At 43.4% G+C, this 58,417-nt stretch overlaps 1 protein-coding gene across 2 annotated transcripts; it reads left to right on the top strand.

Annotated features, from left to right (window-relative positions):
* The first annotated feature begins 10,351 nt into the window (after nucleotides 1-10,351).
* On the top strand, nucleotides 10,352-52,992 carry LOC110563595 (pregnancy zone protein-like). 2 transcript variants are annotated; one of them, XM_060384257.1, is made up of 36 exons: nucleotides 10,352-10,508; nucleotides 12,672-12,855; nucleotides 14,705-14,864; nucleotides 15,010-15,062; nucleotides 15,985-16,005; nucleotides 16,560-16,728; nucleotides 17,584-17,668; nucleotides 19,065-19,188; nucleotides 20,003-20,117; nucleotides 20,783-20,892; nucleotides 24,166-24,327; nucleotides 25,623-25,850; nucleotides 26,780-26,843; nucleotides 29,495-29,637; nucleotides 33,379-33,528; nucleotides 34,240-34,407; nucleotides 36,641-36,740; nucleotides 38,549-38,705; nucleotides 39,102-39,330; nucleotides 39,910-40,036; nucleotides 40,427-40,548; nucleotides 40,770-40,821; nucleotides 43,760-43,834; nucleotides 44,349-44,525; nucleotides 44,767-44,854; nucleotides 45,287-45,443; nucleotides 45,838-45,912; nucleotides 46,192-46,369; nucleotides 47,109-47,332; nucleotides 48,216-48,434; nucleotides 48,555-48,685; nucleotides 49,592-49,682; nucleotides 50,287-50,355; nucleotides 50,830-50,932; nucleotides 51,658-51,699; nucleotides 52,843-52,992. In XM_060384257.1, exons 1-36 carry the CDS (start codon nucleotides 10,426-10,428, stop codon nucleotides 52,863-52,865), a joined length of 4,458 nt encoding a protein of 1,485 aa, XP_060240240.1. In that variant the 5' UTR covers nucleotides 10,352-10,425; the 3' UTR covers nucleotides 52,866-52,992. The 2 variants fall into 2 exon arrangements, with proteins under 2 accessions (XP_060240240.1, XP_060240239.1); XM_060384256.1 differs by having other exon boundaries at nucleotides 38,546-38,705.
* Nucleotides 52,993-58,417: the final 5,425 nt, after the last annotated feature.

The raw sequence follows: 58,417 nt of genomic DNA, 5'->3' as shown, positions 1-58,417 counted from the left end.
AACATAGAAATAAACAATGAAAGACAGACTCTTCTCAGAGCACATTCAAAACTGTGGCAGGTGGGAAGCAGAAAATTGCCCTAAATTAAGGGATGGATGTATTGAACGCAAGTGCTGTCATTTTAAAAGCTAATGTACCGCTTCAAGCTTCCCACTTGTACCTGGAAAGCAATACTTTACATCTGCTCTTTGTCTGATTGAGCATTCCTGCTGTGGCAATGAGTTTAGATGGAGGACAGAAAAGTGGGAGGAAACTGGAGAAAATGATAGAAAGGAAAAGTTTCTGTATCAGTTTTAACAAGGGCTTCTGGTCTCACTAAGACTCTTTACAGACTACGAAAAGGCGACCAACAGAATTCTCCAGTTGTGCTGTTAGAGAATTGGGAACCAGGATCTCCTAGGGCAGTGGTTCTCAACGTGCCTAATGCTGTGACCCTTTGATGCAGCTTTTCATGCTGTGCTGGTTATTTCATTGCTACGTCATAACTGTAATTTTGCTACTGTTATGAACCATAATGCAAATATCTGTGTTTTCTGATAGTCTTAGGCAACCCCTGTGAAAGGGTCATCAATTCCCCGCCCCACAGGTTGAGAACCGCTGTCCTAGACTATCAGGATACAACAAAATTTGAAAATATAAAGTATTTAGATAGTTGGGTGTGGGTTGTTTTGTGTGTGCAGGTCCTCCGCTCAGGGCAGTGTGTTCACAGTACCTAAGCACATTTAACCAATCTGCCCATTGATTCACATCACAGAGAGCACCTGCTCCATCTACTCAGGGGACTAGGCTTATTCTGCCTAGTTAAGATTCAGTCCCTCTAGTTTATCAAACACAGCAATTAAAACATGAGAGTGTCCATCAGCACTCACAGAAATATTAAAATGAAAAGACACAGTCTTCCTAAATATTCCAATATTCCACCCAAAGAAAATATGCCCCTTATAGCATAACATTGAAGAATATTGCTTTTCTATTGTTTTAATGTGTTTATAGGAAACTTTTTTCCTAAACAAATGATCAGTTCTTAATTTATTCGTGTATTCAGTAGTTACATTGGATATGTAATAAGATGGTTTCTCAAATTATAGAGAAGGAAGAAGGGCCCGATGATGGCAATAGAAACTAGCCAGTTGTTGATCTGCCTTCTGATAGACTGACGGCGGGCCCCCTGACTTTGTCCACTCCGCCATGCTGACCTAGTACAGAGCCCTAGTCTTGAATTTTTGACAACTGCTGAACACTCCGTAGGTGCTCAGGGTATAACAGTGAATGAAAGCATAGGAACAGCCACCCTTGTCTGACCTTCTGATGGGAAAGATAAATGATATATTTCTAATTTAACCAAAAACGTAAGCGGACACAATAGGCAAGAATAATTTGAGAAATGAGGAGGTGATAGATGTTGTGGGAGCTTTAACGTGTAGAGAAGAGTCAGAGGATCCAGGGTACCCTGCGAGCTGGGAACAGGGAAGACTGAGAGACAAGACACGGCTCTAGGGATAATCTCATGTAGCAAAGGCCTGAGGTAGGAAAGGGCACCAATGACATAATGTCTCAGGAAAGACTGTTCCTGGTTGTAAGATCAGCAAGGAAAAGAAACAGACCCTCAAGTAGAGGTGTGACGTGTGGTCAAGAAAGAGCAGCTAAGTGTGATTAGAGCAACACAAGAAATCAAGGTTGGACACCAGACACCAGACCAGGTAGGAGACCGAGGGTCATCGCTAGGACTTTAGCTCTCTCTAACTCATTGCAGGATTTTTGGTAGGTAGGTAGGTACCTGACTGGAGGGTCTAACATGATCACCTGACTACAGTTATTGAGGGGCAACTGTAGGACCACAACAATTTGGAGGGAATGTTACCTACACAGTAGAGTACATGTGTGTTCACATATATATACATACATCCATAAACATACATATATATCATATACGTACATCTGAACAAATCTAACCTAGAGAGGGAAAGACATGTACAATGAAAACTTTAAGACAGCGTAGTACGTGGCATTTTCCTCCTCCAAACTGACACATTCCCTCCAGGATAGAAAGGAAGGCCCATGAGCCTCGGGAGGGAAACAAAAAGTCACATATCCTACCAGAGAGTATAAAAGGAAATAAACAATCTCAGGTGTGGGGGAGAGAGGTACTCAAGCAGCTGTAGAAACACAAGATATCAAGACAGGGGAGGCCCCTGCTGGTGATGCAGAGAGCTCCAGGGATGTGGTTTCAAGAATTGTCACCCATGGGGGTGGCCCTTCTGGAGATGTAGTTACTTTTGAGCTATCCCTGTTCCCTGTAAGTAACTCCTCTCCTATATTCCTGTTAGTAACAGCAATTAAAAACTCATTTGTGGTGGTTTGAATTAAAATGGCCCCCACAGACTCATCTATTTGGATGCTTAGTCACCAGGGAGTGGAACTCTGAATTAAAAGGCTTAGAGGCATGGCCTTGTTGGAGGAAATGTGTCACTGGGGTGGTCTCTCTGTCTCTCTGTCTCTCTCTCTTCCTGTGGATCAGGATGTAGCTCTCAGCTACTTCTCCAATACCATATGTGCTAACACGCCCCTACCGAGATGATAATGGGCTATGGCTCTGAAACTGTAAGCAAGCCCCTGATTAAATACTTCCTTTTAGAAAAATTGTCTTGGTCTGGGTGTCTCTTAACAGGAATAAAACTGACTAAGACAAAAGTTGGTACGAGGGACTAGGGTATTGCTGTGATAGCCCTGACCTGGCTGTTTGATGGAGAAATACGGGAAAGCGTGGAACTGTTGGACTACAAAGGTGGTTGGAAATTTTAGGTGAGGCTTAATGGACCTTCCTGGTAGGAGCATGGAAGACAGCGCTGACAGTCATGTGACTTGTGGGGACTCAGCCCAAGGGGTTTCAGAGGGGAAGGATATTAGTAAGTGACCTAGAGACCTAGAGGCTCTTGTTGTGATACTTTGGCAAAGAATATGGCTGCTTTCTGCCCCTGCCCAAAAAATTTGCCTGAGGCCAAATTGAAGAGTTTTATATTAATGGTGCGGCAGAGAAGACTGCAAGACAGCCTAGTCATGACTATATGGTATGGTTATTAGTAGTCACTCTTATGCAGATCTATAACAAAAGGAGCAAGTCAGACAAAGAGTGTCTTAGGGTTTCTGTTACTATGACAACCAAAAAGCAAGCTGGGAGAAAAGGGTTTATTTGTCTTATACTTCCATGTCATAACCCATCACTGGGGGAAGTCAGATAGGAACTCAAGCAGGGCAGGAACTGAAGGCAGTTGCTGATGCAGAGGCCATGGAGAGGGTGCTGCTCAGTGGCTTGCTTCCCATGCCTTGCTCAGCCTGCTTTCTCATAGAAGTCAGGACACCAGCCCAGGAATGGCACCACCCACAATGGGCTGGGCCCTCCCTGACCAGTCACTAATTGAGAAAATGCCCCACAGCTGGATCTCATGGAGGGGTTTCTCCACCTGAGAATCCTTTCTCTGTGATGACTCTAGCCTGCTTTAAGCTGACACAAAACCAGCCAGTACAAAGAGGAACACAAACTGTGCAATTTGAGGAACAAAGGAACACCAGGAAACGTAATGAAGTCAGGTCCAGTGCTCAAGGAGATAAAATTTTCAAGAAAAGCCTGATGCTCTGTGGAAAAAAAGAAAGTGGTGACTTAAGACAAGAACAGGCTTAGAAGCTAAGCTTCTAATTTGTAAAAACAAATTAAAGAAAAGCTTAAGCAATGAAGGAAACCATTGTCTTGGTTAGGGTTACTATTGCTGTGATGAAACAAGATGACCAAAACAAGATGGGGAGAAAACAATTTATTTGGCTTACGCTTACGTTCATCATCAATGGAAGTGAGGACAGGAACTCAAACAAGGCAGGAACCTGGAGGCAGGAGCTGATGCGGAGGCCATGGAGGAGTGCTGCTTACTGGCTTGCTCACCATGGCTTGCTCAGCCTGCTTTCTTATAGAACCCAAGACCACCAGCCCAAGAATGGCACCACCCACAATGGGCTGGGCCTTCCTCCACCAATCACTAATTAGGAAAATGTCCTGTAGCCAGATCTTCTGTAGGCATTTTCTCAATTGAGGGTCCCTCCTTTCAGATAACTCTAGCTTGTGTCAGGTTGACATAAAACTAGTCAACACAACCACTAACAACAAAACCTGGCACAAATGTAATTAAGGCAGGGGGCCAGACAGCAGAAGAACTCGGTGGTGTCAGCCACTGAGTTCAGTAGAAGTGAGTTAGCTTTAGAGTCAGTGATACAAGAAAGGGGTTGTGAAATCAATCTTTCTCCTCAGCTAACAAAAGCCACTGAGGCCAGGAGTGCCAGGGGCATTCCTGCACGAAGGCCCAGAGAGAACACTTTGTGAAGCTGGGAAGGTGAAACCTGGATTTTGATGGCAAAGCCAGAGCTGTGAGATACCTGCCAAGAGGAGGGACATACAGGGTTGGAGCCAGCCCAAGGGAGAGAAGTGTGCTGCAGTTTACAAGAAGCTGAAGAGCACTTTGACATCAGACATGGATCTGAAGAATTTGGAGTTTGCCCTTCCGGTTTTAGGTCTTGCTTTGGTCCCATTTTTTTTTTTTTTTACTATGCTTGTTTCCTCCCTTTTGGAACATGCCATTGTATGTTGGAAGTCCGGGATCTGCTCCTTTATTTTGATTTTAAAGGAGAGAACAGTTAAGAGATTGCCATGAGTCTCAGAGACTTTGAACTTCAGACTTTTAAGCCGTGTTTTGAGACTGTGCTAGGTGACACAGACTTTTGAAGTTGGGCCAACATTTTTTTGCATTTTTGCATTGTGATTTGGCTACCCACCTATGGAGGCCAGACGATAGGGGTCAAACATTTGAATGCATAATCACCAGAGAGTGGAACTCTTTGAGAAGAGCAGAAGGATTAGAAGATGTGGCCTAATTGGAGGAAGTATGCCACTGGTTGAGGGTTTCGAGGTTTCAAAAGCCCATGCCAGGCCCAGTCTCTCTCTTCCTGAAGCTCCTGTTGCAGCTCTCAACTACTTCTCCAGCACCGCACCTGCTACACCTTCTGCCATGCTGCCTGCCATCATGATAATGGACTAAACCTCAGAAACCATAAGCAAGTCCCTAATCAAATGTTACATACAAATTGCCTTGGTTATGGTGTTTGTTTCTTCACAGCTTTAGAGAATACACATCATTGGTTCACCAAACTGGATATGGACGCAATCATTAATTTAATCTTTCACAGGCCCTTTTTGGGATGAGTAGACGTGTGTATGTTGTATCTCCCCAGGAAAAGTATGTCATACAATACACTGCAAAAAGAAGTTGAAGACAACACCAGAAGAAGGAACGACCACTCAGGATCCCAGACTGGTCAGATGAATATTGTAAAAAATGTCCATCCAACCCAAAGCAAAATACAGATTCAACACAATCCCCATCAAAATTCCAATGCAACTCCACCAAAATTTAAAAAAAAAAAAAATCTTAAATTTAATATGGAAACACAAAAGCTCAGGATAGCTAAAAACAGCCCTGAACAACAATAAAGTTGATGAAAATTTCACCATCCCAGAGTTCAAGTTATACTACAGAGCTGAAGTAATCAAGATAGCATGGTGCTAGCATAAAAATGGACACATTGATCAATGGAATAGAATTGCACACTCACATATAAACACACACTTCTACAGCCACCTGATTTTTGTCGAAGAGGCCAACAACCCCACTGAAGAAAGCATCTTCAACAATCGGTGCTGATCAGACTTGATAACTAGATCTTTATCTCCCACCCCGCACAAAACCCAACTCCATTTGGACCAAGAACCTCAACATGAGACCTGGAACCCCAATTCTAATTAACATAGAAGACAGCAGGAGATACTCTTGAGCTCATCAGCACAGGAAAGGGCTTCCTGGATACAACCCTGGCAGTGTAGACATTAAGACCCACAAATGATAAACAGGACACAATGAAACTAAACATTTTTTGAACAGCAAAGGACACCACTACCATTTGAATGAAGAGGCAGCCTGGAGGGTGGGAAAAACCTGAAAGGGAGTTATTATTTAGAACATGCAAGAACCCAAAAAAACCTAAATATCAAAAAAAACAAACAACCCAATTAAAAACTGTGGAGTGGAGCTAAACATAAAGTTCTTAGAAGATGAAATAAAAATAGCTGAGAAACGTTTTGTTTTCATGGTCAACATCCTTAGCCATCAGAGAAATGCAGACTAAACTACATTGAGATTTCATCTTACGCCAGTTAGAAAATTAATTTTCTACAAGGGCACTTTAATTGCGTGTACTGGGAGTGTAAATGCCTCTGAAGTCTTGGAAAAAGACAGAATCAATGAATTCTGTCTCCCTTGACAACACCCTGAGCTGATATCTGGATGCTGATATTGTACAACATAAAGCATGTGTCTTTGCGAAATAAAAACAAGGCATTCCTTACGTCCTTTTTGTCCCTCTTCCTCCTTCCCAGAGTCTGCTCAGAAGCATACACTGGGGGCTGAAGGGTGGAAATACACTGTGTCATTTTTCCAGTCTGTCCTCTGCCAGAGCAAGATCCACAAGGGGAGTTATCGTGCTGGCTGAGTTATCACAAGGAATATTCCCACTCGCTTTTCCTTACAACCTTTGTTTGTGATGCCATGTAAAGATGTAGGGCTTCAGTGTCGGCCTCAATATACTCAAATGCAGCTCAGATTTCTGTCTCAGTAATTTACATGTAGCTCCCCCAATGTACACTAAAACGGGGAGGAAACCTGCGTTCTCAGCCCACTCAAAATTGCTCAACGCTCTGCAAACACACATCTCGGGAAATGACACTGACTTAGAACTATGTCCAAAGGTAATGATGTTTTCCACATTTTTGAAATAGCTTTATTCTGATAGTTCAAAAGATTTTTGTTGTTGTTGTTTGGTTAACACACCAAAATAATTAACAATGTAAAACACCAACTCCTCTAACCTTAGTTAGTATAAATATTTAATGGTATAATTCAGCCATTCCGGTTTTGCTTTTTCTTCACAACAGCCTCTTTTTGCCGTTGCCATTAAAATTTGATGGTTAGTAGAGTGTGGATCTGTTAAACTTGATAAATGTGTAACAGTGTAACAAGTTATTTTACACACCGATTTGTTATTTTATGGGGTCACACACTTGCCATAGTGCACATGTGGAGATCAGAGCACAGGGGTCCCTTATCCCTTATTATGTAACTATGTATCTAACTCAGGTGGTCAGGCTTGGACACAGGTGCCTTGATCTGCTGAGCCATCTCACAGACTCCACAAGGTTCATGTTGGACACTTGACAAAAATCTCCCACTCAGATTCAACTTTGGCCTTGGTCTATTTCAACACTGTTTCTGGATTCCTTGAAATTGTGTATGAGCAATAACTTTAGGATGGTTGCAGCCATCACCCCCAAGGCATGACTTGCGAGTTATTTTAGTATGTGAAGACCCTCTCCCCATTGTCACATGCATTTCAGATGTGCCCTGGAGTGAAGACCTTCCTTCTAGTTTCTTACCTCAATATTTGTGTAAACTCTTACAACCAAGAGATCTTCAGCTTCTCTTAAGCTTTAAACATCCATTTCACTCAAATTTACTTCTGGTACGAGAAAACAAGGACAATACAAACGAGTCCTTCTGGCTCATCCTGGAGTTTCCTACACTCCTGTAGAAATGACCATTTTTGCTTTAAAACACTAACGCTTTTCTTTTCTGACTGCTATACATTTGCTGTTGAAAACTGCACAGAGGGAAATCAGGGAGCCTGCACAGAGACTCTAGATGAGCAGGACCTACATTTTTGTAGACAGTAGATCCCCAGCCTGATTGCTTACCCTAGAACTCAGTAGTACAAGAGTTATCCTAAGTACAGTGACTTCAACTAAAGAAAAACTAATTTAACAAGTATTCAGCTTCAATCTAGATGATTAGCAGCTGTGAACTAAAGTATAGATCATGGTTCTAGTAAAATGAAAACATCCCACAGAGTGCTATATTAGCAAAAGTCTTTTTATAGTTGTGTTACAACAAAAACAACAAAAAACAAATAAGCTGATATTTCAGTTTATTCAGATTTGCTAAGCGTATTGGGTTCAAAACTGTGTCTTTACTTAAGAAAGTGGCGGTTGGTAGCTATTCCTAAGCCCTAGTGAAACTTGGACACAAGCTCTAGGAACTTGGTGTAAAAGTGATTCAACAGATAGATATCCAAACCCTTTTTGCAACTGCCTGGTTTTCGGTGCCTTTCTTTGAAAAGAATGAAACTTTTCCAGACTTAAAGCATAAGTGATTAAATGGCATTGTTAAAGTACAGCCTCAACATTTTCTATCTCTTTTATGATGAACAAGTTTTCTTATTGCTTCTAAAATAAAATAAGAAATAGGATAGAAAAAAAACAGGTAAAAAATAGATTGTCAAAATTTGTCTCAAACTAGTACTAATCAATATCCATCCAAGGATACACGCTCTCATCAAGGGAGCCAAATGCAATATGCATCGATTTCATTAAGAGATAATTTTCAAACAAAATGTTCTCCTAAACCTCCAAGAAAAGAAATACATGATTACAGAGTACTATTTCAGTACTCTTTTTTTTTTTTTTTTTAATCTGAGCGAGGATCTCACTGTGTTCCTGGCTGGCCTAGAACTCACTATATATAGAAAGAAGAAGAAGAGGAAGAAAAGGAAGAGGAAGAAGAAGAAGAAGAAGAAGAAGAAGAAGAAGAAGAAGAAGAAGAAGAAGAAGAAGAAGAAGAAGAACCCCCTATATAAAGCAACTTTGCCTTGAACTGGCAAGCCATACCTTGCCTTTGCCACTCGACTGCTGGGATTACAGGCTTGTGCCACCACACCCTACCCTCACCAGCTCTTTATTTCTTATTTTGAGACAGGATCAACAAATTGCTCAGGCTGAGCTTAAACTTACTTCCGCTCCCAGGTCAACTTTTAAGTTATATTCTCTTGCCTCAGACTCACGAGTACCAGGGTCACATGCACCATCATAACCAGTGGAACACCCAACCTTTAATCTTGTGGTGATCTTATATTAATGTAATGGTGAGATTTTTCTTATTTTCATGACTCTGTAAGATAGATTCTAACACCCCTGTCTTGAATGACTAAATACTGACAAAATATTTTATTTTCATTCTAGAAAAATTGAATATTAAATAGTAATTGTTAAATAATAATATTAAATAGTAATAGTAATTAAATAGTAATATTAAATAGTAATTGTTTCCTTGTAGTATAATCAATCTTCTTCATTTTCTTAATGTTCAATAATATATTAAATATGTATTATATATGTCTTAGGTCCAAATGAACTGTCATTTTCTTTATGATATCAAAGATGAGGAGAACCATACAAAAATAAAAGCCAAACTTTTATGCTTTGGAGGGTGGGCCGGAGAGGTAGTTCAGGGTTTACTGTGCAAGCATCAGGACCTAAGTTGTATCCCAGCACTCACATAAAAGGCCAGGCATGGAGGTAGGCACGTGTAGCTGTAGTCACAGCCCTATGGAGCAGGAAGATCCCTGTCGATGGCCAACCAGTCTAGCCAACTGATGAGCTCTGGAAGCAGTGAGAAACAGGTGCTTCCCCTGGTCTACAGAGCTAGTTCCAGGAGAGCCAGGGCTACACGAAGAAACTTTGTCTTGAAAAGTTAAATAATAATAATAATGAGGACAGGGAGATAGTGGTGATGGTAGCTCAGGGGAGCGATAGGAGAGTTACTTGATGTTATCAGAGATTGTTAATCTCTGGCCTCCACACTCACATGAATGTGCACACACACCCCTGCTGTGTCACGCTTTTCCTGAGGAAAACGCCTGACATAAACGTCTGTTCGCCCCAGATCAGGATGCAATGACACATCAAAGTAATGATTCTACAAAAGTCTAACTTGACTTTTTTTTTCAATTTCTGAAAAACAGCAACAACAAAATTGCACATACCTTCAAAGTTACCTTATCTAACACCCTGTAGTAAATTTCATTCTGTCACTGAGTGAATGCAATACTCCTTGAGTTACAAAGAGGAGACTGACATCATATATCTGCACTCATAGCCCTGTTTGGAGAAAGTGGACAAGTATATCGAGGTCATCAAGCCATGTGTTTTATTTCATTTCTCTTTAGAAATGTTGAAAGAGCTGAACAGTAACCCGAGCTAGTGGCAGCCTGTTTTTTCAAACATTCGGGTAACTTTAAAAAGTAGGTAAAGAATAGATAATCCTGGAAATGATCTGGAATTGATTTTTTTATAGTGAAGTAGTTAATATGTTACAAAGTAAGTGGTTGGCAGTTTACAGTCACTGCCCGTCAGGTAAATAAAAACCAATCAGTCTGGACAACGATCAGAGTTCAAGAGGCCGCGGGCTCAGACCGGGTCTTCTCTGTCCCCCACCACCATGAGGAGAAACCAGCTGCTCACACCGGTCTCTCTCTTACTGTTTCTGCTTCTTCCCAGAGATGCCGCAGCTTCTGCAAAACCGTAAGCAACTCTATTTCCAGAAAATTCTACTGTGTCCCTCCTACCGCTGTGTTACCTCTTTCCCGGTTTCCTGTGCACTTAATCTGTTGACAAAGAGCTAGGAAGGACTAGGCTCCTGTGGAAAACCTACTCCAGATCTAGAGACCTCTGAGATCCATGGAGCAGTAATCATGTCAAGGAGCACCAGATAAGAATATAGAATTCCTACAAAAAAAAAAAAAAGATAAACTGTTTATCACACCAGATCTCAACCTTGCTAATGCTGTGACCCTTTAAAACAGTTCCTCATGTGCTGTGGTGACCCCAACCGTAAGTTTATTTTCATTGCTATTTCATAACTTTAATTGCTACTGTAATGATTAGTGATGCTGATATCTGATATGCAACCCCTATAAAACAGTCCTTCAACCCCCCAAAGGGGTCACACCCCACCAGTTAAGAACTATTGGTTTGTCACTTCATAGATGCCCTGTCATGTGCTGGTGTTGGGAAGTAACTAAGTGTCTGTTTCCCTAGTTGAGGGGCACCCAAGAGAGATGTATGAGTGACTGTGTGAGTCTCTTTGCTCACCCTTTCAGGAAACATTTAGAGGTTGCTAGATTTTAGAAAGCATGTTCACAGAACATGTTTCCTTAAATATCTTGCAATACAGAAAAAGAGATATGGTGAGAAAGAAAAGGAAGAAAGAAAGAAAGAAAGGAAGGAAGGAAGGAAGGAAGGAAGGAAGGAAGGAAGGAAGGAAGGAAGGAGGAAGGAAGGAAGGAAGGAAGGAAGGAAGGAAGGAAGGAAGGAAGGAAAGAAAGAAAGAAAGAAAGAAAGAAAGAAAGAAAGAAAGAAAGAAAGAAAGAAAGAAAGAAAGAAAGAAGGAAAATTCCCAAACAGAAGCAGCCATTGTAGAGGTCCCTAAGAACACCTACAAAGAAAGCCTTGCCCTTCTTAGGATCCGATATAGGGGAGGGATCTTTGTCAAGTTTGGCCAGTTCTTTTGAAAGAGGTTTTATGAAGATATAAAAGTTTTCTGGACAGACAGACACTAAGAAGTTGAGAAGCAATGTGAAAGATCCAACCTCACAGAGGGCTGTGCTTGGGTGGCTGCCAGTGAACAGCAGACAGTGCCAGGCAGGAAAGGCTTGTTTTTCTCTTGGCAGTGTCTGGATGTCTGCTGGTTAACCTAGCTTGGTATGGTGTACCTCACAAGTGAGGGGAAAGAGGGAGGCCAAGGCTGCTTCTTAGATTGGATTGAAAAACAATTCAGCTTCTCCCCAGGTGTTGCGTGTTAGTCTCTAGTGCTTCCTGTATAAGATTTGTGGTACTCACGTGGAACCCAAGGCCACATAAAGTTGGGTTTTTGTGGTTTTTTTCCAGTGATGAACTACTGAAGAGTTCATGGTTTGGACATTTGGGATTTCTAACCAAAATATATAATAGCTGATGCATCAGCTTGTCTCAAGGGAGACCTGACCCAAACATCAACCCACCCCAATAGGAAACCAACAATAGACTGAAAGAGTAATTCTACCAAAATCCAACTTGGTGAACCAATGTGTTTCGTTGGGGTTAACTACGGGAATATGAGTCAGAGGTTGCTTACAGGAACATGGATGATTCAAAAATAACTGTACCACCAAAAGGCTCACCTCTGTCTGGGTGCTGATTCATGAAAGCTGCATTCCTGGGGCTCTCTGCTGGTAGGAGGCCCTCCTCCAGGCAACTTGGCTGGTCCAGAAGTCTCTAAGAGGCAGCTCTGCCTCCTCGCTTCTCTCCAACAGTTGTTCACTGCCTCTGTAGCCATGGAGACACTGCGTCCATTCTGTTAGCCTCAGCTCTCCAGAACTCAGAGAATTTACTTCTTGAGTCTCCATCTCCTTTCTCCTCCCTCCTCCCTCCTTCTTCAAGGAAAGAATGTTTCCATTTGGAGGAAATTGCTACACGGCAATAACTTGAACTGATTGTTCAAAGTTTCTAATATTCCATGGGTGAACATTTCCTGAACAGCAGAGAATCATGTCAGTGTCTAATCTGGGGTTTTATGATGACCTCTGGGACCTCTCGGGAACCCAGTCTTCCCAAAACCAACGGCTGATGGCAATATGAAAGATGCCAGAAAACAGCCACAATAAAGATGTCTTTTGAATCCTTCACGGTTGATCCTCTTCTCCACAGACAGTATATGGTGCTGGTCCCATCACAGCTCTACTCAGGAGTTCCTGAAAAGGCCTGTGTCAACCTCAACCACCTGAATGAGACTGTGACGCTCAACATAAGTCTAGAGTATGGACTGCAACACATAAACCTCCTCACAGACCTCTCTGTGGAGAAGGACTCTTCCTACTGCAGGCCTTTCACGGTCAGTGTCCCTCCTACGATGTGTGGTACTGGTGGAGAAAGGGTAATGGAGTTGATCTTTATGTTCTCATTCATCAAAAAGAAATCTTTTCATTAAGGATAAATGATGAGTACAAAGAATACCTCAAATTGCTTTTATGACACTTACAAGCAGGTCAAATGAAGTGCTTAAAATGTTGCCAGAACCGTAGGAAAACTTCCTTTTACCTTAGAAATGAACTTCTGAGGTAAATAATATTTACACTTTTACAGATACAAATATTGAGATTCTTTTTTACTTTATTTTCACTTTAAGTTGGTGTCTCTGTGTATGTGTGCATGAGTGCAGGTAACCACTGAGGCCAGAAGAGGGCACCCTGGAGCTAGAGCTGTGGCCAGTTGTGAGCCTCCTGACATGGTTGCAGGACCCTAATTCAGGCTCTCTGCAAAAGCCTTAACTGCTGAGCCATCAGCTTTGAACACTGAGATTCTTTTTTTAATTAATTACATTTTATTCACTTTGTACCCCCATAAGCCCCTCCCACCTCCCCTCCCCATCTCACTCTCCCTCCCCCTTCTTCATGCGTGCCCCTCCCCAAGTCCACTGATAGAGGAGGTCCTCTTCTTCTTCCTTCTGATCTTAGTCTATCAAATCTCATCAGGAGTGGCTGCATTGTCATTTCCTGTGGCCTGGTAAGGCTGCTCCCCCCTCAGTGGGAGGTGATCAAAGAGCAGGCCAATCAGATTATGTCAGAGGCAGTCCCTGTTCCCATTACTATGGAACCCACTTGGACACTAAACTGCCATGGGCTATATCTGTGCAGGGGTTCTAGGTTATCTCCATGAATAGTCCTTGGTTGGAGTATGAGTCTCTGGGAAAACTCCTGTGTTCAAATTTCTGGTTCTGTTGCTCTCCTTGTGGAGTTCCTGTCCTCTCCAGATCTTAGTATTTCCCACTTCTTACATAAGATTCCATGCACTCTGCCCAACAGTTGGCCATAAGTCTAAGCATCTGCATTGATAGTCTGCAGGGCAGAGCCTTTTAGAGGCCCTCTGTGGCAGGTTCCCACCCTGCTTCCCGTTTTCTTCCTCCTCTGATGTCCTTCCTCTTTGCTTTTCGGGATGGGGATTGAGCATTTTAGTCAGGGTCCTCTCTCTTGATTAGTTTCTTTAGATGTACAGATTTTAGTAGGTTCATCATATATTACATGTCTATATGAGTAGTATATACCGTGTGTGTCTTTCTGCTTCTGGGACAACTCACTCAGGATGATCCTTCCCAGGTCCCACCATTTACCTGCAAATTTCATGATTTCCTTATTTTTCATTGCTGAGTAATATTCCATTGTGTAGATGTACCACAATTTCTGCATCCATTCTTCAGTTGAGGAGCATCTGGGCTGTTTCCAGCTTCTGGCTATTACAAATAAAGCTGCTACAAACATGGTTGAGCAAATGTCCTTATTGTGTACTTGATTCTCTTTTGGATATATCCCTAGGAGGAACACTGAGATTCTTAAAAGCCAAATTACTCATCTGGCTTTTAATGAGTAATTAAAAGCTAATTAAAAAGGCTAATGCTGCCTTGGAAGGTGGACTAAAATAATTATTTGTAATACCAAGACTTTCTTGTAAAAATACAAGAACACCATCTCACTGTCCTGAGTGCACTGAAGAACATTGTTTTTCAATATTTTCTCCCAAAACCACGTTACACAATCACAATAGTCTATGGATAGAGCAGTGTCAAGGGAGTGTCCTGGAGACTCCTTTACCATTTCTCAAGGATCCACAAGGAAAACAGATCCCTATGAAAGCTGAGCACTCGGAAGTGGATCTGAACATACTCTCTACTCATTTCTGTCCTGCAGATCTCAGATTTGCCATCTCCATCTTCGGAGGCATTCATGTCTGTGCAGATAAAAGGGCCAACTCAGAACTTTATAAAGAGGAAGTCAATATGGATAACGAAAGCTGAAAGCCTAGTCTTTGTCCAGACAGACAAACCCATATACAAACCAGGCCAAACAGGTACAAGGAACTCACTGAGAAAAAAAAAAACTGTGGGGATGGGGGGGAATGGGGTGTTGTTCTTTATGACCAACCTGCAGTTTTGGGACCTCTGCCTCTGGGTTCCCACTGGGGTGTCTCACAGGGAAAAAAATCTCTGTTTCAGTGAAATTTCGCATTGTCTCTATGGACATCAATTTTCACCCGTTGAATGAAACGGTGAGTCTCCTGTTGGTGTTTGGATTCCAATGAGAAAAATAAGCAAACATTTAAGTCTGAGATTGTGCAAGAGATACCTAACTCTAACACAGAATTTTGCTTGAGAGTACCTGTGCCAGAAGCATGTGCAGTTGTAAGGTCGAGGCAGTTCACCAACTGCGTTCTTAAAGGAGATAGAACATTTAAAAATCAAGCTGGGCCTGGCTATGCATGCTTCTATTCCCAGAATGTGGGAGGCTGAGTAGAAGGATGACCAGGCCCCAGCCTGCCTGGGCCACGCAGTCTGATGCTGTCTGAAATATAACGACAAAAAGATATTCAGTTAAAAATGTCCTCTTACAAGACTCCAGCCGCGTCCAGAAGCGTGTCTGGTTTCTCTTAAGCAAATACCACTTGCAGAATAATAGCATACCTATCATTCAGATCTTTCACCCAGTACATTTCCTCAAATGTATGCTAGCCGGAAAGGGAAATCCATGGCTTCTTAAGAGATGTATGCCCTAAACTAAACATGTAAAAAGCTTTGGCTCAAACAGGGGACCTCTCCTCGTTCAGACGAGACAAGCAGAGACTGTGTTCCTCTGCACTACGGACTTTATCACCTGATGTCATGGTTGTCTCTGACATCCATGAATATGTGGGCAGCACAAGTGGGCTTGATGGGGCAGAGGAGGAAGACCCAAGTTCGGGTGGGTAGAGAAGGGAGTATGCGTGGGTAGGAGGAGTGCGGGAGAGGCGAGTATGGTCAAAACAAGCTCTCAACAATGATTAAAAGGAAAAAATGGTACGTAACAAGGAAATAAACCACAGAGCGAGAAAGGAAGCAATAAGTTCAGTAAAATTTAAAAACCGTAATTTTAAAAAGATGCTCTCTTTTTAAATTCCACCACACCCTCATACTATTTTTTTTTCCTCTTTTCAGTTCCGGGTCGTTTACATTGAGGTAGGTAACGAACTGTACATCTCAGTCAGAATGAGGGTTCCCTACAAGTTCTGCTAGCTGGCTTTTCTCCGTTCAGACCCCCTTCACCTCTACAAAAAAAAAAAAAAAAAAAAAAAAAAAAAAAAAAAAAAAATTCCTATTTTCTTTGCCTACCTCACGTTCTTTGGAAAGGTAAAAGCGAAGTGAAGAATTGCAGTTCTTTATGGCTGACGTGTGAGTTCGTGATACCTCAAATATTTCTAGCCAAAACAGACATACATATTTTTAAAAAAAATAGTCCATTACAATGCACATAAGCAGGGTTTCCTTTCTGTGTAGTAGCCTGCTTGGCTTCCGAGATCACGCAAGACTGACACAGCTGGGATGGCATGGTCGCAGGATTCGCTGGATCCCGCAGCCGGTGACTTCACGGCCTCTTACTCAGCTCTAGAATTTTTTTTTTAATGGGTTGACAACTTTAGCACGAATTCACCAACTGCCTATTAAATGACCTGTGTCCTTGCTGCCCTCTCTATGTTTCTATTCTTTGCAAAAGTGATGATATCTTCCTGTAGAATCCCAAGAGGAACCGGATTTTTCAATGGCAGTATGTCAATCTACCAACCGGACTCCACCAGCTCTCCTTCCCACTGTCCGCTGAGCCCGCCCTAGGTACCTACAAGGTTGCAGTGCAGAAGGACTCAGGGAAGAAAATAGAGCACTCCTTTGACGTGAAGGAGTACGGTAAGAATTCCACAAGTATGAGGCATCTATGATGTCGGAATCCTTAAGGTTACTTTTGTGTATGTGTGTATGTGTGCGTGGTTACGCATGTGTGTGTGTGTGTGTGTGTTGGGAGGCGGTAGGTACTCACTCCGTGTGTGCATGTGTAGATGGCGGAACTCGATAGCGAGAAACCAACCATAAAACGTGATTCCCAAAGCTCCCGAGAGCTTCCGTGACAATCACGTAATAAGGTCATACCTTTCACAGCTGTGGGAGATGCCGGAGAAGAAAGGGTCCAGCAAGAGGAAGTGGCAAATTGTAGAACATTGTCAAGCAAGTTCTGAAGCTGGCATGGATTAGTCAGGAGCATAAGGGAATCGGGACGAGGTACCTTCAGCTTCCAGAGTGGAAAATTCGAGAAAACCACTGGAAGAGGCAGAGTCTGCAGAAAGCAGTCACCCCTGATAATTCTCGGTTCAGTAGATCTACCACGAGGTGCCTGATAATGGGGCTGAACATGGATGATGGTCAGTCAGAAGAGCTGGCACGTAGTAGAAATGACGGGGAGAGAGAAAGAGAGAGAGAGAGGGAGAGAGAACCCACAGCCCTTCTGTTCCTACATCTAACTGTGGTGGTCTTCAGAGCCAGTGATGTTTCACCCGCCTTTGAAATCTTGCACAACATCAGAGGAGTCTGGGAGAAGTAGTCCCAGTTTCACCAGTGAAACTCCCAGTCATGAATGATGACACGTCTTTCCCAGTACACGCTCCTTCCATGTGATTCTACGTCATAGATTCTTCTAACAGATTCCATTGGTAATACTTACCGGGTCCCCTACCAACCCTCACCCCCTTTCTCCTCTATTCAAAACAGTTTTACCCAGGTTTGAAGTCAAAGTGAAAACGCCCAGCGTTATTGCTTTCCTGGAAGAAGAATTTGTCGTAACTGCCTGTGGCTCGTGAGTTACACTTCTCTTTCATCTTACTTTGATCTCCATATTCTATTTGAGAGGATGGGTTTTAAGTAGCATTCAGTAATGCATTGCTTATCAGTACAGACAGGCATTGGAAGGGGAGTACAGAAAGAAATCTATGGCCATGAGGCTAGACCTCGAGAACCTCACAGCTGGCAGAAGGGGAGATTTCTGGGTATTTTCCTATATCGGCTCTGTGGGAGGAGCTTAATTAAAATTAGAATCCCTGGCCCCGCCTACAGAAAGTCTAATTACAATCTCCCCCACAACATGGGTCACAGGTCACTCTAAGCCAGGAAACTAATCCAGGCCTTGCATGGCACACTCCCACCATATTCGCCAGAAACAAACCGAATCATCCTGATGTTATGTACAAATTGTTTTTATTTTGTAGCCACAGCTTTCCCCAATAATTTCTCCCTTACTACTTTTAAATTCTCAGAAATGTAGTCTTTATATATTTATTTTTCTCTCTCTCTCTTTACCTAAAGTAATGTTGGTAAATCTGACAGCAGAGACAGCGTTGGTTTTTTTTTTAATTAATTATGTGGATATGTGGATATGTGCCACACAAATGGGCAAGTACCCAAGAAGCCCAGAGGTATCATAGCCCTGAAGCTGGAGGTGCAGGCAGTTGTGAGCCACCCCACGTGGGTGCTGGGAACAAACCTCAAGTCCTCTGGAAAAACGAGAAGCATTCTTTATGTATATGGGCATTTTGCCCACAGGTATGTCTGTGCACCATATGCATGCCTGGTACCTGCAAGAGGCCAGAAAAAGGCATCAGGCTCCTTGGAACTGGTGTTGCAGATGGTTCTGAACCATCAGGTGGGTGCTGGGAATCAAACCTGGGTCCTCTTGAAGAGCAGCAAGTGCTCTTAACAGCCATCCTCCCATTGCACCGGGCAGTCTTACAGCAAAACCTCAACTGAAAGGAGAGAAAGAGCTAAATGTGGTGGCCGTTAATCCCAGCAATCAGGAAACAGGCAGGCAAATCTCTGAGTTTAACCCAGCCTGGTATATACAGCAAGTTCCAAGCCAACCAGAGCTAGATAATGATTCCTTATCCCAAAATTTAAAAAAGGAAAATGAAATGAAATGAAAGAAGGCAGGAAGGAAGGAAAGAAGAAAGACAGGAAAGAACCTTGGAAAAATACTAAGTCAGTATCTTTCAAAAGGTTCACTGACTACTTTGTCTTAGAATTATAGGTACGTTCTCATTTAGACAGGATCCAATCTGCTATCGTGAGCTTTTCTGGTGTGCAAACTCTGGGGAAATAAATGACTATAATGGAACAGTGAATGGGTCCTGTCAGGTAAAGAGATATCTATGTTCATTCACATTTCAACGGCATTCAGAATGATCATTTTATTGTTCTAGATACACATATGGAAAGCCTGTTCCAGGTCTGGTGACAATTAATGTGTGCAGAAAATATTCACTTCAGAGCTCCCACTGCCACGGCCAACTTTCACGAGCAATCTGTGAAGAATTCAGCAAACAGGTATGTTGAAACCACTCCCCCGTGAGCGACAATGCTAAGTGCAGCGCAATCAGGGATGCATTTGACAGGTCATCAAGCAAATCTTTGTAGCAGGAGGAAAAAATATAAGAATGTCTGGTAGTGTCAGGAGCCCAAATGAAAACAGAGCTTATACATCTACAAATGCGTGCATTTGGCCAGTCTTGTCATTTTCTTGCCGACGGCAATCAACATCTCAAGTTATAAGAGTAAAGAAAAGTATTCAAAGCTGGCTTTTGTCACAGAGGAATAGTCAGGTGTTAAGGACTGGGGTAGTGAGGATCCAGTGGCATGTCATTTCCAAATGACAAAGGGAAAAATATTGAACAGTAAATGAGCATCTGGCCCAGAAGACCTGGGAGACAGCAACTAGAGGACCTGGGAATTGAGAAGCAAAGGCAAGAACAAGAGATAAGGTCATCCTTGGCTATATAACGAGATGGCCCAGGAGAGATGGCTCGGTACTTATGAGCATCAAGGAAGAATGGAGAGAAATAGTCTTCACCTAAGAGCAACACGTGCAAGGAGCTATAATTGCAGAGTACTATGGCACACTCGGAAACTCCAGGAGAGAACAGGACCTAGTAGAAATAGAATCCATTTTTGGAAGAGACGGGAGACAAAGGCTGGCTATAGATGACCCAAATATTAACAAAGAACTGTGTCATGCTTGGGGTTGGGAAAGGACACGCACACAAAAAAAGTACCTGAACACTTAAAATGTCTTTCTAAACATATAACCAGCATCTTTGGTGGCAAATCAGAGAACTCAGGCACTCTTGCCTCTTCTCTTCAGGCAGATGATAAAGGATGTTTCAGACAAGTTGTAAAAACCAAAATATTCCAGCCAAGACAAAAAGGCTACGACATGAAATTAGAAGTGGAAGCCAAAATCAAAGAGGAGGGAACAGGTCTGTATTGTTTATTGTTTTGTTTTGTTTTGTTTTTTCAATAATTGTCAGTTAAGTAGAAACTTATCAAATTTCCATTTCATTTTTAATACTTTATGGTTTCTGCACATTATGAAAATGACAGGTCACTAACTTCAAGAAATTAAATGTTTAAAACAGAAGGTGTGTGTGCATTTGTGTGTGTATGTGTGTGTGTGTGTGTGTGTGTGCGTGTGTGCAACTGTGATAAAATTTTCCATAAGGAACGTGGAATTTAAGGGAAGAGTGGACATGAAGGGGAATAATTCTGCAGCAGAGACAGAGAGAGATGCTTACACTTGACTTTGATGTGCTTTGGGAAGTGACATTTTGGAAGATCAGTGGTGTGCAGGGGAAACCACACAAGCACCCTCATTCCCAGACTGGAGAAAATTGAGTCAGACAATGAGCTTAGGCGTGATTCTGAAAAAGCGTGGCTAGCTTCAGATATATCTGATAATGGCTTAGATAAACCATTTTAAAATAAGGCTAACGGAAGACACAGGATAAATAAAAACTGTATTGGATATGATACCTCATAAAATTACTCACAGATTATTGTGGCATCTTGAAATCATGGAGGAGAGCTGAGGTGAAAGTAGAAGGTTTCAAAAACACAAACCCAACTTCACGTTTTTCTTTTTCAGGAATGGAGCTAACTGGCTATGGATCGTGTGAAATCACAAATACCTTAAGCAAACTGACATTTACTAAAGTGGATTCACATTACATGACTGGGCTTCCTTTATGGGGGCAGGTAAAATATTTCCCCTCTAGTCATACTTAGAGACATGAAATATTCTTGTGTGTGTTCCATGTACACATGTATACATCTTTACATGAGCATAAGCACACATGTATGCAGGTATATGTGTGCATGTCACGTGCGTGTATGGAGAAAAACTCGAAGTTGATGTCAAAAGGCCTCCTCAGACATTTTCTACCTTGTTCATTGGGGCGGGATCTTTCAGAGCTTGACAATTCTGGCTGGTCTATCTAGCTACTTTGCTCCAGATAGTCCCTGCCTCAACACTCCTAGCTCTGGGATCATAGGCAGCCTGTCACACCCACCCAGCATTTATGTAGTGCTGGGAACCTGACCCTCATGTATGTACAAGAAGCATTTCACCCACTGAACCATCTTCCCAACTCCAGGCATAAGGTTTTTGAGATTTAGTTGCAGAATCAAAATATATTAGAATTATTTTTTTTTGTATCAATAATTATAGAAAAGTATATTTTTTTTCTTTTTTTTTTTTCAATGCAGTTTATTCAGGAACCTTGAACAATCATCTGACCCTGGGGAAAGCCAGCCCACAGCTTAAATAGCCTCTGGGTAGCCAACCCCAGCATGCCACGTGGGCAATGCAGATAGGTCCACATACATGGAAGCAAGCCAGATCCTCAGTCTTAGCCAAATGTGGAATTGTTCGTGACAGAGAGAACTCACCATCGGGAAGGTGGAAGGCGGAAGCCAGCTCCATCTTTAAGGCATAGCATTCCGCAGCTCTCTACAGTTCCCCCTTTTTGTTTTAGACGCATCAGGCAAGAGTAGAGGTCTGATCTCTGATATTAGAAATAAATTGGGACTTTGTACTGATGTTCATTTAGGTGTCATCCACCCAAAGAGCATCAGACCTGACCGATACCTTTTTCTCAGAGGCGGGACCTGGGGCATCAACCCGCATGCAATCAGACATGCTCTTCTCTGGGTCCAAAGCGGCTGACCCTGAGTGCAGTGCTTAGCCTCGCATCCTGAGCGTAACATTTTAGCTTTTTATGGTAGCCAACCATGCTTGGGGAGACTGTCCTGCTTCAATGGCTGTAAAGGTCTGAATGATCATGGCTGCATTACGCTGTTGTGAGACTTGGCATGGAGCACGTCTTGCCCCTGGGGGCAATGGTCTCCTGAACCTACTCAGACCTCGGACACCACCACTGCTAGTTCTAGAACTGATGCAGGATGTTCCAACGAGGGGGTTAAGGCTTCTCATAATATTTCCTATAAGCCCACACCTGTTTGTTTATATCCCCCATTTTTATTCATTATTAGCCAGATAGAGCCAAGTAATTGTGGTGATGATACTTGCTTTTTTGCCCAATGCTGGAATGCTAGTAAATTTAGGTATGCCCTGGTTACTCGCACGCCTCGCTGGGTGCCTGTGCCCGTTGATGCCCCTCATGCTATGACTCTCTTCAGACAGAAAAGGGATCTTGGAACTACAGCCACCATTGTTAGAACTATTTTTTAAAAAAAGTAATGACAGCAAATTATACATTTACCAGGGGTAGTGAAATATTGGAAAACAAAGCAAATTTTTAATCATCAGTCTCCTTACATGCCTCTATAATACATTTTTTTTCTGTGTAGTTTGGCTATATTCTTCTTGATTCCATCTATGTAAATAAAGCCTTTCTAAGGCAATTTTTCATGGAAATAATTTTTAAAAAGTAATTGCAATAGTCACCTTTCCATTACTATAACAGGATACTTGAGACCATTAACTTATAAAAAGGAAAGGTTTGTTTTGGCCTGGAGTCTTGGAAGTCTCAAGTCATTATGAGTTGTGTGTGTGTGGTAACACCACACATTACAGTGGAAGCACAGAGCGAGAGAGAGAGAGAGAGAGCCAAAATTTCAGTCTCCTTTGACAACACACCCCCAATGACTTAGGGACCTCAAACCCAGATTCTCCTACCAATAGCACCACTTTAGGATCTAAGCCTTTGGGAGACATTTAACATCCAAGAGATATCAATAATCTGTCATCCAGATGATGAAATTTTTAATTACTGAAAATTTTAAAAAAGTTTTGTTTTCAGTGCTAAAGCAATGTTTGTAGTGTTAGTACATTTAAGGACAAATAATACAATTGAATAAAATTCTCATTTATGTTTATATAGTATAGATAAGATTTTAGGTATTTTTCAAGTTTGCTTTTATAGTAAATAATCTTTTGAGTAAGTTCATGGGCCATTTCTTCACTGAGAGATACGATTTTGAATTTTGAATTTTGTATCTGAATTTGACTTTTACACTTCCTTCATTCATTTTAGCATTTCATATCAAGTTGGAAGGGAATGTTGTGATTTGGCAGGTCACCACAGGTCTAGAGAAAAGAGCATGTGACAATTGAAATGTGTGAGTTCACTAGAAAGTGAAGATAGAAAGAGAGATGGTAGATCCCTGAAGGCAGGCAGGTGGGAACTGAAGCAGAGGCCACGGAGGAATGCTGCTAACTGCTTTGCTCCTCGTGGTTTGCTCAGCTTCTTTTGCATGCAACCCAGGACCACCAGCCCAGGGCTAGGCCTTCCCATGTCATCGATCAAGAAGCTACACCACAGGCTTGCCCTCAGGCTAACTTACTGGGGAAAATTTTTCTTAGTTCATTTTCCCTCTACTAAAAGTATTCTAGCTTATGTCACATTGACATAAAACTAAGCAGCAAAGACCCTATTGCATAAAAAAAAAAAAAAAAAAGCACAAGCTGTGAGGGCTAGGGTCATTAACTAAATACAATCATTCTACCTTATATGCAGTTATCAAGACGTAAGATTGTATTCTAAAATCATACAGTATTATTGTTTCTTAATTAAAAATAAGAAAATAAGGGGCTAGAGAGATGTCTCCATGGCTAAGAGCTGCACTTTGAGAGGACCCAGGTTCAATTCCCAGCATCCACACAACAGCTCACAACCACTTGAAATTCCAATTCCAGGGGATCTGATGCCCTGTTCCGAACTCCCACCAGGCACACACAGGGTGCACAAACATACATGCAGACCAAGCACCCATACCCATAAAAATCAAATCACTTAAAAACAATAAAATAAAAATAACCCATCCGTTTTCAAAATCGGAAGAAATATTTAAAAGTTTAAAGCTCGGAAAACAAGTCTCCTTTGCAGATGTGAGGATCTTCAGCAAAGGACAAGAACTGAGCAAGAGACAAAGGCATAAACAGGGCAGTCTGGGAGGCTGGTGTGAGTAGTTGGCGTTTGTAACCAGTTGTCACGTCCCTGTCTCTAGGTTCTTCTTGTTGATGAGCGGAATCAACCAATCCCCAACAAAAACGTATCTGTGGGCGTGGAACTGTACGGGAACCAGTCCACTTTCACTACTGACGAGCACGGCTTGGCCAACTTTGTCCTTGACACTTCCACCTACACGTTTTCAATGCTGAGAGTCATAGTAAGTAGAAATGGGCATGTGAGGCTGAAAAGGCTTGGATCGTGGGATCGCACAGCTTAAGGATGTGTGAAAGGCACACGAGCTCCAGGGACAAAAGAACATGTGATAGGAAATCGGACAAACTGAGCAACATGGGGACAAATAATGAAGGCTGGGAAGTTCTGTGTCAGGAATCCTTACAGAATGCCCCGGCTTCAGGAACACTGGAGAGATTATCCTGGTGTTTTAATTATCCTGGAAGTTTTTAACATGTTCATAGTTCTGTTACCAGATTGTGCCTGATTCCTTTAGGAAAATACAATTTTTGTCTATGCTTGAACAGTCAAATAATATTTGTGATAAAGCCATAAGAGGAAACAGCAATTGCTATCCACACAAGACCTGTACAAGGCTGGACCTAGCATGATGGATGGGGGAGGGGCTTAGAAGGCCCCACCCCCTGCCAGAGGAGCTGGGTCAGTGGTTCTCAACCTTCCTAATGCTGTCACCTTCTAACACAGTTCCTCATGTGGTGGTGACCCCCAACCATAAAATTATTTTCATAGCTATGCCATAACTGTAATTTTTCTACTTTATGACTCATAATATAAATATCTTATATGCCAAGATATCTGACATGGGACCCCTATAAAAGAGTTGTTCAGCCTCCAAAGGGATTACGACCCATGGGTTGAGAAACCTTGAGAGAGCAGGGGGAGGAAAATCATATTTCTCAGTGATGTAGCCATTGGTACATTGCCTCCACTTAATCGAGAAACTCCCCAACCCATACTTGTGAGACAACCATACTTAAATGTGGTGGGTCACACACACACACACACACACACACACACACACACAATAGGAGAGAGATTAAGAGACTTAATGCATAATGGGATGCATAATGGGATAAGAAAGAATAATCAGATGGGGGAGTTGATCAAAGAATATATGTATGAAATGGTAAAAGAATAAAGAAGTAAAGCAAAATGAGTGCTTTTAAGTGCAAACGAGGAAGTAAATCTGTACAGAAAAAAGTGTACATGAGCTTTGTGAGCATAATGAGCATTTCTTAATCCCAGCACTCAGGAGGCAGAAGCAAGGAGACTGTGAGTTTAAAAGCCAGCCTGAGATACAAAAGCTTAAATAATCTTAATACAAAGGCGAAAACGTGGCAGTAGGGTTAATAAAACAACCTTTCTACAGAAAGGTATCATATAGGTAAAGGATAGATAGATGGGTGGATAGATGGATGGATAAATGGATACGAGATAGATAGATGCTAAATAAAAGTGTGCTATTCGTTTTCCCATTAGGTCACCTACAAGCAGAACAACGACTGTTATGACAACTGGTGGCTCAGCGAGCATCACGCACAAGCAGAGCACTCTGTGACTCATATCGCTTCCCCAAGCAATAGTTATGTTCATCTTGAGCTTGTTTTTGGTACTTTGGCCTGTGGACAAACTCAGGAGATTCGGGCACACTACCTCTTGAATAGAGATATCATGAAGAATGAAAAAGACTTAACCTTTTACTATCTGGTAAGAATCAACGTCACTGAATCTCTAATCGCATATACTCCAAATTTCTCAGTGATGTAGCCATTTGAGGCTCCTCTCAAAATAAAAGGTTTTGTAGACCATCAGTGTTAATATTGGAGTTTGGAGGGTTTGGGTTTTGGTTTTTAGAGATGGGGTTCCTCTGTGCAGCCTTGGATGTCCTGAACATGCTTTGTAGACCAGGCTGGCCTCGAACACAGAGAGATCTGCCTGAATCCACCATTCCCAAGCGCTGGGAGTACAAGCATGCGCCACCGCACCCAGCTGGAGATTTTTTTTTTATTGGAAGATAAACTGCTTCGTATAAAATTATTCATGCTTTAATTCATCATTTATCCTGTTCACTACTGAAATATTACCTCTAACGTTTCTTTATTTCTATGAAAAAGTAACAGATTTACAGTAGTTATAATTTCCATTTCATCTCTTCATAGTCCTGAGACCTTGGATAATTTACTAAACTTCATCCTCAAAAACAAGTATCAGCTATCTCACCTGAATTCTGGAAACAATAGTCCACATAAGTACTATACAAACTGAATTGTTCAAATTGCCTTATCTCAGACTCAGACACAGAGAATGAGCAATGCGTTTTGTTTAGTTTAAAACAAGACGAACAACAGAGGATATTTACACTGTATATTCGCCTCCACTGTGTATGTCATATACAGTAGGTGCTCTGTATATGCTTTTCACATATTCCTAGGAACAATAAATAGTAAACAAAATAAAGCATAAAATTACGTACTCATCATTTAGAACATACATGGGAAAATGGTGGAAAGAAAATATACTAATAAAAATAGCTTCTGCGTTGCAGTAACATGATGGTTATTGATATTTCGTGAATGTGCCAAAGATGGGCAGACAGACCTTACAACAGTAATGCGTGTGTTTCCTTCTGTCTTCAGGTCAAGGCAAGGGGAAGCATCTTCAGCTCAGGAAGCCACGTGCTGCCGCTTGAACAAGGAAACAGTAAGCATCTTTTGCTTTCTTTTTTTTTTTTTTTTTTTTTCTTTAATGTCCTCTCATCTTGCAAAACAAGCAACAACTGGGCAAGCTGGAGCCTCTTTCACATGACAGGAAGTGCATGTCAGCCCTCTGTCATCCAATGACGAAGCTGTTCAGAACACTTCCGGGTTTTAGGTTGTTATTTCTGACGTAAAATATATTAGCTTCATAACTATTTTCAAAAAAGCAAAAAAAAAAAAAAGTATCAAAGGTGAAAGAAAAATGACAGAAGAAAATTTTTTCTTCATGTATTTGTGTGCCAGATCCCTATTGCGGCCATAACGGGTTACCACAGATTTCCTGGCATATAACAACATGGGTTTCTTTTCTTATATTTCTTCTGTTCAGAACTCTCACTGGACTCAAATCAAGGTCTTGGCGGGACTGCCTTAGATCCGTGCCTTGCTTGGTGGTCCCTTCCATAGCCGTCAAAGCCAGCAGCACTGCATTGTCACAGCTCCCCTGCCTGCCTCCCTTTTGTAACCGTCCTTACAGTGACATTGCCTCCACCTGGATAATTCCAACCATTTCTCACATCTCAAGATCCTGCTTTAACATCAGCGTGGGCTTTATTGCCACACGAAGTAACAGGCTCAAAGATTTTCAGGTCTAGGTATCTGGGATTAGAATTCTGCATTTCAAGATCCACGTGCCCACCCAACGTTAGTCGAGGTCTCCAACAACCAAGGCCTCAATCCATCGCAGCTTTTACTTAGGCCTCCAAATCTCGTGGATCGTACACGGCACAACGGTGCCAAATTGCATCATTCCAAATCATCTAAATTAGGCCTCAAGGCCTTGGCTACAATCCCTGCCAGGGTGAAAATAATCCATCTGGAGAGATATGAAATACTACCAGGCAAACAGCTCCAAATTCCAACACAGAATGGTCCTCTTTGGCCACTGTCTCGGTCCTCTTAACTGCCCTTGCAACCACCCTTCCTTTCCTGCTAAGCGTAGCATGTGCAAGCAACTGGGTTGGGTCCTATACTTAGATCAAACGCTCTCCTTTTACCATCTCTGTCCCTTTTAGTCCACGACGACGGTGTCTCTTTTAGGATAAATTCCTCAGGGATCAGGTCACCCTCCTATGTGCCGCAAAGCTATTTCGTATCCAACCAGACAAAAGCTTCTCCGTGGATTTTTGTTTTCCTTGATAATCCCACCTCTCCTTTTGGCTTTTGCTGAGATGGAGATGAGATCCGTGAGTCATACATATAACCTCTTCAGAGGAATTTTGAAGAGGACGCTTTGTGGCTGAGCACAGTGGCATTTGCACTTCTCTATGATGTCAGCCAAAGGGACACATGGTTTCTCTCTAGAGTGGAGTTTCTAGAAAGCGCTCCCTGTGCCTCAGAAGCTGGCTAATGTGAGGTTTTCCAACACCATTTTCCTCATTGAATCCTGCTGGCTTCGCGGTAAACAAGTCTCTGCTTTCACTCCCACCAAATCTTACTGCACCTAGCAGAAAAAGCCAGTGCTTCTCTTTAAACATCTCAATCCATTCTTTACATTTGCTTTCCATGTAAATTCAGGTTGCAGATGAGCTAGAGGAATCCCCCTTCCCCTTGGCCCTCACTGGCTGCCGTTTGGTTTTTTTTTTTAATTCTTCATTATTATAACTGTCAATACTTATTAGTCACAGAAATTAATGGATTTCACAGTGACATCTCCACATAAGTATGAATCATACTTTGGCCTCCATTATCTTGTTCATCCTCCTTTTTCCTTCCCCTTCCCTTTCCTGCACTCTTCCTGTAGTTTCAGGTTGTTCTTTTCCCCATATAAAACAAGCCACACAATACTAATCTTGTTTTCTGGCTTGTTTTGTTTAACATAATGTCTTCCAGTTTCATGCGTTTTCCTGAAAATGACATAATTTCATTTTTCTTTAGGGCTAAGTAATATTCCTCTGTCTATACACATTTTCTTGCCCACTCAAGATCTTCACTGTCAGAATATCTAATTTCTTCCTTTTGTTGTTTCTTCTTGGCACATGACTACTTAACAAACTGCGACCACCAGCAACCAACCAACAACCCACCCACGCCTCTCTGAATTCCAAGTGTCACACACTCAAAAACACTGTTTGCAGCTGGCAAACTCACACTGCTGCTAGAGAAGAAGGCAAATCATAGCCAGCTGCTTTGGACACTCTGAAGCAGCCCCATATCCCACACCTGGGTTTAAAATGAAAACACAGTCTCGTAATATTTCCACGTTCTTAAAGAACCCAAGATTCCTGCAACACTTAAACATTTGTAACCCCAGTCCCAGGGGATCTGGTGCCCTCTTCTGGCCTCTGTGGGCACTGCGCACATATGCTGTCCAGATACACTTGAAAGCAGAACACTCATACGGGTAAAATAAAATATAAAAACCTTTAGAAATCGAGACATGCCTAAATGATTTTCCCTTCTCGGCTGGGGGACAAAATTAAAACTGTATCTATAAAAACACCATTTGTTCAAGCACCACTGCACGAAAAGGTGGCAAAGGTGCAAATCTTTCTTACATGATACAAATACAAATTCTTAAATATTCTAAGAATTGCTCTAATGTGAAGTTGAGAATCAGTTCCTAATCCATAATCCTGAATCTCCTTTATTCTCCAGTGAAAGGGGTATTTTCCTTCCCACTTCAAGTGGAGCCAGACATGGCTCCTGAGGCTCAGCTGCTCGTTTACACTACTTTACCTAATGAAGAAATTGTCGCTGACACGGAGACACTCAAAATTGAAAACTGTTTTGCCAATAAGGTAGGTGTTTGCGTCTAAGGCTGATCCTTTTATTCTCTCCTTTATACGTGTGGGCAATAAAGAAGTAATATCTGTTTTAATTTTTTTTTTTTTTTGAGACAGGGTCTCTCTATATAGCCATGGTTGTCCAGGAACTTACTATGTAGCCCAGGTTGGCCTTAAACTCAGAGAGAGTCTCCTGTCTCTGCTTTCAGTGTTAGGATTAAAGTCATACACCACGCCTGGCTTGACGTCTACTTAAAAGCCATCCCACAGGGCTCTTAAACATGCCCACAAGTCTCTCTCAAGTCAGTGAGAGGAGGCACACCTCAACAGCCTAGGAGGTCACACAGGCAGAACTCTTTTTAATTTAAAAGCCGTGTTTTCAAAACGGTTCCTGCACCAAACCCACACACACAAACAAACACACACACTAAAACAATATTTCTTATCCTATTTTATTGTCATTTAATTTTACGTGTATGGGTGTCTTGCCTGGATGGAAGTGCACCTTGTGTGTGCTTGTCACATGGGAAGGCCAGAATAGGGAGTGGGAGCTCCTGGAACTGGAGTTCCAGGTGGCTGTGAGCAGCCATGTGGGTGATGGGGAGAGAACCCAGGTCCTCTGAAAAAGCATGCAGTGCTCCTAAGGGCTTAGCCATCTCTCCAGGGCCCGTATTTAAATTATTTTGAGATATTTTGCCACCAAACTTTCCATTGAAAATGCTGTCACACCAAGCTGTGTCCGTCTTATGCCGCCAACGCCCTAGCACGCCATACACTGCAGAGGGGTGTGCTGCTTTGTGTTTAAATTTAGCTCCTCAGGATAGACAGGAAAGCTCGGGGTCTTGACACTCCAATAAGAATTAAAATGTACAAATTAACTTGTCAGTGAGATTTTTTTAATTAATTTTTTACTCACTTTACATCCTGGTTGTAGCCCCACCCCTCCTCCTCTCCTAGTCCCACCATACCTCCCTCCCCACTCCCTCTCCCCGACCTATTCCTCAGAAAAGGGGAGCTCCCTTTCCCGTCCACCCCAGCTCGCCAAGTCACATCAGGCCTGGGCGTGTAGTCTCTTCAAAAACTACAAAGCTGTAGTGTGGGCTCCACTAAGCTGTAAGTAAGTTTTATCCAAGCAGAATTGGCACTAGATATCTGGTTTTTACTACTGTGGCTCTGTCAGCTTCAGCCTCTCCCCACCCCCCCAAAAAAAACTACAACTAGGAGGGTAGTGTCTATGCACAGCAAGTAGATGTTTATAGTATAAATGTGCAGTGATCTAAGCAAAAGGCAGCGTGGGTTCCTGTGTAAATCCTTACCCCCCCTCTAAGGAACACTGTTGAAACTGGATGTTGTGTCCAAGAGCATCAGGCTGGTTCTTCCGGGAGTTTCGTGTCAAGGGGGTCTCCAGCATCAGCCTCCAGGGTCTTCGATGTTAGTCCTGTGTAGCTGCACGGCAAATCTGGAGACAGTTAAGGGCTTGGCACACCCCACTCTAGCCCTGGGCAGCTGGTGAGTCAGTCTTCATACACTCCAGACATGAAGCTATCTCACAGCATATAACTGACAGAAAAAAAAATTACTTTTCTATTCAGAATCAATGCCTGATTGGAGCAACAACAACAACAACAACAAAAAATCTCTGATTCTGGAAATCTCTGTGTAACAGCACAAAGATCCTCGCTAGGAGTCCCGCTCCATCAAAAGTTACATTCACTTGAAATCAAACACTCCTTCACTTAGCATTGACAGAAAGCCAATGATCAAACGCCAAACAAAGCCCTGACAAGAGCATAAATGAAGACGCTTGCAGCACTCGTGAGAATGGTGACCACCACAAAAACACAGGAAGAACGGATCTGGTAGAGGAACTAATTTAGGCCCCTAATAAAACAGTGAGCTAAAGTGAGCCAGAGTGGGGTCAGACAGGGACGTGTCTCTTCAACCCAGTATTTTTTTTTTCAATCTTTTACTGGACAGAGAAATGCTGTTTTCTATTTAAAATGTCTTTCCCTTAAGACAGCGCGTAGACATTAAATATGGATTAGTTTAAATGGGTTTTCTGGCAGCCAGCCCTGTGAATGCTTGTTTGCGTACAGTGGAAGGGCAAATAGAAAATAAGTCAGGTCAGGCATGGTGGACGCTTGGCTCCGATCCCAGCCCTGCGGTCCATCTGCAGCCACGAAAAGTCCTTTCTCCTAAGAAACAAAGCAAAAAGGTCTTGGGTGTTGAGCATCAGGCTTTGGGGCATTTTGCATCGTATAATTCCATCATAATAAAAGCATAAATAACTTTTTTTCCTTTGAACCTAACACCAATTTGTTTTTACTATTATTCTCAACCAGATGTAATTCTTCATTAAGGATAACATTGGCTAGTGTAGATAATACAACTTTCTTCAAAACGCACATTAAGTTTCTTGTCTGGTTCTTGTATCGGTGAGCAATTTTACATTTTCCTAACATGCCCATTTCTTGGCAAATAATATTTTCTGTTGATCATAATCTCAAACAACTAAGTTGTTCATTTGACACAGACACAAATTCATTTTAATGAACCTAAATTTTCTGAAAATAAAGATACTTGAAAGTCTCCATACGTGGTGATAACAGGTTGATTTAGAGATAGGGAAGTGTTCATCTCATAACCGCATGATTTCAAACTGCTGCCTTATGGTAGGAAAATTCACTGATCAAGTGTAATTTTGCTGAGCATTCTGATACTCGATTTAGAAAACAAACAGGTGCCAGGCGGTGGTGCATGCATGATCCCAGCACTCGGGAGGCAGAGACAAGTGAATCTCTGTGAGTTCGAAGCCAGCATGAGTTTTAGGGTAGCCCAGGCTACACAGAGAAACCCTGTTTCAAAAAAAAAAAAGAAAGACGAAAACAAAACAAAAACAGATTTCTGAGGAAAAATAACAAAATAAAATAAAACAAAACCGAAAACATCAGAACAGGACAAAACACTCAGGAGGAAAAGAAAGCTAAGAACTATATACAACAATGGAACCAACCATTCCATAACTTTCTATTAGCACAATCAAAACTAACGATTTCACATTGGTCTGTTTTTCTGTACTCCAAAACACCTCAGCACTCAGATGCTTGGTAAACTTTTTAACTTCCCAACAAACTTACATCTTTTTGCCCACAAACTTACATCTTTTTGCTCGTTTGTTTTTTTAGAGACAGGTTTGTCGACCAGGCTGGCCTCGAACTCACAGAGATCTGCCTGCCTCTGCCTCCCAAGTGCTGGTATTAAATGCGTGCACCACCACTGCCCAGCTCATAGTTAGATCTTAAAATACATTTCAGGTATTTAGCGGTCATCAGTTCTGCCCCTACTTTAGGATGTCATGTGACCATGACTGGCGGAGGTTCGCTGCTTCATCTCTCCGACTCCTCACACAGACAGGTCTGTGTCTTCCTTCTCCGGCCTGTTCTCAGTACCACACCGGATCCTATTTCAGCGGGATCAAAAGCAACTTACTTCCTTCTAGTTACAAAAAGAAAATGAAGTAAACCGATGCCACATATCCCGGTCATCCTGAGGGTGGTGAACTGGGAGTTCCTAGGAGAGTAAGCCCGCTCAAAGATGGAAAAAGAGAAAGCACATAAATTAAAATTAAAATAAATACCTCAGCACGGGCTGGAGGACTCAAAGCTGTAATATATATATATATATATATATATATATATATATATATATATATATATATATTAAGATACTGCTATAATGATATGATGCTCTTTGCAGGTAAATTTGAGTTTCTCACCAGCGCAGAGCCTGCCAGCCTCCGGCACCCACCTGAAGGTCACAGCCACTCCCCAGTCCCTCTGCGCCCTCAGGGCAGTAGACCAAAGCGTGCTGCTGCTGAAGCCGGAAGCCGAGCTCACGCCTCACTCCGTGAGTACCGGTTGGTTGCCGTCTTGGGCATCACAAAACGCTGACATGCTAAGACCATAACCCCCGTAAACCATAACCACGAAGGGCACGATCCTCACAGTGATCGGAGCGACGCGATTCCCCGGCACCCGCTGAACAAATGAAAGCAAGCCCTGGTTCGGCGCCTTACCTCTAAACCTGAAAACCGCCAGGCCCTCATCTTCACGTTCTTCCACGTTCAGATCAGTTCTCATGAATTCACTTCATAGAGATCCAGGCTGTCGTGGACTTCACGAGACAGTTAAAGGAAGACCTTGATCCTCATGCCTTCAACCTCTCAAGTGCTGGGCTTCCAGGCCTGCACTAGCTCACCCAGCCTGTGTGGACTTCTCCGAGATTTCATGCGTGTTAATTTAGGCAAGCGCTCTACCGATTGAGCCACATCTCCAACTTCTCTTTTTTCTTTTTTTTAACTGTTATTGATTACACTTTATTCGCTTTGTATCCCCCAATCTCCAACTTCTAATCTCTTTAAGTGTTTATATTTCTCCGTGAGGGTTAGAGACTTCGATGTCCAGTCTATTTCTGCGCTTCCCTGCCTCATCCCGTGTATCGTTCACATGAACGAAAAAGCACGCTGGTTTCAATCCCACAGGGAGCACTACCACGTTTGAAACTCATTAAAGCAGCAGAGCAAGAAACAGTTTGCCTTTGTTCCCCTCCAACCGACAGGTCTATAATCTGCTGCCGCAAAAGACTGTCCAGCTCTTTCCTTTCGACGTCCCATTTCACGAAGATGGCGGGGAATGCATTAAAGCAGAAGATATTACTCACAATGGGATCGTATACACGCCGAAGCTGGAGCTTCTGAACCATGAGAATGCACGCAGAATGTTTTCGGTAATACCGCCTGAAACATGCCAGAGCTGGGTCTGTGTTAGGGTGAAAAACCCCGATGCTTCTAAGCAACCACCGTCTTCACCCTTACCTTCTCTCTCTAATAAAGTAACAATTAAGAGAGGAGACTCTCAGAGGCATGGGTTCATTACTTTGTACTCACACATGCCCACCCGGACCCCTCTGCCACCTTAAATACAAGTGGTTTACAATCTCTCTCTCTCTCTCTCTCTCTCTCTCTCTCTTTCTCTCTCTCCATACATACATATATACATATATGTATACACCTTCTTGGAAGCCATAATGTAAGTCCTTTGCACAATGAATTCTTGACATTTGTAAATTATCTGTATACACATTGTTGATCATTTTCCCCTGGTAACGCCCCACCCTCCCTTTTCTCACCAATTCTCGTGATTCTCGTGATCCGTCTTTGTCCCCTAGACCGTTTAGCTTCTACTTCCATTAATATATACAGGCTGGACTTTATAAAGCTGTATAAAGTCTAGGAGCCACAAATGAGAGAAAGCGTGGAATCACTGAAAATGCAGTTCTTTTTTTTTTTTTTCTTTCTGAGACTGGTTTGCCTCACTTTATGACTATCTCCACTTGCATCTATTTTCCTGAAAATGAAACGGCTTCATCGTTCTTTATGGCTGGAGCATTCATATATATGTAACATATATTGTAAGTATACACACATACGTTTTCCTTATCCGCGCCTCTGTTGGCTACTGCCAACAATAATCCGATAGAAACTGAAATGCAAGTGTCTCCATGAGTCAGACTTGCAGTGCTTTGGGTAAAGGGGGAGTATAGTCAAACGCAGTATCTGCCGCCTCTTAATTTTTCGAGAAACATCATATCCCCACACTGGCTGGACTCATTTCTACTGCTGCCCAGCAGTGCGTCAGACTTTCCTTTTGTCCGTTTTTTGTCAGTATTTGCTTTTTTTTTCTTTCCTTAATGACTTGCCATTCTGACTGGACTAATACGGAATCTCAACATGGTTTTGATTTACATCCCTCTCACAGCTGAGCAAGTTGAACATGTTTTGTATGTGTGTTGAACACTCATAATTCTTCTGAGAATTATCCGTCTGTTCGTTTTATTAATCTGTTTCCTTGTTGGGCTGATTTCCTCTTGTTTAGGATTTTTTGAGTTCTGTGTATACTATACAGAGTAGCCCTCTGCCAGATGTACTGGCCAAGGTTTTCTCTCCTTCTCTAGGCCATCCCTTCACAGTCAATTCACTGCTTCCTTTGCTTCGCAAACCTCTTTACTTTCACAAGGGCTGTCTGTCAATGGTTGGTTTTTTTACTAAACTCCACTTCAGAAGCATCACTCTGTTTTCAATGTATGTTTTTAAGATTAACTGCAGCTAAACAGAGCTGTGATAGCAAAGCGTATCCAGATCGTGGTTTTAGCCTGCCAAAATCAACTGAAATATTTTGTTTTTCCTTTAAAACATGTACAGTTCTTCCCATGGGGTTCTGCAGTTTAGCAGAGAGCAGTTTAAGTCTCCTGTCTGCACCTTCCAAGATCACAGCCGTTAAATCTTTTGAGTAATTCCTCTTTCACATCTCGCGGCTGTGCCCTGTCACATGGTTTCCCACACCTGCGAGTAAGACGCTGAGGGGCATTTATTTGTGACGAACACTGAAGGTGAACTCGAGGAACAGTGAAGGTGAACTGAGGGTTCAGATGACCATGGTGTGGGTACTTCAGAGCAGATCTCACTTAATAATAGACTGAGAAAGAAAAGAGAGAGACAAATTCCCAGGGGGGAAAGATTAACCCATGTCAGTGCAACCCACTGTTTCAAGAGAAGAGACAAAGAAACAGATTCTCCCAGCATTAAATCCATAAGTTCTATCTATGCAGGTATTTTGTGAGGAAAAGGAAAATAACATAAGAAAAAAAATACTATTACTAGTACTAATACTATTACTAATACAAAAAAATACTATTATTAATGCTGAGGCCTTAGGCATGAGAAGTAGGGATCAGAAGAAATGGACTTGAATCCCACTTCACACCCCACTAGCCCCATGACCTTGGCCTTCTGTGACCCCACTGTGTGTTATGGCTTTTCTCCATCCAGTGCAGAGTCTTTGCATTGATCCTAGGAACAGTGTGTCAAACAGTAACTAAATTGCAGCATGAACCCAAGAAAAATGATCACTGTCTCAAGACTGGGTTTTCCAATATGTTTTAACATGTGTTGTTTTTCCAGTCCGTAGGGTTAAACATTTTTACCAACTCCAAAATCCACAGAGCACGCATATGTCAAACCTTTCAACCCTACCCAGCAGTGGGTATGGCCTACGCAGCAGGTAAGGGGGGGTGTGTGATTTGGTTGTCTCCTAGAATAACAGGAGCAAAATCCCATGCCTCACTGGGGTAGGGAGGGCCTTTAAAGGACATTTCCGTAGGTTTTGGCTCTTAGGCTCCACACTGATCCTCTGGCAATGCATTCACAGGTTCCGCCCGCCAAAAATAGAACTCAGGCCTGATTACTGTTTCTCTCCTCCCCACTCCCCTCCCCAATCTCCGTTCTCTTGTCAAAATGGGCCTTTTTAATCCTAGATGCCAATCATCTCACTTCACATCCCCTCTGTCCTCTGTAGACACCACACCTAAGTCAGTCCTGACAGCGTCTGAGGTCAGGACGCATCTCCGAGGCTGAGCTTCATGTTGCTCATCCCTGGGCTCACACGGAAGCTACCCCTGAGTCCATTTCTCCCGCCTCACTGAGTCTTGCCTCACAAGACTTCTTTATCCCAACTCCATGGTGTTTTATTCTCCTTACACTTATGATTTGCTTGACTATGGGAAGCACAGTCCTAAAACAGGCGTTCTACCCTTTTCTTTAGCCTCCGATGCTGCCTTCCCAACCTTTGTGAATACACTTACACAGCCAGCTCCCTAGATTGCCCTCCCCATCCTTGCCTTCCCATCAACCACTAGGCACCTTACATTCCAGATGGTGAAGTCTCCTGGTCAGACCGCAGCTGAGCCCTGTGGTGTGCAATGGACTCCTTAAACTTCGTGCACTTGTGATATAGCTGTACTGCATAGCTATGAATATAAAACGTTCCATGGCAGTGAATCACAAATTTATTTTAAAACAGTTCCCTGGCATAGCTATACTTTTTCCATGAAGACAAAAGCAAATTTGCACACTAGTGAGATGAATGTGCTTGACTATATTCACATAAAGAATTAAAGTGTAGATGCGTAAAGATTAAACTTAGGTTAAATGTTGGCTACTGTAGGGTCTGAAGCAGCTTCATTGTTTTTCAGCCTTGGTTTATATGTTTATATGTTGACTCACCGATGCTGGGCGTGGCACGTCACATAAATGCTCAGTAAAAGCAGATGTTTGTTTATGGCCATTTCAGAAAGCATTAGACATTCTATGTTAATTCCATGCTAAAATCCACTGAAGCATGTTTTTTTTTTAATCAAACTCAAACAACAGCGGTTTTTAAAACTCAGACATTCTAACTCATACCACTCAAAGACAGACTAGTTTGATACCTATGCACTAGAAAGAAAATAGTAAAACTCTCTATTGTTGCAATCAAATCATTATGCTTCTATTAAGGCAGAAACCTTTCCATGGAGAAGAAAAGTTCTGCAGTTAGTAAGCACACCACAGCCTGGAATCTGACCTGGGGGATTTCAAGCTGTGAAAACCAGTACAAAGTACACGCGCTGTGTGCTCAGATCCAAGGTTACCGCGGAATCGATGGTGCAAACTGAGAGAACACCTAAGATTCATTGCACCTGTGACTGGATTAGCTTTTGGCTGTAGCATGTGCAGGGACCTTTTATTGTTGCCAATGTTTGCCCAACCTCCGCACTTTGATGGTCACGCCAGTAGGGGTCATGACTATCATTTCAGGAGAACAGCCACCTTAAAGAAAGCTGCATCTGCTTTATTTATAAAGGAAAATATAGCCACCTCTACTCAGTGAAGCAATAGAGCAAATGTGTAAAATGTATAAGCTATTAGACATATAAAAATATAGAAAAGTGACTACTGGGTCCATGACCCTCTTTTACATAAGAAACAGACAACTATCCAAAATCAGAACAGGGCTCACTGTAAGGCTTCTCTCTCATCTTCTCACAGTAGCACCTCAAGCATTACCTCTGGCAGCAGTCCCAGGAGTGGGCTACGGAAGATTGAGCTACCCAAGGATAATTCCAAAAGAATATAACGTGTTCGAAAGACAAGAGACAATTCGGAAGTACTTCCCGGAAACGTGGATCTGGGACATGGTGGCTCTGGAGTGAGTTGAGTGTTCCCTGGGACTTAGCGTAGGTGAGGGCGTGAGTCCTGCTCTGGGACTTTGGTGTCGTCTTTGGTTTCTGATCCTTTTAGTTCTACAATCTCACAGCAGAACAGTTCTGCTCCCCACTTACGTGGTTCTCGGTTAACAGAAAATGGGAAACTGTCTTCTCCCTGGAGGACCGGGGGTGGTGAGGAACAAAGGAAAGGAGAGAGGGAAGGGAGAAGAAAATAAGGAGGGAAGAAAAGGGGAGGAGAGGACTTCCAGGGAACCCCCACCACCAACAACAGAAGCAATCGACCCCCTAGTTTAGCTCCGTGTTTACTGTGTGTGATCACTGAGTTACCATGTTCTGGTTTGGTTTGGTTTTGCTTTGTTTCCTCCCCTCCACACCAGCGAATCAGGTAGCCATGAGTTGGCGGCAAAGGTTCCCGACTCCATCACTGAGTGGAAGGCCAGTGCATTCTGCTTGTCTGGAACTACTGGCCTTGGTCTCTCCCCCACCGTCTCTCTTCAAGTCTTCCAGCCGTTCTTCCTGGAGCTCACTCTCCCCTACTCTGTGGTGCGGGGAGAAGCCTTCACCCTCAAAGCCACAGTGTTCAACTACATGCCTCACTGCATTCGGGTAAGGTCCCCGCTCTGCAAGTGAGTGGGAACCCCAACACCCCTCCTCACCTAGGCTCCTCAGGCCTAGAGCTGGGTGTGGTGTGCCCCGATTTTGGAAAGGAGCTAGTACTCACGAGAACAGCTCTCTGACTACAGACTGTTTTCATTCAGGGCTTTGTAAATGTCCCTAAATTCGGACATGGCTTCCATGTGATTACTCTTTCCTTTTTGAAATTTTGTTTTGTTTTTTGTTTTTATGAGACAGAGTCCCACTGTGCACACAGCCCAGGCTGACCTAAAAACTCCCACCTTCCTGCTCAACCAGCAGTGTGCTGGAATTACAGGAGCCTGCCACTATGCCCAGCTAAACTACTTTATATTTGAAGTCTGGCTAAAGAAACGTCTCTTCCTCCATTGACACAGGCAAATCCCATGCCTTTCCTATAACATTCAACTCGAGTATTGCAAACATCTAAACTTCAAAGTGTGTGCTAGGATGTGCCCATTCTGACGTATCCCAAAGCCCCTGGACTTGTCTACACGCTCAGCTTCCCGTCCCTCCTCCTGACTCTCTCTACCTGTCTGGGTTTGGGAACAGATCCGTGTGGGCCTAAAGAGTTCTCCTGATTTCCTGGCAGTCCCAGTGGGGGACCATGAAGACTCTCACTGCGTCTGTGGAAATAAAAGGAAAACCGTGTCCTGGGCTGTGACCCCGAAATCGCTGGGTGAGTGGCAAAGCTGTTGACCGATTTTATGCCTTTGTGTTGCAATGGTTTGTTCTGGCTCTGATCCTTTTTCCTCCTCTGGAATTTAAAACTGGTCAGCCAAGCAGAAAATCATTGTGTACATGGTTGGGGGTTGGGGTCTTGGGGGAGGGGGCGGGGAGCTTTTAACACAGTATAACTGTGTTTTCTGATTTTGCAAACACGTTTGTTTGCTCTGTGTGAGTGCCATGTGGAGGTCAGATGACAGTCTGTGGGGAGCTGGTTGTCTTCTTCCACCTCGTGCACCTCAGGGATCAAACCTAGGGTGCCAGAGCAGGCATCTTCCACAGCCGAGTTGTTTCACCGGCCAGGGTGTTCCCATTTAAAGCCATCAAAAACTTTCTCTCCCAGGGGAGGTGAACTTCACAGCTACTGCAGAAGCTTTGCAGTCTCCAGAACTGTGTGGCAATGAGGTGACAGAGGTGCCAGCCCTTAAGCACAAGGACACTATCATCAAGCCCGTGATAGTCGAGGTACGTGAGTGCTGTGAGTCAGTCAAATGACACTGTGTTTGTAATCTGAGCTACTGTATCTCATGTCTAAGATTATGTGTGGGTCTGCAGATCAGTTTTCTGCTAACACTTCAAAGTGATTGGTTTGGGTTTTTTTTGTTTTTGTTTTTTTTTCTTGTATGTTATGTATCATTTTACCCTGTGTTTTTGTTTTGTTTTGTTTTTTTACTTCTGATGCTAAGCCTGAAGGAATTGAGAAGGAACAAACGTTCAACAGCCTGTTATGTGCAGAAGGTATGTGTAACAAAACAAACAGAAGTCCCAAGTTAAGCCATTTAGTAAAATTTACAGCTGTGGAAAAATCATCTCTTGGATGTGGGTTACTCTGAAAAAAGAAAAACTTGTATGCTTTTTCCACGGAAACCTAAAAGATATTTCATGAAGACCTTTCTTGATGGAAATCTCTAAAAGTAGGCTCAGACTCCCCAAGGTAATAAAGAATAAATATTATGGAGGATATTATCATTATGATTGTCATTGTGGTCATACTTAAGGATTAAAAAAAGGAGGCACCGTGAAAAAAGTTGCCGGAAAGCTCCTGGCTAGGGATGAGATTTGAAACCCTTTCCCTGAGACAGGATTCCTTTTTATGCATCTATGTCTGTAAAACTCCTCCTCTGTGTGGCATTGGTCTGTTGTGATATTACATTAGTAAGTTAGATATATCCATATTTGTGCTTCGGTGGACAGTGCCTCTAATGCACCAACAGAGACCCCAAAACAGTCTTTGACTGATACCATCAGCATGATTATACAAAGATCTCCGCCTAAAAAGTTGTGCACCATCTAGAATGTTCCCCAAGGTGAGGCTTTGCCTACAAGTCTGACACCTATAGAGACACCCTTCAACCTACAAAGGGCATCCTATCAAATCCATCATTGAAAATAGTACGACTCAAAAAAATACATGTAATATACCTAGCCTGTGGGACACGATAGATTAGCAGCACAATTGCTTGCCCTTATAATTCCATCCTGGCTCGTAGCAGAGGATGACGGCCACTGGTCGGCATCACTGGTCCAGGAAAATGGTGCTGTTCAGAACTTAAGCTGCTTATGGTGTCCACTAACTGTACATCACTTTCACAGCATAGTGACTGGAACCATCATAAGTCACAGACCATTAGTGTAAATATGAATGTCTTTGGTAGTCTCATCTACATACATTGTATGTGTGTGTGTGTACATGTGTGTGTGTGTACATGTGTGTGTTCCTATGGAGGATGTATATATGTGCATGTACATATGGGAGACAAAGGTCAACCTTAGACATTGCACCTCAGGTGCTAACCACCTTATTTTTGTGAGGCGAGGTCTCTCACTAACCTAGTAAGTAAGGTAGGCTTGTGGGCCAGCAAACCTGAGGGATCTCTCTGTCTCTGCCTTCCCAGAACTGAAATTACAAATACACACTACAATGACTGGCTTTTTCTACCCCCATAGGTTCTGGGAATCCATCTCGGTCCTCAGGCTCTCAAGGCAACAGCTCTCCTGACTAAGCTACCTCCCCACACCCAGGCCCACGCTTTAATAGCAACTAAGTGCTAGAGTCCACACACTTACGTACATGAGTGGAGCAGAACTCCTTTCTGAACTCAGAATCCTGTACTTAGCCATCAGCTGCAGCAGGCTTGAAGGTCTGACGGGTACCTCAGAACTACCCTGAGGGTAGACAAAGGGAAGCCCTGCTGGCCCCACAGACCTGCTCTTCACCTCATACTGTGGTAATTTCATTCTCGTGCAAGTCAAGTCTAAAAATTCCAGTCTGCCTTTATTGAGGTGTTTCTCCTGTACTCCACCCCCATCCATTAGCAAATCTAGTTGACTCCACTTTCAATTATATATATCAGCGTTTACCCAGTTCTCACCATAGCTGCTCCTCCTGCTGTCCTTTCTCTGGCTGGCCCACTTCAGTGACTTCCTAACTGAGCTTCACCTGGTGGCGCAGGCACGAAACTCCAGCCATCAGGAAGTAGATGCCGGAAACACCACGAGGCTGGACAGTGAGACCACATCTCAAAAAAAAAAAAAAAAAAAAAGGCAGTGAATTCATTAATTTTCTAACTTCCCTCCTGTCCATCCCCTCTTGTCCCCACACACAGGAAGAGGGCCCCCATTCAAGAACATGCCGTCTCAGTCAGAACATGTCCTCCCCATGCTAGCTCCTTTCACAGCTGCCCTACATCCACAGGGCTAGACCCCTTAACATCAATCACCCTGGAGCCCTCCCCACCCCTGAACATCACGGCATGCTGCTCCAGCTCTCACTTGCTTTATGCCAACCACACCAGCTTTCTCCTTCCACTTGCAACACGGCCTTATCGCGCTGGGGGTCTCTGAGGTCTTTTGACTTCCGGTTCATTTCTGCTGGGGGTATCCTTGCGACGTTATCTCCAAACCTTACTCCACGACTTACTGGTGGCCTCTGAACACAGACGACTTGGTCGATAGGCAGTGAGTCACCCTTCCTCAGCCTCCGTCTTCCCGATTGCCCACAAACAGCCTCTTTTTTAATTTTCTCCAGGACCCACCCGTCTCAGTCTCACTAAATACACCTTTACTTGTTTACACAACCCCTCCTGTAAAAGTGAACGCTCTTAACAAGTCAGGAAATTCATTTTGAAAATGGATGGCCCACTCCACGGCACTTAGGGCGGAACTTAGCGCATATCACACATTTAAGGATGTTCGTGGGATGAACGCCTGTGTAAAAAACCTTAACAATGACAGGAACTGCAGTGGGGAGATGGCTCAGCACAAGTGCTTGGCGTGGGAGCGTGAGGACCTGAATTTGGGTCCTAGCCCTCCTATAAAAGCTGAGCAAGACAGCTCCAATTTGCACTAGGGGACCCAGGAACAAGGGCAGGAGAACCCCAGGGAACACACACTTAATATAATCCATGAGAAGAAAGAGAAAGTCTTCCATACACTTATGTTTATAAGGAAAGCTATAGGGATGTAGTACAATATATAATCAGTATGTATTTTGCCTTGAGACAAATGGTGGCTTTGGGAGAAATTGAATTGCATCAAGAAGCCGCTTAAGGTCCAAGAGATACAAAAAGGTTGCATATAGATGATGAGGGAAAATATTTGTGACAAGCATAGACCATCCCCCTCCCCTCACACTGTAATTTTTCAATGACTTGTTTTCTTTCATTAAATTATGTAGTACATGTCCTGTGGTCACTGAAACTTCCACCCAATGTGGTTGAAGGATCTGCCAGAGCTACACATTCTGTTTTGGGTAAGTCTCTCGGCCCAAGCCAGAACAGCTGTCCCTCTCTGTAATGCCATGCCTGACTAATGACATCACTGAGCACCAGATATAGGACTGAGGAAAGGAGCAGCAAGCTCGGGGCTACCCTGTGCCTGAGTGAGAAAGCAGGCTGAACAGAGGCTGTAGCAGCAGTATGCTTGGGCTAGCCCTGACAGCTAACAAGGGCTGTGTTTCCATCTCCTAGTTGTCCACGAGGTGACAGGGCATCCTAGAGGATACGAAAATGATAGTTCCATTTTCCAGGACATTGTGGTCCCTGAGAAAAGATGTTGTCTCTTGCCATTCAGTTTCTTCCCTGCTTTCTAAGTGTCCTGGAGCCATCTGTTTTTCTCATTTGTTATATATATATATAACACAAATTATATATACATATATATATATATAGTGCTTTCTTTCCACATGGCCTCTTGGTTATATTTTCTTACTACAGTACAAACCATCTCTGTATTTCTCTAATTTGCAATGACCTTTCACTCCTCAGGTGACATACTCGGCTCTGCAATGCAAAACCTCCAGAATCTTCTCCAGATGCCCTATGGCTGCGGAGAACAAAACATGGTCCTTTTTGTCCCAAACATCTATGTTCTGAACTATCTGAATGAGACACAACAGCTGACAGAGACGATCAAGTCCAAAGCCCTTAGCTACCTCGTCAGTGGTGAGCAACTTTACCTGAACTCCTAGATGCCTTCTGTTGGGTTAAGATTTGGGAATCATTGTTGCTGTGGTGTCCAGTCAAATGCCCCTCTCTATCGTGAGGACTCTCGATTGTGTCAATCCGTGTAGAAGCGTGTGAGTAAAACATGTTTACTCAATGGTTCCTGAATAGGGTTAAGACAAACAAATAATAATTGTCAAACGTCGCTATGCTTCACAAATGACTGAAATTCCTTCCTCAGGGTATCAGAGGCAGCTGAACTATCAACACAGCGACGGCTCATACAGCACATTTGGGGACCGTGGCGGGAACAGCCAGGGAAATACTTGGTAAGATGAAATTGCGTCTTCCTGCTCCACTGATCCGAGGTGTTTCAGGAGTCCAGAAACTGCTGTTCTCTTTCACCTGGGATTCTTTCCTGGAAGGCTTACACCTTCTTGAATCTCCAGTTGTCATCCCACTGATCCCTGAGAACCCACCTGCTCCGCCAGCACGGCTGACAATAGTGAAAGAAAGAAATAGAGGTGTAAGGCAGGAAGCACAGGGTTCACGATGATGGGGAAAGCTTTCTCGCTGCCCCTTAGAGGCGGAAAGTAGAGATCAGGGAGAGAGATCAAGATTGGTACAATCAGAAGTCATTTGGGAAGTACAGTCTTGATGGGAGGGTGCTGTAATGGTGGAAAGGTCAGTGTCTTCGGGCAGCGTGGAGTGAGCTTTAAAGCGGGTGGCCCCGCTGCCCCTGACTCTTTTCTGCTGGACAGGCTCACCGCATTCGTGCTCAAAGCCTTTTCTCAAGCTCAGTCACACATCTTCATAGAGAAGACACACATCACGAATGCTTTCAACTGGCTCGCAATGAAACAAAAGGACAATGGCTGTTTCCAACAATCTGGACACCTGCTCAACAATGCGATGAAGGTGATGGCCTGATTCTCCTCTTGTCTCTGGGGGTTGTACTATGTAGGAAGGAAGGCTTCTGTAAGAGTTCTCCAGTCCTCGGGGCTGCAGAGATGGCTCAGTGGTATACAGAGGCCAGTGCTACTGCGGAGTACCTGTTTGGTTCCCAGCATCCAGAGAACCCAATGCCCCCCTCTGCTGGCCTCTACGGGTACTGCACTCATGCACAAACCCACACGTGAATACACACATGTACACACAATTTAAAAATCTATAAAGAGGGGGGGGTAAAAAAAAAAAAAGAGTTTTCCAGTCCTACTGACAGAACTTGGAGAGTCTAATGTTTCTAAAACAGACCTGGGCTCTGACCAGAAAATACTGAAGTGTGTGAGAGTTCTCCCTCTGTTCCTTCTAGGGTGGTGTGGATGACGAAGTGACACTCTCCGCCTACATTACCATCGCTCTGCTGGAGATCCCACTGCCTGTCACTGTATGTATACACCCATCCCTGTACCTCCTTTACAAACATAAGGAAAAAAAAAGAAAACAGAAGTGTGATCCCCTCGGGAAAACTCCAGTTTTAGTGGTCCTTGATTTTGGTATATCTCACTGTGGCACAAATAAGTAGGTTCCTTTTAAAGACATAGAGGAAACTCCTCCCTGGTGGGAACGCTAATGCTGGGTTACCAATGTGGATCCCAGTCTGGCATGGGGGTGATTCCTTGCCTGGTTCTCTTATTATGAAACTGGCTTCCCTCTTCTTTTACAGCACAGTGTTGTCCGCAATGCTCTGTTTTGCCTGGAAACAGCCTGGGCCACCATCTCCAGGAGCCAAGAAAGTCACGTCTACACCAAGGCATTGTTGGCCTATGCCTTTGCCCTGGCAGGAAACCAAGCCAAGCGAAGCGAGCTGCTTGAATCGCTAGACAAAGAAGCTGTAAAAGAAGGTAGGGATGTCTATAGCAAAGTGCACTTAACTAGAAGTCGCTGAGGACGCACAGGCAGAGTCCATCTGCCGAGCCCTCCCCCTTTGCTACCTTAACCAGGAACACAAGGGAAACCATCACTGATCCAACACTTAGGTGATAATGAACCGTTTTGTTGATACACACGTTACTGATTTTCTATAATCCAACTGCTGGCGCCGCAGAAGTGTGTGAGAGACACAAAGACGCCCTGTGTGGCCATCTGGGAGCTTGATGTACTTTCACAGTACAGATCTGCTGTTGCCAGGCATGGAGGCTCATGCCTTTTATCCCAGAGCTTAGAGGTGAAGAGCCCTGGCTGTTCTTCCTAAGGTCCTGAATTCAATTCCCAGCAACCCCATGATGGCTCATAACCATCTATATAATGAGATTTTAGTGCCCTCTTCTGGTGTGTAGGCACACATGCAGGCAGGTGTACTGTATAAATAATAAATAAATAAATAAATCTTTTAAAAATACAATGTAAAAAGAAAAGAAAAGAAAGAAAGCAGAGACAGGTGGATCTCTGCACTCAAGAGTTCAAGGCCAGTCTGGTCAAGATACTGAAAACCTGTCTCTAAATAATAATAAAAAAAAAAAAAAATTAAAAAGTCTGCTTGTGACTGTTTTAAACTGTCTGTTCATTTCATTTCTCATCACTCATGGGCTGGATTTTAAAAGCATGATTTAAGCTTAAATTTTTACTTTCTCCATTTGAAAGAGGATTCAATCCACTGGCGGCGCCCTGGGACCGTTCAGGAAGTGAGGACACCCTATTACCAGCCGCGGGCCCCGTCTGCGGAAGTGGAGATGACAGCTTACGCTCTTCTTGCCCACCTTACGGCGCTGCCTTCCGTGTCTGCGGAGGACCTGTCCTCAGCAACCAAAATTGTGAAATGGATCATCAAGCAACAAAACTCCCACGGGGGCTTCTCCTCCACTCAGGTCTGTGGAAAGCCCCTACGAGGGAAAGATAAATCGACTAACCCGTGTATAAACACAAACACATTCTAGGCATTGGCTGAACCATCAGCGTTTCTAACTTACGCTTTCTCCGTTCCTCCGTCACCGAGTCCCGGCCTGATTCCCATTCGGAATCGACGGCTCTGCCTTCCTTACACTCTCACTATCTTCTCCCCACACGGGTCCTCAACATCGCTGTGGGGCCAGTTTCCCAAAGTGCTGTTTTGGTAGAACTACTTCCATGAGAAAAAAACTTTATTTTCATCTGCAGACTAAGATTCTCTACTACTCAGCCTAGTTCCTGTCTGCAGCAAATGTGTATGCACCCAGCTAGTTCAGCAAGTCCTTATGCTGTCTCTGGCGTGGACTTGCTGCCATCTCTGGGACCATTTAAAACATCCCAGTTCCTCCATAAAGCTCTTTTCCTTCTCCATAAATGCATTTTGTTATTAAAGAATTATGGGGAGGGAGGTACGGGGGGGGGGGGGGATACAAAGTGAGTAAACTGTAATTAATAAAAAAAAAAAAGAATGATGTTATTTCTCATCTTTAGTCTTCTTTTTCTCTTAGTCTTAATATTTTCTTCAAAGCTTCTAATTTCTACAACAAATATTTACAAATTACCCATGTTATCTATTAAGCTTGTATTTCCATATGGGTTGTAATCTATGATAAAACTTGTTCCCCCGAATGTACCTAGATCTGGTCCCCATTAGTGAACAGGATGGAATTGTATTGAAATTAAGCTAATGGGCTGTGTTTGTCACTAAATAATCCTGAAAGGAAGTAATGCTGACGTTGAATGTTCAGTGTGCCCTTGCTCTTGCTGCTTTCACTGTGATTTCTGTATCTTTCTTTTCCCCAGGACACAGTGGTGGCTCTCCAAGCCCTCTCCAAATATGGAGCAGCCACTTTCACGAAAAGCAAGAAAGACGTGTCGGTCACCATCAAGTCTTCAGGGACCTTCTCTCACAAATTCCATGTTCACGATGCTAATCGCCTGCTGCTGCAGGAAGTCAAGCTGCCAGATCTTCCTGGAATTTACAACATCAATGTGTCAGGGGATGGATGTGTGTATTTCCAGGTGAGGCCTCTAGGGTGCAGAGAATGGGTGTGTGGGAAAGTGTCAGGGGTTTATCTACTTAAAAGGGGCTGCAAAGTGTTTCAGCACTGAGCTAAAGAATTTTGCTTTTGTTGTTTTCAGACATCTCTAAAATACAACGTCTTCCAAAAGGCAGAAGGAAAAGCGCCCTTCGCTCTGCAGGTTGAAAGTCTCCCCCTAAACCTTGATGGAGCTAAAGATCCTAAAACATTCCAGATTAATTTCAATGTAAGGTAAATGTTATGCCTAGATAGCAAAGTCCGCAAAGACCACCTGGAGTCTGATTCACGTATGCAAAAGCAAAGAGCCTTTATTCAGGCTTAAGCTCAGACTTTACCAGCTCAGAGGATCCATCCTGAGAGCCCCGAATCCATGCCAAGAGCCCCAAACAGCAGTTAGGCAGGGATTTTATTGAGATATAAGCAAGGACCGGGAATTTCCAGCCTAGCAGTTACATGATTGGGTGACATTTCGCAAGAGCAGGTTTGTTTAAAAGTGATTGGCTAACTAACATTGAGCAAGCTATCTATAGACCAAAAGAATGTCAGATACTTTCTTGTTACCCTCTGATTAGCTCTCTCCAGGGGCGGTTTCTGCCTGGGGCAGTTTGTGGCTTTTCCAGGAACTGCCTGAGTGTTTCCCAGAAACAGAAACTCAGGCCTATCTGTTCTGAGGAGAATCTGAGGCCTGTCATGGAGTCTGTTAGGCCTCCATAAATCTTTGGGCCTTTCAGTAAATCCTAAACTGCAACCAGTCCACTTATAGAATATGTAAAAAAAAAAAGGGGGGGGGGTTGGTAACTTCTGTGGAAGGAATGCATTGAGCAAAGATCTGCTTAACTAAACTAAACTGGGGTATTTAATTTGTTAACTAGGCCATTTTCTAAACTCTTACCGAAAGGCCTTTGCATTGAGAATGTATCTCAGAAATACACACACACACATATGCATACATTTATGTACACGTACATACATATATAGTCTCTCTAAAGAGAGGAGAGGAAAATGGCGAGATTTCCAAACGGCTACACAGATCCAGTAAATAGAGAAACTGAGTAGCAAAGAAGGTCAGACTTCTGGCTTCAGTCAGTCCTGAGGAATGCTATTGGACGGACTTCTCTCTGTGTGTTATCTACACAGTTACACTGGAGAACGACCCAGCTCCAACATGGTCATTGTTGATGCGAAGATGGTATCCGGCTTCATACCTGTGAAGTCATCTGTGAAAAAGGTAAAGCCTATGCCATCCAGCTTAGGCCTTCGGTGGGAATGGCTAACGCTAGGCCATTGATGGAAAGAGTTAACACTACAATAAACCATTGGTGGAGAGGGCTAACACTACACTCTTGGTGGCGGAAATACCATACCGTTTGTTGATTTTATTTTACTGACATAGTTTTCAAAAGGCTTACTCCTGCAAGCCTGCCTCTCCCAAGTGTGATTCCATTTATTACTGGTTATACTGGTTATACTGTGCTACGAATGAGGCCTAAGTGATAGCCCCATATCCAATGTTCTAGCAAGCCATTAGCTATCAGGTATGTTGACACACTTTCAAACAATGCACATACACACATCTATATACGTGTGTGTACATGTATATATATACATATATATACATGCCTATCACATGTATATATCACATATATGTATCTATCTATACACATACATATGAATAAAAAAGATTCAATAAGTATATATTATTATGACTAGTATTTCTAAAGAAATAAAACTCAGTAGTTTGGATTCTCCAGAGAAGCCTTTTATATGATAAATACCTGAACACTGCTCCTACCATCAACCTTCCTCACTCCATGATTCTGGCTTATCAACAGCTCCAAGACCACCCTAACATTCAGAGGACTGAAGTGAGCACCAACCATGTTCTGATCTACATTGAAAAGGTAATACTTCGGGGTCTGTCAGAATTGCTGTGGGGTCTAACAAGACCATCAAGAGCTGGGCATGGTGGCACACATTTGTAATCCCAGCACTTGGGAAAGCAGAGGCAGGCATATCTGTGTGACCTCACGGCCAGCCCGGTCTACAAAGCAAGTCCTAGGACTGAAAGGACTACACAGAGACGCCCTGTCTCAAACCACAACAACACACACATAAGGACAAAATAGCTACAAAGGGAAATAGAACCAGGGCTAATCAGCAATGCTAAGTTTGTGACATCTGACCATTCACAGAATTTTTGTTCCTCCGCCTTTTGTTGGTTATGCTACAATACAGATCAAAGCATGTCCCACTCTCTTGTGGCTGGGAGATAGGAGACAGCACACTCAAGCAGCTTGATATGTCTTAAGAACACAAGATGGTGACTAATGACTACGCTAACCATTGAGTCCAATTTTGTTCTGTCATCTCTCCAGCTAACCAATCAAACCCTGAGTTCCTCCTTCTTGGTGGAACAAGACATCCCAGTAAAGAACTTAAAACCAGCCCCAGTAAAAGTCTACGATTATTATGAGACAGGTGAGTGGAATCCAGAGATGTTGAGCTTTGATGGGAAACAGTAACTAGTCAAATAAAAGGTTACCTTAAATAAAACAAAACAAAACACCACAGTCTTCACTGAAAGAAAGAGTGAAGTTATGGTCACTTATAATTAACCATGTTTTTTTTTTTTTCTTTTTAATCAACCTCTTGTGTGAACCTTTAAACAAGCCTTAGAGCCATTCTGATGAAGACCTCATGAAAAACTTGGTCATGAGTTCTAAATTTCCCTTTAAAGTTGCTTGCTCTGGGCAGGAGTATTCTAGAAAGGTAGAATAGCAATATATATATTTTAAAATCATATCTTGCTACTGATTCGTGACATAAAACCTAGGATTTGATCTATTCTTTAATGTGCTGTAGGTAATGCCTCCCCCCCCCCAAATGGGGAGACTGCATAGAGTAGGAAATTCTTCCATTTGTTCATGACTTTGAACTTGAAACTTCCCAGCATGATACCACGCTGGCAGTGTCCACGAGGTCCCCTCCTTACATTGAGTGCACAGCGTGCCTACATAAGCACAGCAAGCCTGAAGCCCGCCCCTCGGGTCTGTTCCTGAGCCCAGTTCTTTTAGTCCCCACCCCCAATCAAGCTACCACAGTTTAGACTTTATCTTCGCTAATTCTATAGCTGTGATTAATGCCTTCACTTTAGAGTTCATCCACAACTAAGCACTTTCTGTCCCATCATTTCTGTTTTCTAGATGAATACGCCATTGAAGAATACAATATCACTTTCAGTGATGGTACAGTATAAATAGTTGAATCTGATGCTTAAAGAAAGAAAATGAGCGCCTGCTTTAGTTCTCCATTCTAGGCAGTTCTTTGAATATAACATTTTGTATTATATATATACACATATATATATATATTTGATGTGTCATTAATGAATTGGACTGTGTCAGATACATTGTAGAATTTCTTAATAGAAAAAATGCTAGTGAACCTCTGCACAGATGTAGCCCATGGCAGCTCAGTGTCCAAGTGGGCTCCCTAGTGAGGGGAACAGGGACTGTCTCTGACATGAACTCAGTGGCTGGCTCTTTGATCACCTCCTCCCTCCCAAGAGGGGAGCAGCCTTACTAGGCCACAGAGGAAGACAATGCAGCCAGTCCTGATGAGACCTGATAGGCTACAGTCAGATGGAAGGGGAGGAGGACCACCCCTATCAGTGGACGGAGGGAGGGGCATGAGAGGAGAAAAGGGAAGAAGTGTAGGATTGGGAAGGGATAAGGGAGGGGGCTACAGCTGGGATTAAAAAAATGTATAAATTGTACTTAATAAAAAATTAATTAAATTAATTTAAAAAACAAACAGAAAAAAAGAAAAATGCTAGTGAAATATAATTACCTGGAGTGACTTGCTTTTAACTAAATTTATAAATTTGAGAGATTTATTTGAGAGAGAGAGAGGAAACAGGAAGTTGGATACAGAGAAACATAAGAAATACCTGGGAGGAGCTGGAAGGGGAAGAATACGACCAAAATACATAAAAATTTTCAAATTAATATATATATATATATAATTGTGAAACATAAAAATAAAATTATCTAGTGTTTACATTCTATACATACTGGCTACCCACATTTTTCTAAGACACTTTTATATGTGCACGAGTTAAATTCAGTGTCACTGCAATTAGCCATCCAACACAGTGTGAGAGATCTCATATATAAGACATTCCTTTAGGTTGATTGACAGGTCAATACTTCACAATGAATGATTTTCCATGGCACTGTTGGTCCTCTTTTTTAAACTTGGAAGAAAATCTGAGAACATTTTCCTTATGAAAGGCAATTAAATTTAAAGATTTATAGTTGAATATTAAAATTAGTTCTTTCAGTAGGTTTGTGACTTCCTTTGATATTTCTAATTATTCTTCTGTGTAGGCTCTGAACAAGGAAATGCTTAAAAAAGGGGCTGGGCTTCTCCGGATATGAAGAACCAAGGCCTGTTAGAAGAAAGGACGGTGAAATAAATGGAAGGAAATTAGAAACACATAAAATTTATATTTTGAATAAAGTTACAACTATGTTTCACTTTCTTGTTTACTTTTATCTTCATATTTATTTTCTGGAAAAAGGTTTTTATTCCCCAAAGCACTTTTAACAGTGCCTGATGAAGTTATAGATAGAGAGACACTGGGAAACACTATAAAGTGAAATTCAAAAACAGAGTCTTTGGTCAGCTCACAAGAACACAGCAAAGATGGATCCACGTTTTCTAAAACTGGAAAATGGCCCAAATGCTCATCAATAGACCAATGATGGTCTAACAAACTGTGGTGTGTTCATGCCAGGGGCGTTATTGCACAGTATCAGACAGTGCACACAACTGATAAACATACCTGCTTTTTTTAAATTTTATTTATTTATTCATTTTACATCCTGATCACAGCCCTGTCCCTTCTCTCCTCCAGGTCCCATCTTCCTACCCTCTTCCCTTTTCTCCCCCTCCACTTCCTGTCAGAAAAGGGGAGACACACACACACCCGTACCAACCCACCTCACACATCAAGTTGTTTCAGGACTAAGCACATCCTCTTCCACTGAGGCCAGACAAGGCAGCCCAGCTAGGGGAAATGATTTAAAAGCGGGCAACAGAGTCCATGTCAGAGACAGCCTCCACTCCACTTGCTAGGGAACCCTCATGAAGACCAAGTTGCCCATCAGCTACATATGTGTAGGGGGCCTAGGTCCAATCCATGCATGCTCTTTGGTTGGAGCTTCAGTCTCTGTAAGCCCCATGGGCCTCATTAGCTGACTCTGTGGGTCTTCTTGTGGAGCTCTTGTCCCTTCTATTCTTCTTCTCCCTCTTCTACAATACTCCCCGAGCTCCGCCTAATGTTTGGCCGTGATGGTCTCAGCATCCGTTTCGATCTGCTGCTGGATGGAGCCTCTCAGAGGACAATTATGCTAGGCTCCTGTCTGCAAGCATAGCAGAATATCATTAATAGAAACACACTTGCTTAAGCGTGCTTGTCAATAAACTAAAAGAACTCCAGATAAAGAAAGCAGTGATTTCAAGAGGGAACATGGCTGGTGTGTTTTTCTTTCCCAGTTTATTTTTAAAAACTCTTTCTAACTTTAATATTCAATTTGATCGGTCTCATGAGAACACATAAAAGGCTTACAGATGAAACAGCCAACAGACCTCTATTTTATTGGAGTATTTTTTAGGTTGAATTTGTTTCCCAGGCCGTAAGTTTTTGTTTCTTTGATTTCTTCTGGAATATCTTCTGTGCAGCCTCCTCACCTGGCAAAGGAACAACTTGTTCATTTTCAGTGAGGATCATCCCAGTGTGGTGGGACAGGGGGAGCTCACTGGGTTAATGACTTGTCTTGAGCGCTTTGCCCAGCTGGTCATGCTCAGTGGCCAGAGAGTCTTCGCCTAAACCCTTTTGTAAGGGAGTCTGGGTGATGCTCTCAGGCGCCCCACAGTGGTGGTGTGTGGAAGGACAGAAAGCTGAGGAACTGCAGCCAGGCCTCAGGTGAAAAATGGGTCCCGCCTTAGCCTGGGCGAGCTCTGCCATCATGAGGGCTTGGATAACAGCGGAGGTAGGATGACTACTGGACGGGAAGGGTGTGGGAGTGAAAGGCCAGAGCTTTCAGATCCCTCTTCTCTCTACTCCTTGTGGGCCTTGAAGGCGCCTGAAGGAGGCTAGTGGGTACAGAGAGCAGGAGAGAATCTTGGAGTGGTTAAGGGGGGTGGACACTGCCCTCAGATGTCAGGGGTCATGAACAGCTGAGAACTAGGAAGAAAGGCATCCATCTGTGGTCCAGGAAGAGAATCATGCCTGTGTCAGCCTCTCCACTCTTCTCGGTCTTCAGATGCCAAGCTGAGTCCTAGGCACATGCCAGCCTCCAAGCAGGCTTCACCTTGACCGTCATCAGCTGTCACCTGGCGCCTCTAACTGAGGGTACAGGAGTGTGGTACTGCAAGATTCCAGACCCTCTGTGTTCACAAACCCACAAAGTGACTTCTCGGTGCCATTCAGTGTCTGAAAATGGACCAACTCGGCGGAATCCCCTGCAGAGAAAAGGCCCCAGGGGAAACCTGTGCAAATGTCCCACGTGCTTGCCCGAGTCAGTCTAGAGAAGGCAAGCATTGAACGGGAAGATAATTCTTGCCTTCATATCCCAGGCAGCTGTGTGGCAAGGCTCATAGGATGTCCCCACCATGGGTCCATATTGGACTCTGGCATCTTTGAGATCCCAGTGGGAAGCTGTCGGCCACAGTGCCTACGGGGACTCAGGCCGGTCTCATCCAGGCTGTGTCCACACAGCTGCCTCCTTTGGCAGCTCTCTCCTGCCTAACTCTCAAGTCTGGCAAACGAACCAAGAACCGAGACAGTCTCTCTGATAAAGAAACCCAATGGGGACCTGCTCTGTGCTATGGGTAGAGAAAGCATATCTAAAGGAGAAGTGGACAAAGGCTGGGCAATGGAAGAGGGCATGGTCACCAGCAGTCCCTGGTACGTGTTGCTACAGCCAGAGACAAAGGCCCGTCACAGATGCATCCACAGTGAGACAACTATCCTCTGTCATTGACTTTTTAGTTAAACGGATGATGGGGTCACCGGTGCCTGTCATCGAGAACGCCGGAAACAGACACCAAGAGGCTGCTCCTGTGGGAAGGAGACTGGTTTTCCTGACGTGCTATGCTCGCCATCATTTGCTGTGGCACACTGGAGGCCATCCCTGGAGCCCTGCTGTAGATAAGGCGGGGGATAAAACTTTGAAGAGACCCTTCCTCCCACCGTGTTCCCCTTGTCTGTCTGTCTGCTCTGAGGAGACATCCTGAAGGAAACACAAGCCTAGAAACATCTTTCTCGCTGCACGCCCGCTGTGGGCTTTTCCCGTCGTTCTAGCAGGCAGCCAGCAGAGGGGGCAAGAGCCATTCTATTTTCCTCTCCCGGGCTCCCTCGCCCCCAACCAAGGGGAAATCAGCCCGGCAAAGGGGAGCTGGGGGGAAGGGGGAGGGACTGCTGTCCTTCACACAGACTGCTGAAAATTCAATCAGATCTGAAAAACATAAAACAGACAAGTCCCTTCTTCCCTGACTTCCCAGCCCTGAGCTGATGATCTTCATTTCACTGTCTAGAAATAGGGAGGGGTCAGCGTGAAACTCCTTTGGGCTCCTTTTCCTTAAAGCATCTTTCCGTTTTGTAATCGCCCCTCCCTTGATCTCATTTTCTCTTTAAGGAAGCTGGTGCTGTAAAAGTAAGAAAACAATGACAGAAGATCAAAAACACCGGAATGTGTGATAACTGGCTCAGTGGGATTCATTTCAAAAAGTGTGGATGGAGCTGCAGATGAGGAAAGAGATGTCAATTTAATAGCTGTAAGCTTAACTTGGGGGTGCTGGGGTATTCCTCAGGATCTTCTCTCTGTGTTTCTGCATTTGCTTAAAGTGTCTCTATTAGAGTTTAAAAGCAATGACCCAGGTCACTGGGACCTGGTCAAGTATTGTATGTGCTGAGGTATCGTTGATGCAGGCTGTGATTTCAAATAGAACTCCCAATAGATGAGATTTAAAGCATTAAGACAAGATGTCTTTTGGTGTCTCCAGTCCATTATTTGTCTGCTCTAAATACCTTCACCCACACTCTGGGAAAAACTGCAGGAATGTCAAGTCAGCGTGTCTCAGCTACTTCAGGTACAGTGGATTGGAGGCCCCTTGGTACACTGATGGTGTGCCAAGGAAGGGACCGTCTCTGAACACTATGCCTGTCACCTGAGACAGGGGACAGTGGAGGCCCAGAGCCAAAGACCGATTCTCAGATACTGGCCTGGAGAAATTACCCCCCCACACACTTCCCCATCTCAGAAATCATTGCCCAAACACCTCCTGCTTCAGCTGGGTGAACACCCTGGGAATTTCCTAGTCACACTGAAGCCTTGTGTGGAGTCACTCTGACTGAGGACAGTGAGTCTGGTATCCTAGACCCCTCAATTGTCCAAGGTTCTGTCAGACAGAAGGGAAAGATCTTGAAGCAAGAGGAAGCAGCCTTAGTTTATATGTGAGCTATGCTATATGACCAAGGTAGGGGAATCGGTCATGCCTGGGTTACATGACAGGGGTCACTCTGTCTGGGTAAGGAAATAGGGCCTGGTTAATGTGTGAGCCATATGATATGACAGTAGTCAGGCTGCCCCTGATCCCTGTGTAGCAGGGGAGGAGCCTGGGTGTGTCTTTGCCCTCTTGTCTCTGTTTATGGTCTGGTAACCTGGAGGACTTGGGTTCTCTAACATTTTCAACCATCTACATATGGTCCTCCCCGAGGAGGACCATCTCCTGATGACCCACCACGTGACTATATGGAGGAGGGTATCTGAATTCACACATCAGGAGGACATTGTCAACTTGTGAAAGCATTTGGAGTTGGATTCGTTGGATTCTGGAAGAAATGAGCAAGGCTAAGTATAGGAGTTACCTACCAAGCAGGCACCAAAGAGGAAGGGTGTCCACAGCATCCAAGGTTTTACTAACTTCCTGAAAGACACCTTTGGGGTTTGGTGGTGGTGGTGGTGATGTTGGACTTTTTCTGATTTGTTCAAAAGAATGAGCCAGGCTGTTTCAAGACAGGTTAGAGGAGTTTGTGGGAAGGCAACAAAGAGTAAAGGTAGTTTTTAGTGGCGTTTTCATGGTTGTCTGTAAGGTTAATCTTAGATCGGTGATAAAGCAGCTTTTGCGTTCACACCAGGAAAAGCAGGGGTAGCCACTCAAGCCTGGAGTGATAGCCACCAACAGGCAGAGGACCGGATAAGCTAGTTTTGGGGCGTTTCTCTGTAAGGAGGAGTTTGCCAACGTCCATTATCGTTGTATCTCCTGGAGGATACTTAAAACAAGCTCTGGTTTAGGTTTGAACTCCAAAGCCTCCAGCCTCCAGCCTCCACCCCCCAAGTGCTGGGGTAAGAGTCCTGGGTCACCATCCCACCTCATGGCTCTCAGCATTCTGGCTCGCAAAGGTGTAAGAGGCACAAGTGAGCAATGTGGTATCTCACCTGAGCAGCGGCTACTCTTCATAATCAGCTCGGCTGGATTTAGAGTCACCTAGGGGATGCACTTGGCGGGGGCAGGATGGGGGTGGGGTTGGGGTAGGGTGTGGGGAGTGTTGAGGGTGTTCCAGTAAAAAGCAGCTGAGGAGGAAAAGCCCACTCTAAATGTGGGCAGCTCCGTTCCGTTAGTCCCAGACTGGATTCTTTAAAAAGGGAAAGAAAAAGCATGTTGTCATAGCTGGTTGTTGTCCCTTGGAAGACTGACTGCTCCTTTCCGAGTGGAAAGAGATGGGGAGTGGATCTGGGGGAGAGGGGAGGTGGTAGGGAGCTAGATACATGGAGGAAAGGAAACTGTAGTCCAGATGTATTGAATGAGAGAAGAATCAATTTTCAAGAAAAACTGTAAATATTTTCATGCGAGACTGGCTGTGGCACGGGTAGTTATGATGGGTGAGTCAGCTGT

This window comes from Meriones unguiculatus, chromosome 5 (assembly GCF_030254825.1).
Source record: "Meriones unguiculatus strain TT.TT164.6M chromosome 5, Bangor_MerUng_6.1, whole genome shotgun sequence".
In the NCBI taxonomy this organism is placed as follows: Eukaryota; Metazoa; Chordata; class Mammalia; order Rodentia; family Muridae; genus Meriones; species Meriones unguiculatus.
This window is presented reverse-complemented; position numbering and strand designations above follow the sequence as displayed.

Coding starts and splice junctions, on each gene's coding strand:
- LOC110563595 (XM_060384256.1), top strand. CDS start 10,426: ATGAGGAGAAACCAGCTGCTCACACCGGTCTCTCTCTTACTGTTTCTG. Junction 10,509..12,671: donor GCCGCAGCTTCTGCAAAACC/GTAAGCAACTCT, acceptor TCTTCTCCACAG/ACAGTATATGGTGCTGGTCC. Junction 40,822..43,759: donor CAGCCTGTTATGTGCAGAAG/GTATGTGTAACA, acceptor TAAATTATGTAG/TACATGTCCTGTGGTCACTG.